The sequence below is a fragment of the Pleurodeles waltl genome, chromosome 9 (assembly GCF_031143425.1).
Source record: "Pleurodeles waltl isolate 20211129_DDA chromosome 9, aPleWal1.hap1.20221129, whole genome shotgun sequence".
Lineage (NCBI taxonomy): Eukaryota > Metazoa > Chordata > Amphibia > Caudata > Salamandridae > Pleurodeles > Pleurodeles waltl.
In genome coordinates this window covers 325,770,100-325,842,188 of record NC_090448.1, presented here as the reverse complement: position 1 = coordinate 325,842,188, position 72,089 = coordinate 325,770,100, and the positions used below count along the sequence as shown (strand labels likewise).

General features: G+C 45.3%; 1 protein-coding gene across 1 annotated transcript; it reads right to left on the bottom strand.

Moving 5' to 3' along the window:
• Positions 1-18,588: 18,588 nt before the first annotated feature.
• On the bottom strand, positions 18,589-66,408 carry LOC138258617 (E3 ubiquitin/ISG15 ligase TRIM25-like). The gene is made up of 2 exons (XM_069205962.1): positions 66,349-66,408; positions 18,589-20,688 (listed from the first exon to the last, which is right to left on the bottom strand). Exon 2 carries the CDS (start codon positions 20,678-20,680, stop codon positions 18,995-18,997), a length of 1,686 nt encoding a protein of 561 aa, XP_069062063.1. The 5' UTR covers positions 20,681-20,688; positions 66,349-66,408; the 3' UTR covers positions 18,589-18,994.
• Positions 66,409-72,089: the final 5,681 nt, after the last annotated feature.

Here is a 72,089-nt window from a genome sequence, read left to right as displayed (position 1 = left end):
ATTTGAGGTACATTTAGGCTGTAGGTGAAAGCCGCAACAAAGAAGTGGTACAGAATATATTTTTTGTTTTTGTTTTTTTTTTAGCAACATTTTTTACTACGCCCCAATACAGGCTGAGCTCACCCCAAATGTACCCGGGATCACATTTCCCATACTTTTCTTTATGGACTACGACCACTGGAGGAGACCTGGGTCTCAGTTCTGTGGCAGTCACTCATACCTATAGTCATCATCCACCCACTAATTACTTTCAATCATCACTCTTCACATACTCCTCTAACTTGCTTATCAGTTGTTCACTCGCTTGCCAATCAACGTACATATTACTTACACACTGGTTCGCATGCCCATTCCCCTCCTGGACCCATGGAAAGGCGCTAGGATCTGCAATATTCTTCTAGTACCACTGTGTACTATTTTATATTTCTCGTTTGCTGTGGTTACCCTCTTTGTGTGGCCCGCTCCTTCTGTAGCAATGGGTCCTCGGTGAGTGTAAGTGGCAGGGTCGGCCTTGAGTTTCCCCACCCTTTACCAATTGTCCAGTGTACCATCTTGGGTGAATTGTAGTACGGCATGCTAGTGCCCTGGAGGCTTTCCCATGTGCATTCCAGTAACTGCACTTTTATTGTCTGGAACAGTGCATCCATGAAGTAAAGGTGCACAAAAGGCAAGCTTATCTGTGCACTATGCGGACCCAGGATCCTTTTCTACTAGTCTGCATTACTCATACGAGGATCTTTTTAAATACAGTCTTGGGCCATTAATTTGTGCCGGTCTAGCACATCATTGCCACTAAAACTTGAGTGCGTCCATTGCTATCATGGCCCTTTCTCCATCTGAAGTTGTTTACCTCTTTGTGTTCTGGTCAACGTCTGCTCTCTTGCCAGTGGTAACACCAAGAATTGATTTTGCAGCTTAGCATAAGACACAATGTTTATTACAGAAACATGCTATACAATACCTCATGTTGGACCCACCCCCCCCAGAATATTAATGGTGTCATAAAGAGCAATTACCCAATAAATCACTCACTCCAGTTGTGTTGAATGGTTTGAATCCATTCTTTTAGTATATGCCACTTCCAGTTCCTCAGTTTCAGTGCTAATATCATCCTCTTGGCGCTACCAACATGTCAGATATTTTTCCATTTTTTTTCCCAAAAGCATCTATTTTCATGTTAATTGGTGATCTCAAACTTTGGTTTGAGGGTCTAGCTCAAAATGATGTGTCTTTCCTTGGAACTTACCAGGCTCCTTGGCTTCCCACATTGAGTTATCTGCTGCTCTTTCAGGAGGTCATCTTATTTCTATCAATTTATCCAAGACCTCTAGTTCTGAAACTGTTCATGTTGTCTGGACCAATCAGTTACATTCCTTTCACTGTAGCCTTTAGTTGTCTGCAGGGCCCTTCATCTCACTCAACCATTTTTGCTCTCGGTGCTGGGATAGCATCACACCTTAGCCCATTTGAGAACATAGTCAGAGTTTGAACCCTTAAGGATGACAATATTTATAATTTTGACAATAATTATTGTGGCAGATGGGTTCCGCCCCTTTAGTCCACCAGGATTTTTCACAAATGACTACCTTTGGACCCTGTTGTTGTACCTTTATTGTGGCTGAGTGTTGCTCTCAGAGTCTCTCTCACTATAAATTTGTGGTAATTAGGCTGAACGCAATAACCACCACTGTCCTCCATTTAAGGTAAAGCCTCTGCTGTCCAGCTAGAGTAAGAGGCTCTGGGCCGGTTATATGTGAACACAGGTGCACACGTGTGGGGGCTGTATGTGTGAAATTACTGTTGTGCACAGTCCATTAATTGTGCACAGGTAGCTTGTCACTGAAGGGACTCTGCAAGGATTGGTTCTGACCTGATTTGGACCTTATAATATGAGGGGGCATTGATAGTGTAGGTCTGTAGGGTATACTGGAAAATCTGTGGTGCTTTCACTGTATTATACAGATAGACAAAATCTGGCCTAAAGTGCAGTTTTGCTGTATTTAGTCGTACAGGGTCCAAAAAGGTAAAAACTGGGGTACAACATGCAAGGTGCACCTTCCAGCGCAAAGACAATTCTGCTGACAACACAGGCACCCTTGCACTATGGTGCAAGGGTGCCCGTCTTTGCGCTAGGCTGCCGAAACGGTGCGAGCACAGGGGTGGAAGGACAGGTATGCACTGTATTGCATAAGTATAGTGCATTCTGCCCTTTCACTTTGGTGTAGGACAGTTCACCAAGGTGACTCACTGCACTGCCCTATGCCAAATCCCTGTAAATATGTCCCCATGTTTGATTGTCCTAGAATGCTTTGTAGGCGGGTGGGGTAAGATAACGTTTCACGGAATTTGCTAGGGCTTTCTGGCCCTTAGAACCTTTCACCCTCCTACTTAAAAACCCATGCACTGCAGAGACAATTGGGAAAATATGGACCGGGTGGGGCAATAGTGGAAAGGATGCGCCACTGACAGGAGAAGCCACCTGATGCTCTGTATGGGTAGACTAAGGACTTTGACTTCAGCTGACCCCCAGAACTAGGATGGGTTTCTCTAAGAACAGTGGTGCTGACCCCCTTTATGGCCCCTAAAGACCAGCCAGGGGGAAAAGGACCTGCTATGTAGAACCTGGATGGTGCCCCTAGGCTATTTAAGGAAAATACCTGGAATCCAGTGTCCCCCTACAGATGCTCTGCAAGACAGCCAAGAGTCTCTGAGTCTGGGAAGGACAGACAGGAGGGTGTTTGTGAAGAGGCTGTGCAAGATATCCCCACCAGCAGGACAAGTTCATCGGGAGACAGACGAAGAAGGATGGCTCAGGGAGCCAGCAAATCCATCTGTCCTCAGAATGCGCTTTTTAGCAGCTAGGAGGCTTGTTGAAAATGCTCCTGATTTCTAGGCCTGGCCGCTGAGAGCAAAATGAGCTAATGATTCATCTGCAAAAAATGTGCCCTGAAACAGATAATGGAGCACAGGGAACTCTGATGCATTTTCACTAATTCCTCCCCCCCTCCGAGTGTGAGGCAGGGCTCAGGGGTAACATCATTTTATGCCTTTAAGGGAAGAGAGGCATATGTTTGGCCCACTCCTCAGAATCAGAATTGCCTCCAGGGTCCTTCATCTCACCCAGGGCAGACATCAAAATGCCAAGGCCCAGCGCAGTGGTGACATGTCTTGGGGACCATATCCTACAGGGATATAGGAGAGGAGAGCAAGATGGGTGCTTATGTGCCTTCACCATCCTGCTGGGCAACCTCTGCTCCCCATGACCCTTACTGGGGGAGCAGGTAAGCGCAGCAAGAACACAACCCAATCTCATGGGCACTGGTAGGAAGATGCACAAACTGGCTCCCACACTAGCAGTATATCATGTTGGCAGAAGAGGGCAGAAAAGGAGCGGGCTCCTCGCAGTGCCCCCACGTCAGTCTACGGAATTCAGATAGTGGGACCCCGTGGAGGTTCCAAGAAGTGGGTCCCCCTGGGGATATCACATTGCATAAGACAACTTTAGACCCCGCTTTTCTTTTTGATGGTGCCTGTGTCCCACAACAATGATCATATTATATCATAGATATCAAGTCCAGGACTAAAGAACAAGATACTTACCATCAGAAACAAATGCTCTGTTAGAGACATATTCTAGTTGCAGATTCCTTACCTTAGAGTTTCCTCCAGGTGGCAGTTTGGGTCCAGAGATTTTTCCTTCGAGCAGTACCACTCGAGCCATTAGGTGGCATTTGTCGACTTCATGTCAGTCATTGGCGTCATGGTCACAGGATATGATGTCGCGGGTCATATGGGCGGCACGCTGATGTCAGTTTCTTTTTACGCTTTTCCACACCAGAAGCACAGAGCCATAAAGAACACTGACCCTGGTGCACCAGAACTAGGGACCTGAAAAGGAAGTCCCTGTCTCTAGAAATTAGTTTGCTGGGCAGGGGGGATGGGTGGGACGGTAAGGAATCTGCAACTAGAGTATGTCTCTACCTTATATTTTGTTACCAATGGTAACTTGTTAATCTGATAGAAATTACTAGTTTCAGATTCCGTACCTTAAAATAGATACCCAAGCAATACTATCCCCAGAGGAGGGTCTGCGACCCAAGGTCATACTAGGAAGTCCATCAGGACCCAACGGGCAAGGTACCCATCCCTTCGGACATGACTGTCCAGGCAGTTGTGTTTGGTAAACATGTGCAAAGGCGTCTACGTTGCTGCTTGGCAGATGTTCAGGACTGGAACTTTGCATGCTAATGCAGTGGTTGCAGCTGTTGCTCTAGTAGATGGAGTGCACAAGCACTCCACAGGTTGCTTTTTAACCAATGCATAGCACATTTTAATGCAGAGAACAACCCATCTAGAGATGGTTCTTTTCTGCACAGAACAACCTTTCTGCATACCCACATAACCCACAAAGAGTTGATCATTCACCCAGAACTCTTTGCTACGATCCAGATAGAATGGCAACTCTCTTTTTGGGTCCAGAGGGTGGAGTCTCTCCTCTTCCTTAGAAGGATATGGGGGGTGCATAAAAAGTAGGCAAAGTGATGGATTGGCTTACATGAAAGGTTGTGACTACCTTAGGTAGAAAGGAGGCTCTAGTATGAAGCACCACCTTGTCAGAATAGATAGCAATAAAAGGTGGCTTCAAAGAAAGAGCCTGCCACTCACTCACTAACTCACTCTGCAGGCAGAGGTGATAGCTACAAGGAAGACTGTTTTCAGAGTAAGCAGTGGAAGTGATCAGTTGTGAAGGGGCTCAAAGTGAGCACACATCAGAAAGGAAAGAACTAAGCTCAAATCCCACTGGGGCATTATGAACGGGGAAGGAGGGAAGAGATGGGTAAGACTCTTAAGAAGCCTTCTAACAATGGGAGATTTAAAGAAGGAGGGTTGGTCAGGCAATCAGAGAAAAGCCGAAATGGCAGACAACTAACCCTTGAGGGTGCGCAGAACCCTGCTGGGCCAGGGAAAGGATGAACAAAAGAACCTCAGATAGAGGAGCAGAGAAGGGAGTCGACAGACTTGTCTGCACACCATGCCCCAAATTTATTCCATCTACAGGCGTATACCGTTTTGGTGCAGGAACGCCTGGCTGGCAAGATAACATCGCAGACTTCGGGCAGAAGGTAAAAATCTGTCAACTGCTGCCGCTCAATCTCCACGCAAGAAGGCGGAGACTGGACAGGTACGGGTGGAGAACAGTCACCTGCTGCTGTGACAGAAAAGCCTCCCGAAGGGGCGTCTGATCGGAGGATTGAGGGCCAAGCGCAAGAGCTCAGGATACTATTTATGCCCAGTCCGGAGCCACAAAAATGATTTGGGCCCAGTCGTTCTTGATCTTCTTGAGAACTCTGGGCAGAAGGGATATTGGCAGAAAGGCATAAAAGGAGTCCTGAGTTCCACTCAAGATGAAAAGCACTGAGCGAGTGCCTTGGAAACTCCAACACGCAAAACAGCTGGCATTGCGCGTTCTCTGCAGAGGCAAACAGACCTAACCAAGGCTCTCCTCAATGCTAAAAGAGACCTTGTGCCATCTCCAGATGAAGGTGCCATCCATAATCGACCAGGCATTCACGGTTGAGTTTGTCCACTCTGGAGTTTAGAGAACCTGCCAGATGTTGAACCACCAGAGATATGCCCCGATGTTCCAGGCATGTCCAGAGGTGCAGAGCCTCCTGACAAGGGGTCCAGGACCTCACCCGCCCTGCTTGTTGTAGTATCACATGGCAGGTGTGTTGTCTGTGAACACCTGCACCACTTTCCCTTTGAGCAAGGGAATGAATGCATTCAATGCCAGCGTGATCACCCGGAGCTCCAAAAAGATTGATATGGAACTTATACTCCACCATAGGCTAGATGCCTCTAATCTCCACTTCTCCCATGTAGCTGCCCCTATCTCAGGAGTGACACCTCTGTCACTACTGTGGAATCTGGTTGGGGATAGGAGAGGGATCTGCCTCTGGCCCAATCGTGGTTTGAAAGTCACCACTGCAGATCTTGCACAGTCCCCTCCAAGATCTGGACCATGTTGGAGTGATTCCCCTGATGTTGCCCCCACTGGAAGTGCCACTGCAGAGCCCGCATAAGCCATCTGACATGTGTCACCAGCAGGACGCAGGAGGCTTTGAGGCCCAGCAGCCTCAGAGTCATTCTTACTGAAATCCAGGAGAGAGGCTGAAACTTCGGTATAATAGCCTGAATATCCTGGGCTCACAGCTCAGGAGGATAGGTCCAAAACTGCACTGTATCCAGAACAGCTCTGATGAAAGGGAGCATCTGAGAAGGAGTCAGGTGTGACTTTGGTACGTATATAATGAACACCAGTGAATGCAGGAGGTCCGCCATAACCAGAAGGTGGGCGACGACAGCCTGGGGTGAGCCCACCTTCAACAGCCAGTCATCGAGGTCGGAGAAGACTGAAATACCTAGCCTGTGCAGGTGAGCTGCAACTACCGCCATCACTTTTGTGAATACCCTAGGGGTGCTGGTAAGGCCAGAGGGGAGCACTGTAAATTGAAAATGACCTATCACGAACCGCAAGAAATGCCTGTGGCCAGGCAGGACAGGAATATGGAAATATGCATCCTGCAAGTCCAATGCTACCATCCAGTCTCCTGGGTCCAGGGCAGGTAGGACCTGAGCCAGAGTGAGCATTTTGATCTTCTCCTCCCTGAGGCAGAGATTGAGGGACTGAATGTCTAGGACAGGGTGGAGGCCCTTGTCCTTTTTGGGCACCAGGAAGTAGCAGCAATAACAACCATGACCTACTTCTGGCATAGGGACCCTGTCTAGGACTCCCTTAGCCAAGAGAGCTGCCTTGGGTAGAAGTGCCAGGTGATCCTCGATTATCTGATCGTAGAATGGTGGCATGAATGGAGGGGTAGTCTAGAAGGGAAGGGAGCAGCCCCTTCAGACAATTTGCAGAACTCACCTGTTTGACGTGATGGTGTTCCAGCAGGGCTGGTGATGGCAAATCTTGCCGCCAACTGATCCCTGATGGGGAAGCGTCACACTAGGAAGGTTTGGAGGCTGCAGCTGAGTGGGTAGAGGGTGGTGGACTGGCTAGACCACAGGCCCCCTGATCCACGCGGACACTGGATCCCATGTCCCTGGCCATGCAGAGGCTGAGCAGCATGCGTGGCATGGTGGCTGGCTGGGAACGGACGTGGCTGGGCACCCCTTCTGTAGCCACAAAAGGGGCACAAAGCAGACTGGGGAGGGGGGTTGGGGGTGAGTGGCAGCACAAGGCCAAGGGACTGGACCGTAGCCCGGAACTCCTTAAAGCGCTCGAGCGCAGAGTCCACTTTGTCTCCCAAGAGACTGGTGCCATCAAAGGGGATGTCCATCAGAGTGGACTGGACATCCCCTGAAAAGCCAGTTGTCATGTCTTTAACCAGACGTGGCGTCTCAAGGCCACTGTCGATGCAACCGATCTACCTAGAGAGTCAGTCGTATCCAAGCCACATCGGATTGTGAACTCAGTTGCATCTCTTCCATCTGCAACAGCTTAGGAGAAAATGGCCCAGGCCTACTCCGGGACCCTGTGGCAACACTTGCCCAATGGTGTCCCATAAAGGATGGGTGTAACAGCCCAAGAGGCATGTAGTGTTTATGGACTGCATTGCCAGGCTGATGGAAAAAAAGCTTCTTCCCAGGATGATCCAGCCTTTTGGATTCCCTATCCGGGGAAAAGGAAGGGAACGCACCATGGGATGTTGAGGCTTGGATGACCAAGCTCTTGGGGGTGGGGTGTGGGTCAGGAAAGCGGAGTCATTAGGCATAGGCCTATGGCGGCGGACTTTTGTCCTATTAACAGGAGCCCCTGTGCTGGGTTTGGACCAAGTCCCCAGCAGGATATCAGTGAGGGCTTTGAACAAAGGGGAAAAAGGGTTTCAGACGTGGGAGCCCCAGACTGAAGCACCTCAGTCAGGAAGTTAGTTTTGACAGCCACCGAAGGCAGCTTGAGGCCCAAGACGTCTGCCACTCTCTGCACCACCATAGAGTAAGAAGTCCCATTCTCCATAGCCATGGTAGGGGGAGAAAGCATACCAGCATCAGGGGAGATATCCAAACCGCTGGCTTCACCCAGTTCCTGAGCCCAGTCTATAGGGTCTTCTAGCTGGTATTATAAAGGGTCCAGTGACCCCCTCCATTCACTCACCAAACTCGTGCCCATAAGAAAAAGGGTCAGGATCCGACTGAGGGACCAAGACACCCACTGAAGTCCGAATAATCGTCAAGCGACACCGCTCTGGCTGTGTGTCACAGTCAGCAATGAGTATAGGATCAACATTGTTCGCGGGCCCGAGCGGCGTCAGTAGCATCAACACCAGAACCGTTGTCAGGGAAGGTCCCTGTGGTACGACCGATGTCAGTTCAGATCCGGAAGCGTATTCCTGGGGGCTCCTCAGAACCGAAGCCGCCGGTGCAGAACCCAAAGATGCCCCTGTCGACCCCACAAGGCCCGAAAGCTCTCCAGCAGGTCCGGACTGCCCAAAGATGAGGCACATGGCCTCATAAAATTCCATAAATTGGACAGGGGTGGCTCCAACTCCCAGAAACTCCAAGCGGTACGGGGCCAATCCAGAAGTAGGCTCCAAAGACGGAGGCCGACTTCTCTCGCATTGCGTTGTCCGACCGACGAGGTGAAGTCAAAGAATGCTTATGCTTCTTCAACTTCTTCTTCTGCTTACCCGAGTGTCCAAACGACTTCGAATAGGAAGACAATGAGTTGTGGTGGCTCTGTGAGCAGTCTTGGGACTTTCCTCTCGACCAAGACCGGGAGCAATGCGGAGCCAGGCATACAGCATCCATTTTAGGACATCCTCATTCCTCACTCCTCATCCCTACTTCTTATCCCTGCTTCTCATCCATCATCCCTACTTCTCATCCATCATCCCTACTTCTCATCCATCATATATCGACCCTACTTCTCATCCATCATCCCTACTTCTCATCCATCATACATCATCCCTACTTCTCATCCATCATCCCTACTTCTCATCCATCATACATCATCCCTACTTCTCATCCATCATACATCATCCCTACTTCTCATCCATCACCCCTACTTCTCATCCATCACCCCTGCTTCTCATCCATCATCCCTGCTCCTCATCCATCATACATCATCCCTACTTCTCATTCATCATCCCTGCTTCTCATCCATCATACATCATCCCTACTTCTCATCCATCATCCCTACTTCTCATCCATCATCCCTACTCCTGATCCCTGCTTCTCATCCCTACTTCTCTTCCATCATCCCTACTTCTCATCCCTCATCCCTGCTTCTCATCCCTACTTCTCATCCATCATTCATACTTCTCATGCCTCAGCCATCATCCCTACTCCTCATCCATCATCCCTACTCCTCATTCCTCATCCCTCAGTCATACCAACACATTTTCAGTTTTGTGAAACACAACTTCACACTGATTGGTTAGGAACTGCCAATCAGAGTTATGAGAGAGAGCTGTATTCTTACAGCTCTGCTGGTTTGGGAAATACAAGGCCCCACAGCCTGGGCCATGAATCAGCTCTTGGAGAAAGGGTTATACAGTTCATGGAAAATCTTTCTGGTTTCAGAAAAGAAAAAAAACTGCTCTCAGAGATAAAAGCAGCCTCAGATGTAAGCATGTTATTTGTTACAAATAAAAAGCAGGCTCAGATTTAAACATTTTATTTGTTACAAATAAAAATGAAACCAGAAAAGGTTTGGATGAATTGGATTGCACTGTCACCAGAGTTGATTTTAAACATTTTGTTTCTACATATGAAACTGAAACCAGAAAGGTTTTCGTGTTGAACTGTAGATGATTTCTATAACCCTTTCTCCAAGAACTGATTTATGGCCCAAGCTGGGGCTCCTTGTATTTTCCAAACCAGCAGAGCTTTCTGCAGAGGCCTGTGTAAACAGAAAAACACTTAGTTAAATAAAATGAAATGTTGTACAGCCTTGAAGTCACTGGAAACAAACACACAGTTAAATTTCTTCTCCTCCCTCTTCACCCACCATGTGCAATGAGAAGGCTGTTTTTCATTGAAATAGAATGCAGCTCTCTCTCATAACTCTGATTGGCTGTTCCCAACCAATCAGTGTAAAGGTGTGTTTCACAAAACTGAAAATGTGTTGGTATGACTGAGGGATGAGGAATGAGGAGTAGGGATGATGGATGAGGAGTAGGGATGAGAAGCAGGGATGTGAAGTAGGGATGAGGAGTAGGGATGATGGAAGAGAAGCAGGGATGATGGATGAGAAGTAGGGATGATGGATGAGAAGCAGGGATGATGGATAAGAAGCAGGGATGATGGATAAGAAGTGAGAAGTAGGGATGATGTATGATGGATGAGAACCAGGGATGAGGGATGAGGAGTAGGGATGATGGATGAGAAGCAGGGATGATGGATGAGAAGTAGGGTTGATGTATGATGGATGAGAAATAGGGATGATGGATGAGAAATAGGGATGATGGATGAGAAGTGAGAAGTAGGGATGATGTATGATGGATGAGAATGAGGGATGAGGAGTAGGGATGATGGATGAGAAGCAGGGATGACGGATGAGAAATAGGGATGATGGATGAGAAGTGAGAAGTAGGGATGATGTATGATGGATGAGAAGCAGGGATGAGGAGTAGGGATGATGGATGAAAAGCAGGGATGATGGAAGAGAAGTAGGGATGATGGATGAGAAGTAGGGATGATGGATGAGAAGTAGGGATGATGGATGAGAAGCAGGGATGATGGATGAGAAGCAGGGATGATGGATGAGAAGCAGGGATGATGGTAGAGAAGCAGGGATGATGGTAGAGAAGCAGGGATGATGGTAGAGAAGCAGGGATGATGGTAGAGAAGCAGGGATGATGGAAGAGAAGCAGGGATGATGGAAGAGAAGCAGGGATGATGGAAGAGAAGCAGGGATGAGAAGTAGGGATGAGGAGTGAGGAATGAGGATGTCCTCAAATGGATGCTGTACAGGCAGCTCTAGGGACCGCTTCCTCAAACCATTTGGGTTCATGGCCCAGCAGTTGGAGCACAACTTCAGGTCATGGTTGCGCTTCAAACACCACAGGCAGATGAGGTGCGGAACAGTCACCGACATCATATGGTGACAGGAGTCGCAGGACTTGAAACCGGTCTTTTACGACAACATCCTCAATGCACCAAAAAGTCCCAAAAAACTTTGACAAAAAGTCAAAAGGCCAGTCAAAAAGCGACTGTAGGGGTAGCTCTCTTCGGATCTGTGCATAGGCTGGTGCAGAAAGAAAAGAACTGATGTCAGCGTGCTGGGTAGGCCTATATATGACCCACAACGTCATATCCAGCCACCACGAGGCCAATGACGGACACGTAGTCGACTAACACCGCGTAAAGGTGCGCATGGGTACTGCTTGAAGAAAAATCTCCAGATCCAAACTGACGCCTGGGAGAAATTCTAAGGTAAGGGAATCTGCAACTAGAAGTCTCTATCAGATCGATCACGTCGCCCCATCGAAACAAAATTTTAAAGCATATAGAAAACCTTCAATTTAGCAGGCAAAGAAATAATGCAACCGGAAGTGCTGCTCTTACTGCTGGAACTGAATCATAGGTGTAACCACTTGATAAACCTCTGCTGCTCCCTCATTTCTTGGACTTTGTGTCATGTTTGGGGAGGACAGTGGTTGCTCGTCTGTTCTGTCAGAATCAAGGCTAAGCTCTTCTGATGCCTGGCCCACTGAAAAATTACGTCAAATGCAGGTGAGGTGAACCGTTCACATCCTTCTCACTGAAGCACAAAAAACATCTTGAGTTACTCCATTTTCAGCACTGCCATTTTTAGCTTGTTCGGTCAGTGCAGGTGCGACTGGCCTGGAGACGTGGTACTGCAATAGAAAAAGAGTAAATAAATTCTCTTGTTGTTTCTAATTATTTAATTTTATATTTTAGGACTAGGAAAGAGTGCAACTTGCTTTTCTCATTTTGTTTTAAGATATACTTTGACCCTGATTCATTTGTTAAGTACTCTATTACACCCACAACAAGACCGAAAGGTAATATTCTGGAGCAACAATGTTACATATTATGCAGTGGATTAACAATTGTCGCTCCCTTAGCACTCTACACTTCAAGGTCCTCCGAAATATTGCACTGACTAACTTATTTTAAAAAAAAAAAGCTCCATGTAAAGTAGTACAGGGGCGCCCTCTTGTGGGGAGCCATCTCCAAACATCATGCCTTTCGAGAAGTGTCGCTCTATCTAGCATATCGAATTTGGTGGTAGGTAGGGGTTTCTAGGCCCATTAGTTCTGGAGCTCGTACACAGTCTACGGGCTTTATTCTTGCTTCTTTTGTGACCACTTTTGTTCTCCCGAACTTCTAGTACATTTTGCACTCATTTTTAGTTTGCGGCCTCCAATAGCTAAAAGGCACCCATCCCAATCGGTGCATTTTCTGAGACTTTTGACACCGCTTTTCGTTGGCACCTGTGTCCCAGAACAATTATCATTATAATTCCACAAATGTCAAATCCAGGACGAAACTATAGTCTGTTCAAAACTCAAGACACTGCGTGGCACAAGCAATTTTCTAGTAAAACTAAACACCACAGTACATCAAAAGCTGTTTTGGGGCATTAGATTTTGCCCTTCCCAATGAGTGAAGCTAAAGTCCGATGGAACAGGTAATTACTGTAAGCAGCTCTACCGGAAAAATATATATTTATTTCCAGTAAAAAAAAAAAAGTTAGGTGGACTCACTCTATAGCTAGGATCAGAATTTACACACACAACAGAAATTCCGTTGTTATAGGTAGCGTTATTTCAAGTGACTAACCCGCGCCAGCGCCATGCACAAGTTTCAGATCAATAATTTTACTGCAAATGTTATCAATGTCAGAGAAGATGCAACTAATGATGTACTGTGTGGGGTAATAAGCGGTGCATGGCAAGGACACGAATGATAGGATCAGAATGTACATCAAGTACCTAACTATAAATTCCCTGTAACCTCTGTTTTTAGTGAATTTCTATGTGTTTTTAAGACGCAAGGGGTTGACTGCAGGCGACTAGGTTCTGCAGCCAACCCCTGCATATCTCTAACCCCACACCACAAGGGAAAACAAAGGAGAAGGACCTTAAAAATGTGGGGAAAATCAAGGAGAATGCATTAAAAACTAGGGCAAAAGCAAGAAGACACACAAACAATGAGGGGAAAAGCAAGGAGAAAACAGTGAAAATGCAGGAAAAGTAAGGAGATGGAACACAAAATATGGGTGAAAAAGCAAGGAGAAAGTGAGAATGAGGAAAAAGCAAGGAGAAGGCACACATAATACAGGTAAAAAGGCAAGGTGAAAACAGTGAGAACGATGGAAAGGAGAAGGCGCTCAAATAACAGGTGAAAAAGCATGGAGAAAGCATTGACAATGAGGGAAAAGCAGGGGAAGGCCAGACAAGATACCTTTTCCCCTGTAAGGTGAAAGTATTTAAAACGAGAGGAAAGCAAAGAGATGGCACTCAAAAAGGGGGGGGGGGGGGGGAGCAAGGAGAAAGCAGTAATAACAAGGGAAATGCAAGGAGGGGCACACAAAATATGGGGGAAAAGCAAGGAGAAAGCAGTGAAATGACAGAAAAGCAAGGAGTGGGCACACAAAAACAGGTGAAAAGCAAGGTGGAAGCAGTGAGCATGAGGGAAATGCAAGGAGAGGGCACACAAACAGGTGAAAAAGGAGAAAGCAGTGGGAATGCGGGATAAGTAAGAAGACATTCAAAATACGGGGAAAAGTAAGGAGAAAGCAGTGAAAACGAGGGGACCCGACTTCGCATTCTACTATTTTAGTATATGGTTTGCCCCCCCAACCAATAGGGCCCTAGCTATTTTCTGCTATTTTTTTTACTAATGCTTGTTGTTTTTCTATGCTAATTGCTAGTACTTACTGTGTATATTTAGTGTATACTTCCCTCCAGTTGGATGCCTGCCTATAGTAATCTAGTTCAGTGTTACTGTAATAAAGTACCTTTATTTTTGCAACACTATGTGGTTCCTTTCACGTGAGAAACATTGCTGTGGGACTACTGTGGTATTGCAAGTGGGTTACACTCCTCCTAGATAAGTCTTGGCTGCTCACTACAGCTACCACTAGAGAGCCCTGGCTTCCTAGACACCTTTCACTAACTAATAGGGGTTGCCTGGACCTGGTCGAAGTTGCAAACACCATAGGGGTCCACCACACTCCAGGCCAACCGTCCCACAGAAGGCACACAAAATACAGGCAAAAAAGCAAGGTGAAAGTAGTGAGAACAAGGGAACAGCAAGGAGAAGGCACTCAAACGACAGGTGAGAAAGCAGTGAATATGAGGGAAAAGCCAGGACGAGGCACACAAAATACGGGGGTAAAGCAAGAGGAAAGCAGTGAAAATGAGAGGAAAGCAAAGAGATGACACACAAAATATGGTTAAAATGCAAGGAGAAAGCAGCGAGAATAAAAAACATGGAGGAAGCACTCAAAAAAACAGGGGAAATGCAAAGAGAATCAGTGAAAATGAGGAAAAAGTAAGAAGAAGGCACAAAATGTACAGTGGAAAAAGCAAGGAGAAAGAAGTGAAAGCAAGAGAACAACCAAAGAGCACATGCCCAAAAAACAAGTGAAATAGCAAGGAGAAAGCAGTGAAACTGAGGGAAAAGCAAAGAGTGGGCACACAACAAATGGATGAAAAAGCAAAGAGAAGGCAGTGAGAACAAGGGAAATGCAAGGAGCAGGCACTCAAAAAAATCTTGGTGAAAAAGCAAGGAGAATGCAATAAAAATGAGGAAAAGCAAGGAGAGGGCACAAAAAATATTGGGGAAAAGCAAGGAGGAGGCACGCAAAATATGGGGGGGAAACAAGGAGAAAGCAGCGAAATCACAGGGAAAGCAAGGATATGGCACACAAAATACAGGTGAAAAAAAACACAGAGAAAGCAGTGGATGCAAAGAAGAAGGAAGGAGAGAGCACAAGAAAAAAAGCAGATGAAAAAGCAAGGTGAAAGCAGTCAGAATGAGGGAAGAGCATGGAGAAGGCACACAAATACAGGGGGGAAGCAAGGAGTGAAAACCAGGGAAAAGCAGAGAGCAGGCATACAAAAAGAAATGGTGAAAAAGCAAGGAGAAAGCATTGAAATGAGGGAAAAGCAAGGAGAGGACCCACAAAATACGGGTGGAAAAGCAAGGTGAAAGCAGTGACAATGAGGAAAAAGCAAGGAGAAAGCAGTGAAAATGAGGGAAAAGCAAGGAGAAGGCATGCAAAATACAGGGAGGAAGCATGGAGAAATCAGTGAAATTGAGAGGAAAGCAAGGAGAGGGCATACAAAATAACAGGGAAAGTAAGGCGAAAGCACTGAAAATGAAGGAAAACAAGGAGAAGGCTTTAAAAAAAAAAAAAAGAATCGGTCATAAATTCACTGCAAAAAATGTAAAATTAAATGTTTGGCCCCCGGCATAGTCCCTGTGGGACCTCACCACTTGATCTAGGTCAGGGTATTCCTAACCTGCCCCCTCTTCTGTTTTTTGGGGGGTGCTTTTTTTTTTTTTTGGGGACACGGCTGGGCGCGAGTCCCAAGATGGCTGCTAGAACTTCCTAATTGAAGTGCTGGCAGGCGATCAAATCTTTGCATGAAATTTATCATATCCACGAAAGATCCACGTCCATAGATATAAAATGTTGTTTTTCCTTTAATAACTCTAAAACTACTGAACAGACATACACCAAATCACAAAAGGAGGCTTTCTGGACCACGATCTAGCTTTCTGCCAAATTTGGTGTAATTCTGTCCAGCGGTTTGGGCTATAGTCGTGTTCAGAATCCCTACGGGAAACTGCATTGGGAACACACATTTTGGGACCTCCCCTTTTTCTTAGCCCCTTCCGACGAATCACCCCAGATCTTTCAAGACAGCAGCTGAAGTGAGTAGCAAATTAGTTTTGAAAATTTCATTCAGATTCGTAAACGAGCACTAAAGTTATTGGCAATACAAAAAATGCTTTTCCTATGGAAATTAGGTCCTAACTATACCTATTTGCAACCGCCAGTAGGTTAAAAAAAAACATACACACGCACAAAGAGATTTATTTGGAACACTGTGCTAGAAATGTTTCTTTCTGCTTGATATGGAAATGCACCCTTCTGTCTTGATATAGTCAAGATATAGTTTTCAAATTAGGTGTGGCTGTGACCTATTTCCCACAACATGGGCATGGGACTGGTAATGTTTGATGATCATATTAATGGTACACATGCCCTTTCCACCCATAAGAAAGTTGTAACCTGCGCCACACCAGCAGGACGTAATACTCATTGGCAGAAGGAACATTACTATGACTTCTAAGAAGATTCTTATATTGAATAAATAATTGAAAAAGGACGGTTTAATGCTGGAATTCCCAACTTTCACAGTCTATCAGCTCACCCGTGAAATCTTCTGAGTTCAGTCTCTAAATTCTGAGTTTCACATCATGCAGTCCTAAAGAGAATGGGGTAGGATAGGGCAGGGGAAAAGAGCTCAATGGTAACTTGTAAACTCTTCCAATCACATCTTCAATATAGTTTACTCCCCTTAATCCACCTTCAGCATTCCTTTCGCCAGGATACACTCGCACACGTCCACATATCCGCACACATGCACTCATATACAAACACACCCCCACTCACCCACGCAAGCGTAACATACACACCCATTCCCACTAACATACACAAAGACCGCACTTATGCACACATTCACTCTCCCCTCGCCCCAGCGCATACATACATTCACACACACCCACAGGGCATACATACATTCACACTCCCTTCTCCCCAGCACATACATACATTCACACACACCCTCCACCCCAGTGTATACATACATTCACACACCACTCCCCAAGTGCATACATACAATCACACACCACTCCCCAAGCGCATACATACATTCACACTCCTCCTACCCCCCTACCGCATACACATATGCACCTGCTCTCCCCGTTCACTCACTCCCCTCCCCATTCACACACACCCCGTCCCCAAACACTCACTCCCCCACTCCCATCCACACTCATTCACTCCCCTCACACACAATCACTTACACAGAAAGACACATACCCACAAACACTCCCCCGCATTCACACACACACCCTCCCCTGTCGGATGATCCACTTACCCAGTTTGTTGATGAGGTCTTCCGGGAAGGGATGGGTCCTGGGGATTCCACTGGCAGCAGCACCTGCTATATGGACACCGCCGACCGCCAGCATGACTGGTTTCGGAATCCCACCTGATTTCAGGAGGAAGTCAGATATCAGTCGTATTAGGGTGGTCTTAAGACCGCCAGCACTGGCAGTATGTCGGCGCTCACAGCTTCGGTGGTCTTTGGAAAAGACCGCCGAAGTCGTGATGAGGGCCTATGTTTCAGAACTACAAAAACACGACTTATAGAAATGATGGGTCCTTGGTTGTGTGACTCCAGTCTTCTACTGGGAAAACAAAACACCCATTTTTAGGTCTTGCTGTGACAGCTCATGCATTGCATGCACTCTCGCCTGAGAGAGATATTGTATACAACAAGGGGCTTGCAGCCTGCCCATTGATTATCATTTGTGTTTTTGTCACTCATTTACTGCCTCTTAATTAGCACATACATGCTGGCTTCTCTTTCGCTTCTCTCACCTGGAGCATGGACCTGGTACTGACTGCCTCAGCTTGATTGCGGTCTTTCCTCTGAGAGCACTGTGATTCAGGCACTACTTTTATTTTTTCTTCTTCCCGGTCCATCTTGTGGAACCTCTTGCCATTGGTAGCTATATATACACACACACACTTTTTTTTTTTCACTAAGACATGGGACCAATTGCTTTCTTCATGGTATTGGACTTTCGCCAAATTACATTTTTACCTTTTTGGTACATAGGGTGCTTAGAATCACAGGGGTGTTTTGTTGAGACCCAGCAAGCATTGACAAAGCCAATAGGTCTCGCCTTTGAGACTATTGGCTCTGCCATTCAGTTCTGCCATTACCTTTTCTTCCTGGTGTACAGCATTGGCATTGCTGAGTTTGGCAAGGATTTGTAGCCTTGCTGTATAGCGCTGCAAAGCATCTCTGCTGCTGTCAGCATGGCTACAAAACATTGCCAAAGCCAATAGTTCTCATAGGCGAGGCCTGTTGGTTTTTCCAATGCTGGTTTCAAAAGGTTTAACTATAAAGAGCTTTATTTATTCTGCCACATCAACAATTCGATAGAGTGCATTACACCCACATTTATTGAAAAAATTGACTTTGCCACAGTATCTCCCAAACTCAATATACTATTTGATGTGGGATTCCAATCCCCCCCCCTCCCCCAACACAAGGTAAGCACACAAAAACTCAGATTATTTCAAATAGAAATGCCTACCCAATGTCAGCCCTTCAGATTTTAGAAATAGGTGCAGGGTTGACAAATAAGCTAATGCTATTCTCAGACCCAAAATCTTTACTTCAACAAAGAATCCACTTTTTTATTTCTTTTGCTTTTATAAGAAAAAACATTTACAATAGAAAGAAGTTGAAGCATTACATGTTTGTTTTATTCGAAATATTTAAATTAACTGTCATTGAAAATTAGTTTGCAATGATTTTCATTAATCGTACAATAAATACATATAACGTAGCTGCATTAACACACAGCCGTTTTACCACTACTTGTTTTTGCTGACTTTCGGCAAATACAAGCGTAACAGACATTCTGAGGACCTAAGACCCCTTGAAATGTTTGGTTGAGTATCTGGTGGAGCATCTAAGGAAAGTGTCATCTGAGGCCAGATCTTCTGAAGTGTTTTTTCAATTCACTATGTGATTTTACATGGAATACAGAATATGAGAGTGGAGTTGGAGGTAAACTATGAAATGCAGTGGGGGAATGATGAAAATATGAGATAGGACAACCCAGTGCTCTAAGATTTTAAATGACGGCAAAATACATTCAAGCTGGCTCCCAAGGTGACATCAAGATGGCTCTTAAGATGACATCAAGATGGCAAGCTCTTAATTTTAATCCATGCCCCCTTGTCCACAAAGAAAGCTGGGTGGAGAACATCAGTGAAGTCATCAGTGAAGGTGTACATGTGTACAACTGAATCAGAAATGCTGTAAAAGGACAACTCACCAGCATCACAATTCAGGTGAATGCCCAGTAGGCTAGGACATGCTCTCTTTACTGCCCAGCACTGAGAATCATGCAACGCAGTCAAACATCCATTATTCCATTGCAGGCACCAGGACTCCGCATTCCATCCGAGTGCAGAGCCTTTTCCTGAACGCTTAATGCTGGGATAGGCCACTCCGACAGCCCACTGGCCTGTGTCACTGGTTTCAACTTCCCAGTAGTATTGGCCAAAGTGAGAAAAGATCTTGCAGCTTAAAACCTGAGGGTGTTCAGTAAACTGCTGACGGGTGACTATAAACTCACGTTTTACTGTGGAGTGTGAGGCAGTTTTCAGATCACTAGACACAGCCAAGCCAGTCTTCGCAGCAGCCGTAGACACATCCAGGACCAGGTCAGTAGTGCCCTGGATATTAAAACCTCTATTGGACTTCAATTGAGGTAGCATTTCCAAACAATTATTTAGTGTAGTTTGCAAGGTAACCAGACACAACTTCTTAACCAAATTCTGATCATGCTGTGGTGAATTTTCCTGGTTGCAATCCTCAGCATCATTAAATTGTATTTTGTCTTCACTGCTTATGTTAGAGAAATCACCATCTTTAAAGCTGCTCCCCCCATTGTCTTTCATATCATAAGCATTGAATTGCTGCAGCAAAGCCAGAGGATCCTGGACAGTGCTGAGTTCCATAAGCTGCAGAATTTTCTCTGTAAACACAGCTTGGTCATTCTCCAACTCCTGGATATCAGTGGTCATCTGGAGCACAGTTCTGGCCTCCTCTGCATCAATCTTCTCTAGTACTTGCTGCTCCCGGATTGTCAGCTGCCTGCGGATGTCTGAGAAAAGAGCAGAGGCGTTGGCTTTCAGACAAGTCATTTCTTTGCTGAAGTCCCTTGCGCTTACGAGGAGCTGGTCAATACGTTGTTTGGTGTCTTCTCTCCACACACTCAGTTTCTGGATGGTTGCCCTCATCATAGATTTCTTCTTATCAGAAGCTTCAGACAACAGGCGGATCGTATGATTTCTGTGCTGTCCCAGTAGGCAGCAAGACACGCAGAGGTAGTCATTTTCATCAGCACAATAATAACTCAGGAGCTCCCCGTGGGCAGTGCATCGCCTGCTTTCAAGAGGGGTGGCAGGATCAGCAAGGACGTGAGCAGCTCTTTCATTGTGTTTCCTCAAGTGCTTTTCACAAAGAAGCATTTCACACTGCAGGCATAGCTTCATAGCCTGCGACTGGAAGCCAAGGCAGTAAGTGCAAGAAAGTGCAGGATCCGTCTCTTTCTTGACTCGTGTATAGCGGTAAAAGTTCACCATGTTGCACAGCTTCCAGTTCCTCCTCAGGTGAGGCCGTTTGTGGTAGGTTTTGCTGCAATCGGGGCAGCGAAACAAGTTAGACGGTTCTTCATGATCCCAGGTGTTCCGGATGCAGCTCTTGCAAAAGTTGTGTCCACAACTTAACATCACTGGATCCTGGTAAACTGTGAGACAAATGGAGCAGTTCAGTTCCCCTCCAAGATCTGCACAGGACATTCTTTGAGAAGTGGCCATTCCGCAAACTGTAGAAAGAGACAGGTGGATTTTCGTTAAACAATTGGTGGAAGATGGAAGTTGATTCAAAAAGTGGTGCTACAGCTATTTTTATTTCAATATCAATTATGCCAAATTGCAATCTGAAATAAACAGCCATGTCCTGCACTCCTAACCAATTTACAGTCTCTATCCTGGTCAGGAACTTAAAATTATTATTCTTAAGTCACTGAAAAACATGATAACCTAGGAGAACTCACTTTAAATTTTCACCAGATAGATCTTTGGCCATCCTACATGCGATCAGAATGCTTTGAACTAACAGTGAAGAGGCACCTTTCAGAAAGCTTACCAGAGACAAGGTAAGATTTTTTTCCCAAAAAAAGAGGGCGGGGGTATGGCCATACCCGACCCCAAATTAACGGGGACAAAGTTGTTCTGCCCACCGATACGCAGATGGGACAATTACCCCCAATCCACTCCCGGGGGAGGCAGAAAGCCTACTAGATGCAAGGGAATTAAAACAATATATATAAATATATATATAAATAAGGTTTCATTTTTAATCTAGAGACTGAGGGGGAACGTTGGGTGGTAGGAAATTTGTGCCGGTGCAATGATCCAACACAGAAATGTGGGGAAAATGTAATTTATGTTTTTTTAGCTAAATTTGAGGATTGCAGAGGATTCTGGGTAAGAAAACACTGGGAGAATCCACGCAAGTCACACCTCCCTGGACTCCCTCTGGTGTCTAGTTTTCAGAAATGTCTGGGTTTGGTAGGGTTCCCTAGATGGCTGCTGAGCCCAGGACCAAAAACGCAGGTGCCCCCTCCCCCAACACAAAAACTGGTAGTTTTTGTATTTGATCATTCTGATGTGTCCACGTAATGTTTTGTGGCATTTCCTGTCGTGGGCACTAGGCCTACCCACACAAATGAGGTACCATTTTTATTGGGAGACTTGGGGGGAACGCAGGGTGGAAGGAAATTTGTGGATCCTCTCAGAGTCCAGAACTTTCTGTCACCGAAATATGAGCAAAAAGTGTTTTTTTGCCAAATTTTGAGGTTTGCAAAGGATTCTGGGTAACAGAACCTGGTGAGAGCCCCACAAGTCACCCTATCCTGGATTCCCCTAGGTATCTAATTTTGAAAAATGCACAGATTTGGTAGGTTTCCCTAGGTGCCGGCTGAGCTAGAGGCCAAAATCCATAGCTAGCCACTTTCCAAAAAACACGTCAGATTTCAATGTAAAAATGTTATGTGTCTATGTTGCATTTCCTGATGCAGGCATTAGGCCTACCCACGCAAGTGAGGTACCATTTTTTTTTTTTTTTTTTTTTTTAAATCGGGAGACTTGGAGGAACACAGAATACAAGAACAAGTGTTATTGCCCCTTGTCTTTCGCTTCATTTTTTCCTTCCAAATGTAAGACAATGTTAAAAAAAGACAATAATTTGAGAAATACCCTGTAATTCACATGCTAGTATGGGGACCCCAAAATTCAGAGATGTGCTAATAACCACTCCTTCTCAACACCTTATCTTGTGCCCATTTTGGAAAAAAACAAAGGTTTCCTTGATACCTATTTTTCACTCTTTATAGTTCACCAAATGAATTGCTGTATGCAATGAAAACCCATTGCAAGGTGCAGCTCCTTTATTGGCTCTGGGTACCTCGATGAGCCTACAAGCCCTATATATCCCCACAACCAGAAGACTCCAGCAGACTAAAGGTATATTGTTTTTGAAAATCTGACATCGCATGAAAAAGTGACAGTGTAAAACGTGGAGAGAAATGGCAGTTTTTTCACCTCAATTTCAATAGTTTTTATTTCTGCTGTTATTTTCTGTAGGTAAACCTTGTAGGACCTACACAAATGACCCCTTGCTGAATTCTGAATGTTGTCTACTTTTCAGAAATGTTTAGCTGTCCAGGATCCAGCATTTGTTTCATACCCATTTCTGCCACTAACTGGAAGGAGGCTAAAAGCACACACAAAAAAAAAAAAAAAAAAAAAAAAAAAAGTACAAAACTGTGTATGTTCCAGTAAAATGTTGCAACTACGTTGAAAAATAAGCTGGGAAGATGGTGATTGTAGCACCGCAAACCCTTTGTTGATGCCATTTTCAGGGGAAAAAATAAATAAAAAAAAGCCTTCTTCTGCAGCCCTTTTTTCCCCCATTTTCTGGAGAAAAAAAAACAAACGTAATTTTTGCTGTATTTTGGCTAATTTCTTGGTCTCCTCCAACAGAACTCACAAACTTTGGGTACCTCTAGAATCACTAGGATGTTTAAAAAAATAAATAAAAAAAAAGACACAAGTTTGGTGTGGGTAGCTTATGTGGACAAAAAGGTATGAGGGCCTAAGTGCTAACTGCCCCAAATAGCCAAAAAAAGGGCTGGCACCTTAGGGGTAAAAGGCCTGGCAGCGAAGGGGTTAACAACCTTACCATCAAACATGAACATTTGTAAGGTCGATATCTGCTCTGTGCTAAAGAACTAGTATGTAATGGAATACTTGGCACCGAATAGGGATTTAAATTAAAAAAAAAAAAGTCACAGAGTGCCTAAAAGAAGCAGCAGCCAATAGACAGTGGACAGGAGGTGGATTAAAACATTGCATGTGTGACCATACTTTTACGATATAAAATAGGGTCTCAAGCATCCCAATGGAGGTGGAATGATACACACATTCAATTGAAAGATGGCAAAATCAAAGGCGCTCCTGTGAGGTAAACCAAGATCACATTGACTATACCTTAAACCAATGGCTTAAGAGTCTTGAGCCAAAGAAACCAGTCACTGAAGGCACCCTGTAAGGAAATGCCTCCTTGGCATGGTTACCCCCTGACTTTTTGCCTTTGCTGATGCTATGTTTTGATTTGAAAGTGTTGCTGAGGCCTGCTAACCAGGCCCCAGCACCAGTGTTCTTTCCCTAACCTGTACTTTTGTTTTACACAATTGGCACACCCTGGCATCCAGGTAAGTCCCTTGTAACTGGTACCAAGGGCCCTGATGCCAGGGAAGGTCTCTAAGGGCTGCAGGATAGCTTATGCCACCCTGGGGACCCCTCACTCAGCACAGACACACTGCTTGCCAGCTTGTGTGTGCTGGGGAGGACAAAACGAGTAAGTCGACATGGCACTCCCCTCAGGGTGCCATGCCAACCTCACACTGCCTATGCAGTATAGATAAGTCACCCCTCTAGCAGGCCTTACAGCCCTAAGGCAGGGTGCACTATACCATAGGTGAGGGCACCAGTGCATGAGCACTGTGCCCCTACAGTGTCTAAGCCAAACCTTAGACATTGTAAGTGCAGGGTAGCCATAAGAGTATATGGTCTGGGAGTCTGTCATGCACGAACTCCACAGCGCCATAATGGCTACACTGAAAACTGGGAAGTTTGGTATCAAACTTCTCAGCACAATAAATGCACACTGATGCCAGTGTACATTTTATTGTGAAATACACCCCAGAGGGCACCTTAGAGGTGCCCCCTGAAACCTTAACCAACTACCCGTGTAGGCTGACTGGTTTTAGCAGCCTGCCACACTCGAGACATGTTGCTGGCCACATGGGGAGAGTGCCTTTGTCACTCTGTGACCAGTAACAAAGCCTGCACTGGGTGGAGATGCTATCACCTCCCCCAGGCAGGAGCTGTAACACCTGGCGGTGAGCCTCAAAGGCTCACCCCCTTTGTTCCAGCACCACAGGGCACTCCAGCTAGTGGAGTTGCCCGCCCCCTCCGGCCACGGCCCCACTTTTGGCAGCAAGGCCGGAGGAATTAATGAGAAAAACAAGGAGGAGTCACTGGCCAGTCAGGACAGCCCCTAAGATGTCCTGAGCTGAAGTGACTAACTTTTAGAAATCCTCCATCTTACAGATGGAGGATTCCCTCAATAGGGATAGGAATGTGACCCCCTCCCCTTGGGAGGAGGCACAAAGAGGGTGTACCCACCCTCAGGGCTAGTAGCCATTGGCTACTAACCCCCCAGACCTAAACACGCCCTTAAATTTTGTATTTAAGGGCTTCCCTGAACCCAAGAATTTAGATTCCTGCAACTTACAGAAGAGGACTGCTGAGATGAAAAACCCTGCAGAGAAGAAGAAGACACCAACTGCTTTGGCCCCAGCCCTACCGGCCTGTCTCCCTCCTTCAGAAGAAACCTGCTCCAGCGACGCTTTCCCTGGGACCAGCGACCTCTGAATCCTCTGAGGACTGCCCTGCTTCCAAGAGACCAAGAAACTCCCGAGAACAGCGGCTCTGTTCCACAAAGACTGCAACTTTGTATCCAGAGGAGCAGATTTAAAGACCCCTGCAATCCCAGCAAGAAGCGCGAGACTTGCAACACTGCACCCGGCGACCCCGACTCGACTGGTGGAGAACCAACACCTCAGGGAGGACCCTCCGGCGAGTAACCAAAGTTGTCCCCCCTGAGCCCCCACAGCGACGCCTGCAGAGGGAATCCCGAGGCTCCCCCTGACCGCGACTGCCTGACTCTGAAATCCCGACGCCTGGAAAAGACCCTGCACCCGCAGCCCCCAGGACCTGAAGGATCGGAACTCCAGTGCAGGAGTGACCCCCAGGAGGCCCTCTACCTTGCCCACGTGGTGGCTACCCCGAGGAGCCCCCCCCTTGCCTGCCTGCACCGCTGAAGAGACCCCTTGGTCTCCCATTGAAATCCATTGGAAACCCGACACTTGTTTGCACACTGCACCCGGCCGCCCCGCGCTGCTGAGGGTGTACTTCCTGTGTGGACTTGTGTCCCCCCGGTGCCCTACAAAACCCCCCTGGTCTGCCCTCCGAAGACGCGGGTACTTACCTGCTGGCAGACTGGAACCGGGGCACCCCCTTCTCTCCATTGAAGCCTATGCGTTTTGGGCACCACTTTGAACTCTGCACCTGACCGGCCCTGAGCTGCTGGTGTGTTGACTTTGGGGTTGCTCTGAACCCCCAACGGTGGGCTACCTTGGACCCCAATATGAACCCCGTAGGTGGTTTACTTACCTGCAAGAACTAACATTACTTTACCTCCCCCAGGAACTGTGAAAATTGCACTGTGTCCACTTTTAAAACAGCTAAATGTGTTTTATGTAAAAAGTATATATGCTATTGTGATTGTTCAAAGTTCCTAGAGTACTTACCTGCAATACCTTTCAAATTAGATATTACATGTAGAATTTGAACCTGTGGTTCTTAAAATAAACTAAGAAAAGATATTTTTCTATAACAAAAACCTATTGGCCTGGAATTGTTTGAGTGTGTGTTCCTTATTTATTGCCTGTGTGTATGTACAACAAATGCTTAACACTACTCCTTTGATAAGCCTACTGCTCGACCACACTACCACAAAATAGAGCATTAGTATTATCTCTTTTTGCCACTATCTTACCTCTAAGGGGAACCCTTGGACTCTGTGCATACTATTCCTTACTTTGAAATAGTGCATACAGAGCCAACTTCCTACACACCCGTTAAGCGACACCCATTTTACACATGTGAGGGTGGAGACACTGTCTTCTGAGGCACCACAGATGCATCCAAACTACCCCCCTGGATATAGATAAAGTTATATAAAAAAAAAAAGCCATTAACGCACAAGCAATTAGTAGATCATCCAAATAAATGTAAATACAGATTTAGGGATATATTCACAGTAGAATTAATTATAACTAATACTATGATTGCACTGAATATAAGCAAAGTTTACAAGTCATGATTCGCTTGTTTGTGTCTTCTCCATCAGAAACATTCCTCTGTGCAAGTGGTAGATGGGCTGCCTGCCAATGTACAGTGAACAATTGTGCATCTCTGGTGGTTGTGGAGTTAGAGAGCAATTGGTAACAACCTGCCATGTGAATGTCAGTCTTTGCATAGTTGCAGTCTCACCAGATGTGTGAACTCCTAGCCTGGAATCCATTTTGGGTCCATGCCTCTGCCTGGGACCAGATGGATGTCAGAATAGGAGGCCAGAGGAGAGATGCATTGGGATGTTGATATGGTTTCCTGTAGGCTCCATTGTGTGATCTATTTTAGTATTAACTAATGTGCATTTAAATATTCGTGTTAATATTGTATAAATTACATTGCTTAACTCTATAAAACCTCTGCTGGTTAGTGCAACCACCCCTTCACTTTTTTACACCCACTCTTGTTTTAGCTACTGGTGAACGGCAGTGGCCCAGCATACAGAGAGAGAGAACACTTTCCAGTTCGCCTCGAGGGTGGGCCACGCACTACCAGGCCCAGATACCTTCGCAGCAGGATGCCACTGATACAGACTTTAGCGCCCAGAAGCGCATATAGCGTGGCAGCACTTCTCGCTGTGCAGGACGCAGCCGGGCACATGCCCGGGCCTAGACAGGCCCGTCAGAGGCTTGGCTGGGCCCACTCTCTTTCAAAGAGATTTTCTTGACCTGTTGAGCTGTTGGCTATTTTGTTGTGGGCATCTTCATCCCACTCCCCCCCCTTGGGAAGTTTGGACAATATGGGGAAAAGGAAAGTTATCACTGGCCCCACCTCTACTCTGCAAACCCATCCTCGGTTCTCTACTGATAATTTTTTAGTGCGTGCTGTGGACTTGGTGTCAAATGAAATCAAGTTGGCGGAACGTTGTCTTTCTCTACTGGTGGAGGACATTGAATTCATGCCCCTTAATAAGCCATCAAGTGCCACTGTTACATGTGATATTGGTTCTGCTGGAACTACTTCGCATGGCATTTCTCCTGTGGTCTCTGTCACTCAAACCCCGTGTTTGGAATCAGGTGGCGCTGTTATGGGCGATCCAGGGGTGGAAGAAGGTCTGGCTATAGCTGACTGTTCTGGTGTCTTAGGTGGCCCTATGGACTCTGGCTCATTACTGAAAAAGCAAAGGAGGGCCTTAAAACCTAAGCCAACTTGACCCTCGAAGCTCCCAAAATATGAAACCCCCATTAGTCCGGTGCCATTGCACCCACCAAATGTTGATTCCTGGGCAATGATGAAGACTTGGTTTAATGACTTGGACTCCATGTTGAAACACATACATAGCCGATTAGCCTCACTAGAATGTAGCTTGGGCAATTTAATGTCTGTGGTAGGGAAGGGACCCTTTCAACTACAGTCAGTAGCAACCCAGTCATTGTTTTCCGATTGGTCCCCTTCCAAGGTAGTGGCCCATGGCCCCAGCTATTCACCCTATGTAGCTGCTCAGAGCCTCTCTTCCAGCTTAAAGAATGGGGTAGAGATGATGGTCCAGTAATCAGTTAGCCATCATTTCTGTTAACTCCCACCCACAGGACCCAATTCCTCAAACTTCTAATAAGATGTCACATCCTGCTAGCCACAGTTGGTAAAGAACCCCAGTTTCCGTTCCAGGTCATCTATTTGCCCCCAGCTCCATGCCCCTATGTGATTATCTTAAATAATGTGCCTAGGTTTCAGGGTATCATCAATTAAATTACTTCAGCTCCTAAAAGTAGTTTTTTGGTTAAAACCAAATGTATGCTGTAAGTGGGATATTTTTAAAGAGATTTTGTTTGTTCGACGGGTGGGAGGCATAGGTCCATTAAGGAGGCAACCTCTTGGCGACTCTGTGATTGTCAATTTTCGTGATCCTGGTTTTTGCTAGGGAAGTGTTAGCTCTTGCTAGAACGGACATGGTGAGATTTAAGCAGATCAGACTATTACTGTTTTTTTTTTTTTTTTAAATAAACATCTAGCCCCTCTTGGTGTTGCAGATATCACTGTAAATCAAGTTCCTTATCCTGCTTCAGCGCCAGGTATGGTGAACCGCCCTGCCCCTACTCTTTCCCAACTTAGTAATAGATAACTCTGCTTTGAACGAACTGGAAGATGTTGATGACAACCATTTTCAACTTCTATTAATGTGCCTAGTGGAGTTGCTTGTGGGGGGTGAACAGGCATTAGAGGGGTGCATTACTGTTATGCTGACTAGGTCTGAGACTAGTTTCTCTGGAAACTCCCCTGGGGAGGTGATGATTTTGTCATCTGGTTTGCAACATTCCATTAGTCAGCTGGAATGTAGCTGGTTTGCCTTAAAACTAGAGGTTGAGGGCTGGCGGTTGTTCATATCAAACTTTGATATTGTTTTCATGCAAGACCTGGGCTGTATCGGAATTCATTCTTGATGGGTATACTAGCTTCAGCAATTTTGCCAGCCCCTCACCCTCAGGGCGTGCTAAATGGGGTTTGGTGGCATGGTTTCAGGTTAACATTGGGTGCAGAATTCTACCGGTAGTAATAGATACGGGTGGGATTCAGGTGTTTGAGGTTAGCTGGGGGGGGGACGCAAGCTAAGAATTTTATGGTGAATTACTAGAATAATGATTTTGTTTCTAATAATAATTCTACTTTTGAAGACCTTCCTCTAGCTATTAGCTCTCTGGATGATAGCGCCCACGCAAAAGGTGAGTCATTCAATTTACTACTGGCAGGGGATTTTAACACCAAACTGGGACATAGATCCCTTCAAATAGACTCCCCTTTTGATACTGTCAGTTGTGAAGTGGATCAAGCAGGTTTTAACCCAAAAGGGCAGCATTTATATGCCTTCCTTATCTCACATGATTTGGTCAGACCTACTTTTAGCACAGAGGACATGGTGGCTCCAACTTTCATTGGGCGGGAGTGTATCTCAGCCATCGACTGTTTGTTTTTTGGAACCTCTTAGCTTTGATCTATGGGACTGTAGTGTGGTTCTAAAAATTCTGGACCCATGTAATTTACTTTGCCACAGCAGTACGATTTTAGTATCAAAAGACCGATAATGACTAGTACACTAAGCATGAGCATTTTCGCTCAATTCCAGCAGCGTTTTCACCTCGAAATCGCCATTTTCGTCCTGCACTCGTGGCTCCCATTTTATACACGGCAGCCATTTTTAAAAGTTGCCCTCACATAGGCTTATAATACAGTCAGATTTGATTCCAAGGACACGTACACCTTGATTGACTTTTCTCTGACCTGGGCAAGCTGGAACCATTGCCTCAGGCCAAACCTGTTTGGTCAGTCCCTCTCCCAGTGGCCGAATCAGATAGCATCAAGGCACACCATGCCATAAAACCCTTATTATCGCTCACACACCGTGCCTAATCTTGCTCACACCTGCACCTGCTCTTTTCTTCTTCTTACTTTACGAGGGGGAGGTGCCCGTTTTTATTGGGGGTCCACACTTATCTGATGTAAAATACTAGGCCTTGCCGGGTAATTTATTATGGGTTGGATGACATGAAATATGAGGTTTCATCATGACACTGTTTTTTCCTTTGTAGTGAAAACATGTGAATGACCAACCAAAATGTCAAGAATGTTTGCCTGAAGCTTAAAAAACTGTATATAAGGAAACCTGACTTTGCATTTAAACACAGTCTCCTGAGAACATACAAACCGTGCTGTTGTACTTCTAGGACGCTTGTTACTTGGTTGCAGCCAATAAATTCGATCTTTGACTTCACCTAGAAGACTCTGAGTTTCTGTGGTCTGAATCAGGAAAGTACCCGAGGTCTTTGGGTGTACCCTGGCACCACTGGGTTACCGGATCAGTACCGGTTCTGAAAAACCCAGTACCTCAGTTGGCGCCCAACGTGGGGCGATACCAGCGGTACCGGTCCAAGCCGGAGGTCCGTGAGGAGCTTCGTGTGAAAATACTGGAGGAAGGCCGCCACTTCATCAACCCCTGCATGTCGACGTGGTCCGAAAGTCTTTGCTGCGAGGTTCCCCGCTTCCCGACGGCTACGAAGGACTGCTGCCCTGGCTATCGCCCTGATTTGGACCCTTGATGTTTGGTAGAGCGAAACGATAAGACGAGTCTTCTGGTGACGTCATCGATATTTTCAGTTAAGTATAAGTAGAGCGTCTCCCAGTCCTTAGTTGGACACTTGGTTTGGTCCTTAGTTGGACATTTGGTTTGGTATCCCTTCGGGATCACTTTGATTTGGAACTTGCAAGTACCAAAGCCGAAGGACTCGTGTATTCACGAGACTATCGTAAACGATAATCCTTTGAAGTTTGAAGCTAGACTAGTGAGCGAAGATGCCTGGTCTTAGCAGACTTGGAAATTTGTTTTGTCTTGGTTGTAAAAGGGACTCCCGGTTGGAGGACTCATGTCCGGTTCCTCCGATTGGAACTCCAACCTATGAACTATATGTGAAGCACGGAGTGGGCCCCATCACGTTTAATAAAGTATGGGTCCGCTATTCTTGGAAATAAATGTCTGTGAGGCTGTTTTTGCAGTTTTTTGGAACACTATTAAGAAAAGTTTTCTTTTCTCTTGTAAATATGACTTACAACTAGGATCTGCAAACGGTTCTGTAAGTAAATTGCGACGGCGCTATTTATGAAAAATGGCTAAAGCGCGCTGTATTGTGTGTCCTGAGTGTTTTCTGTTTATATCTGAAATGAGCTCAATGTGTGTTTGTGGGTCTTCTTGATGTTTTTAGTTTGTTAAGTAAAATGTTGGTTAATTAATATTAAGTAGAAACTTAGAAAAAATCCAGAAATGAACCATGTGATGTGCTAACATAGCTATATGTTGCTCTTTAATTTATAGAATGAGCAATTGTGCACATATACAAAACTGCCGTTAAATGCTTAATAAATTAGAAAACACATTCAATAGATATAAATAGGGCCCCAAAAAAAAAACGAAATTATCTATTTTTGCAAAAAAATAAATAAATTTACAGCATTTTTCTTAGATGCATTGTATTAGATGTTCACAGGCAAACTTTTCAGCTGCAGTATATTTGATAGGAATGTTCAATTCAGCCAGCACTTTCCCAGTTAAGCACGGGTGGAATTTTGCATAACCTTCCTTTTAAATGAAAGTGGCGCAAAAATGTGACGCATTTCAAGTTAGGCTTATGCGCTTAGGCTTGTGAGTTAATGTATCCCAAATAATAGGCAAGGGATGCAGCTTGCTTTTATATGTGGAATTATCACAAAAAAAAGAATAATTGGTTTAAAAATTTTTTTTTAAATTAATTATGGAAAAATTATTTAAAAAATAAGTGCCTTTCAAAATCGTTTTTTAATATTTATAAAGCTTAATACCTATACTATGACCTCCTAGCATTAAAATTTAATTTAAGTTATGTTGCACCGCTAAAATGACATTTGTATGTGCAATTTTCCCTTGGCGCAGGAGCAAACAAGCTCATTTCTATAAAGTATAAGTTAATATTTTCAATGGCTGACTCATGGATTGTGTAATAGACATTCTGGTAATGCATATTATGCAAGAAAATTGTAGGATATTGATTTTTAATGCCTAAAATATCAAAGTCAATTTTGGGCAAAAGCACTGTTTAAACTGCATTTTCTTTCATTCAGAGTACTTTTTAAAGTGTCTCAGGCTTCAGTAAATGCATACATTTAGGTTTGATATATATTTGCAGGTTGTGCCTTCTTATGATTCAATGAGTCAATGTGCCAGTACAAAGGCTTGTTTTAATATCGAGGTTGAAGGTTCTAACTTCAGCTGGGCCTACTGAGACGTTCATTCATTTGAGGTTGATGAAATATGTACCATTGCATGGGATTGCAACAAGCATTTATTCTAACAACTGGTATGTGTGTTATTAAGGTTTGTGAATTATTCACAGTAAATGTAGTTTAATAATCTGGAAATAGAGATAATTTTTTTTAGCGCCTAAAAAGGAATTTTTTTTTTTTTTTTTAAATAGAGTGAATTATTGTAGGTTAGAAGGAAAACAGGAAGGCCTACTGTCTTTGACAGATTCAGAGTGGCAGAAGCTAGGAGAGCTACAGAGGCTGGCTCAAGTCACGCTAGGAGGCTGTCATGTTGACACTTGTGACCTTTTAAATTAGGGCCTTGTCTCTGTGAAATGCAGAATGACCATACGGGCCTCTAAAAGTGGGATTTCCGGTTTCTAAAGAAGAACATCAATACAATTAAAGAACTTAATTCCAAAGGGAAAATATAAAAAAAGGGGTTTCTTCGAAAGTCGCAGCGCGTGGAACAGAACAGAGAGAGAAATACAGAGTGCGGTGGAGACAGCGGCCGTTGGGGAGTCTCCCTCCCGGTTTATCTTCAATAAATCTTGTTTCCAGTACCCCGGTGAGCTTCCTCTAATCTTTTCAGGGTTTCTTCGAAAGTCCCAACATCATGTTAAATGCTCTGCAGAACTGATACATTTGTGTCTCCGCTCTAAAAAAATAAAATGATGCCTGCTAGTTGCTTTTATTTGACAGAAAACGAAGTGTTGCATTAATTCTTAGACAGAAAATAAGATGCAGCCCTTTTCTAAAATTTTTAAGGCTACATGCCTTAATGAGAACGATTTACCAATTAAGACTTATTTTTCACAGTGGAAATTGTAGGTGCCAAATTAATATGGAGTGTCAGTGTAACAATTTTTACTTTTAGAAAGGTAAAACTAAGGTGGCTTGATGTTGCGAAGTAATTGACAAGAGGGTAACAGTTAAGTAATGGAAATTTATTTTCGTGTATTTGGTCCTATCATGAATTGTTCTTGCTGGTCCTGTATGTTAGAAGAGAAACAGTAAAGTTATATTTGACAGCAGATTTCCATTGCCTGGTGATCTACTGTCAAAAGGAGGGTAAGGATTTTAAACCTGACAAATTAAACAGGCCCAAATATTGGGTTTTGGGCTGCAGGTTTACAGTGCATAAAGTACATGACATGGTGTTGTGTGTCACCGCTTATTCACACATGCTATTGTTTTGTCTATGCTTTTTGTGCTTGATACACAGCAAGTATATCTGATAGCTTGACGTTTTGTGCGTTTTTATTATTTTTTATTTGTTTTTTTTGCATGTTTGTTGCTGCTTTTGATACTATTACAAGCTCCCCTGTGTTGTGAGGGGATGGTCATGACGATGCCCATCGCTACGCAACAGTTGGTTGAACTTGTTCTGGTTACTAAATTCCACAGATAATGATATTTCATGCTGTGAACATAAGAGACAACACTTCACCAGTGCATGTCTATTTGGCTATAATGGTATTGAAGGAAAATAAAAAGAGATATACAGGATCAAAGTGTGTCACCTGCAGTTAGTCACGTTACTGCCCCTTCCCTTAAAGGAACAGGCAGCCCTACATTTATGTAGCCTTGATTGGACCTAAGGATGAAATTATAGATCTGTGACTCAAGGTGGCCTAATTTCTATATTACATTAGTTAATGATGTTCTGTTTCCTAAGTAGCATATGGCTTTTGTTCCTTAAAAGAAAACCAGGTTTTCATTTTTTCCTGAAGAAGGAACTAAAACATTAGCTAGGAGTACCGTATATGGTGTAGTCACCAACGGTAGAGTTAAAATTTGTGTAACTTTGGCCTTTGTGTATTACCCGTACTCTCGGTGTTGTGTCACATGCCTGACTATCACCCAAATAATTTTTTTGTTCTTCCTATAGATTTTTTCTTTTGTTACTTCCCCTGACCAATGTCGCATCATGCTTAGTTATTGAGATTTTAGCTATGTCCTAGTCCCATTTCTCTTTTTCAAATTCCTTTCACCAGTCAGACCTTTTATTATTATTGATGTATTGTTCAGGTTCACATTTCCAGACTGCAGTGATGTACCAGGGACCCCCATGTTATGTATAATTCCCTTTGGTATGACCAGACTGGTTTTCAAGAATTTGCCTTAGGCCTGCTTCAATGTTTTCCAGCCTGACTGTCAGGGTAGCGATAGACTGGTTAACTGACTCAATATTATAGTAAGACAAGTTTTCCATCTCAATAGGAGATATCTTATGTTTACCTTTTTGAACATGACGAATTTTCAATGTCTATTTTAATTTGGTTTTCGGTTCCCTTCTGTTCCTGCTACTTTAATTTTTGGTGGGATCAGATGTGTCCTAATCATGCAAATATCAGGACCCTCTAGTTCTTGTCTTTTTGTTTGCACATTTGACTATTAGCCTGTGTATTGCATAGTGCACCTGATGCACAGTTTTTAAAGGAAGGTTTCTACATGTCCCTGATAATCGGTATCATGTGATTTCTCTATTGAGATGTTCTAAGATAAGGAGGAACACCTAGACTTAATCATTGAGGAAAATATGTGTTTACCCCATTAGACCATGCCACTGTGTGAGGAAATCCATTCAGATAGAATTCTCATGTAGCTATAGATGGCAGAGAATAATGGAGAGAACCCAATGAAAGATGCTAGAGACCCTGTTTTGCCCTTCTGCCTTTGTCTTTGTATTTTATGCCCATGGTGTATGGCTACTCCTTTGAAGATTGCAGACCACCTGCTTGCAGTCCCCTTGTTAAAAACCATGAACTGTTTTTGTACTAAATTGAAGGGAACTAACAACTGTGGCACATTTCCTACGTCACTAGATTCTGCGGGTATCAAGTCATAATAACCTGCAGGACATTGATTTAAGCCTAATTCCCACCAGTGACAGCTACAGATGAAAGACGGACGTTTTGGCCCTACAGTCTCAGCACCCAGAAAGTAGCAAAGCTGGACAGCGATCGCCAGCGCATGGTATCGTACTTGCTCCATCAGACGGCGTTGGACATCACAAAACCAAAGTTTCAGTGTAAAAGAGCTAAAGAGAAGGATTCCTGTTGTTGATGGCAGAGCTGTTTTGAGGTTTCATTTCTCTACCTGTCATGTGCTGGTAACCTCTGACAGTGTGCAATCCCTTAAGCCCCTTGGCCTGAGTTTTGGCCACACACCCCCTTTTCTTTGCTCCAACGGAAGAAGGGCAGTGCACCGGAGATTTCAAGTTTGGAAAAAGGCACTATATTGTGGTGCCCATGAAAGAGCAGCTTGAGCGTCCTCTGACACTAAATAATGAGTGTTGGAGTCTGAAACTGCTGCTGAGCTTGAGCTATTTCCCAATTAATGGTGCTTGGGTATGCACGAGATGATTTGTGCCCTTGATCAATGAAGAGCACATTGTTTGTAGTGTCTGCCACAGAGGAGAGACACTGGTGCATTGCTTTAAGACATTGAGACTTTCGAGTGAGCTGTGGGTGTTTGCCAGGAGGGCACTCCAACTAAGCAGTACTTTTCTCACGAAGAGGCCTGAATTGAGAGGCCCATGCGAAAGAAAACAACAAAAGAAAATTTGATGGACAATAGAAGCCTGCCAGAGAGGCTTTTTGAACGGACTCTGGGCATAGTTGGTTTCACAAGAGCTTTCCGTGTGATTGTATAGACTAGGTGTTAGGAGACTGATTGTTTTGCTGGCATTGTTTTTAAGTACTATTCTGTTTAGTAAAAGCAGAATAAAGTCCATTTTCTGTGGAAAGAGTACCCCCTTTTCACCTTAGAGCATTGATGAGAGTCACCACTGTTCCACCTGAACATACCAAAATTACTGAAATGCAGAGGAGCACTAAAAATGTTACTAGATAATTTTAGGATTTGCTTTTTGGTTAGGGTTGTGAAAAATTATTATTTCATTTGTAATAGTGGTCACTACTTTCTCCCGTTGTCTATATGTTCTTAATAACGTGTTTTCTAGTGTCTTTTAAACATGACGTTGTCATTTATGGGTGGGATTGTTTTTCTCTACTCAATTGACGTCTGCACCCACTTCCCAACCTATGTCTTTTCCTACTATTGTTTCTTTGCACTCTTTTCACCCTTTTCCTGAACATGAGCAGGTTAGAAGATCAGAATTCGTAAGCAATTCTTTTGTACAGCTTCTGCATCAACTCTAGTTAGTAGTGAACATCACTAATTGTTGGGTGTGTGATCTTATGCCACCTACTGCAGATAGAGGTATTCCTTACTTTGTCCGGCCATATGTGGCCTCTGTGTTACATCATGCATAAGGAAACCTGCACCAAGAGACGAGCTAAATACTAGGATGATGTTACAGCAACATCTCAACGACTTTAGAAACATAGACCTGGACTCAGATTAGCATGAGAATAGGTTTATTGCCTATGTAAGGGCAAAAGGAGGGTTTGTGGTTCTAAAAATTCTGGACCCATGTAATTTACTTTGCCACAGCAGTACGATTTTAGTATCAAAAGACCGATAATGACTAGTACACTAAGCATGAGCATTTTCGCTCAATTCCAACAGCGTTTTCACCTCGAAATCGCCATTTTCGTCCTGCACTCGTGGCTCCCATTTTATACACGGCAGCCATTTTTAAAAGTTGCCCTCACATAGGCTTATAATACAGTCAGATTTGATTCCAAGGACACGTACACCTTGATTGACTTTTCTCTGACCTGGGCAAGCTGGAACCATTGCCTCAGGCCAAACCTGTTTGGTCAGTCCCTCTCCCAGTGGCCGAATCAGATAGCATCAAGGCACACCATGCCATAAAACCCTTATTATCGCTCACACACCCTGCCTAATCTTGCTCACACCTGCACCTGCTCTTTTCTTCTTCTTACTTTACGAGGGGGAGGTGCCCGTTTTTATTGGGGGTCCACACTTATCTGATGTAAAATACTAGGCTTTGCCGGGTAATTTATTATGGGTTGGATGACATGAAATATGAGGTTTCATCATGACACTGTTTTTTCCTTTGTAGTGAAAACATGTGAATGACCAACCAAAATGTCAAGAATGTTTGCCTGAAGCTTAAAAAACTGTATATAAGGAAACCTGACTTTGCATTTAAACACAGTTTCCTGAGAACATACAAACCGTGCTGTTGTACTTCTAGGACGCTTGTTAGTTGGTTGCAGCCAATAAATTCGATCTTTGACTTCACCTAGAAGACTCTGAGTTTCTGTGGTCTGAATCAGGAAAGTACCCGAGGTCTTTGGGTGTACCCTGGCACCACTGGGTTACCGGATGAGTACCGGTTCTGAAAAACCCAGTAGCTCAGTAGTGATACCATCTGCCTATAGTGACCATAGCCCCCTAGCTCTATTTTTTAAAGCACCTTTGCAGGTTGAAATGAGGGAGACTGGTCCAAATCAAACATCAGGGGCGAAGGACAATGGCAGGAGGCTGGGCTGGCGTTCTGCAAACCTTGCGCTTATCATGGACCAGGTGCAAAATACCTGTCCCAGTTTGATAACATTGTGTCAAGTGGATACCGGCTATGCTGCTAACTCTTTATTAGGTTTTGCAGAACTTCTGTCTTGCATTAGGGATTTGATGAGCAGACCTATAAAGAATGGTCCCATAGTTGGCTGTTCATAGTTTGACAAATCATGTAGGATAGCAAACACCTCTCTGGGCCAGGCTCTTAGGCAAACTCCTTGAGATCAGGCTGCTGTTTCTGCCTGTAGAAAGGTATATGCCGGAGCCTTGAAGAAGCAGAGGGCGAAAGTTAATGAAGAGCACTTGGAAACCATAGTGGTAGCTTGCCGGAAAAAAGGATTCCCAGGCTTTCTGGCAGGTGGGTAGGGCTGGTCTTGCTAATGGTAATTCTTCTGATGTTGTTACGTCAGATACCTCTCTGAAGCCTGGCTTGATCATTTTTCCAGTATCTATGGGTCTGATGAGGTAAGGGCCGATATTGATCAGGTGATTTTAACTTTGAATCTTAGCCCCCCCCCCTTCTCAGAATTGGAGGTATTAAAGGCTATTCGTGATCGCCTCCCCAACAAGGCCCCTGGACCCGATGGGATTACGATGGATCGATTTATAAAATACCCAGAGTTTTGGTCCCCCTTCTAACTAATATTTTTATTATGGTGTGTAAAGGAGGGCCTCCAATGTCGTGGAGGACATCTGTAGTGGTATACATTTTTAAAAAGGGACATTTTTTGGACCCTAGGTGTTATTGACCAATCTCGCTGCTAGACTCCTCTTCAAAATTAATAGGGTGGGTTGTGTTGGAATGCCCGATTTCTTGGCTGCAAGAGAAAAAAGATTGTGTCTCAGGCCCAATATTGTTTCCAGAAAGGCTTGGGCACTATAGAACAGGATTTCAAGCTCTACCTTCTATTGGCTAAGTATAAGTATGTGAGGGGTGTGTCCCTTCATTTAGCTTTCATGGACTTGTCAAGTCCGTTCAACTGTATCAACAGGCAAATGTTGTGGGGTATTTTACTGACCATGTGTCTTGATGGTTGTAGGAGAGTGCCCTCTTTCTTGGCATGGTTACCCCCATTTTCTGCCTGTTGTCAGTGTGTTTGACTGTGTTCACTGGGATCTTACTAACCAGGATCCCAGTGATTATGCGCTCTCCTCTAAATTTGGTTGCTACTAACCTTTTCTCCCCACAATAGGCATACTGGTGCCCCCATGTAAGTCCCTAGTATATGGTACCTAGAGCATTGGGTTTCTAGGGGATCCCTATGGGCTGCAGCAGTTATTCTGCCACCCATAGGGAGCCCATGCAAAGGGTTATGCAGGCCTGCCATGGGAGCCTGCTTGAAACGGGTGCACGCACCTGGTTTCACTACAGGTTACAGCACCAGGTCACTGTAAGTCAACCCTATGGTAGGCCCTCTATCAGCCCAGAGGGCAGGGTGCAGGTACCTGTGTGTGAAGGCACCCCTGCACTAGCAGAGGTGCCCCCACAAACTCCATTTTACTGGACTTCACGAGTGCAGGATGCCATTTTACATGTGTACTAGACATAGGTTAATACCTATGTCCAGCGACATAATGGTACTCCGAACCTGGGCATGTTTGGTGTCAAACATGTCAGGTTCATACCAAGTATTGAAAGTATGACCCCATGCACTCTGGGGGCTCCTTAGAGGACCCCCAGCACTGCTACCACCAGTCTTACAGGGTTTTCACTGGCAGCCCAGCTGTTGCCACCCCTCAGATAGGTTTCTGCTCTCCTGCTGCTTGATCTGATCAAGCCCAGTAAGGCAGAACAAAGGATTTCCTTTGGGAGAGGAGGTAACACCCTCTCCCTTTGGAAATAGGTATGACTGGCATGGGAGGGGTAGCCTCTCCAAGCCACTGGTTTTGGTTTGAAGGGCACATTTGGTGCCCTCCATGCATAAATCAGTCCACACCGGTTCAGGGACCCCCAGTCCCTCCTCTGGCACCAAACTGGACAATGGAAAGGGGAGTGACCACTCCCCTGTCCATCGAGCTCCTCCAGAGGGTCCCTGGGTTCTGCCATCTTGATTCCAAGGTTGGCAAGGAACTCTGGGAGCATCTGAGTGGCCAGGCCAGGCCAGGCAGGTGACATCAGAGGCACCCTCTGATAGGTAGTTACCTGGTTAGGTAACCAGGTCTCATCTTTTGGCTATATAGGGTTTTCCTCTTGGGTGGGTCCTCAGATTCAGCTTTCAAGACTCCAGCAGGACTCCTCTGCAACCTTTACTTCAACTTCTGGCCTCAGGAACCTCGATTGGACCCTCCAGGAACCTACAAGCTGCAGATTCACGAGGAAGACTCTTCTGTAACATTGTATCCGGAACTCCTGCCAGCTTTGCAACATTTCCCTGGCTTGCATCTTAAGCCTGCACGAGAAGAAGGAGGAATCTCCATTGGAGTGAAGGTATCACTCCCCTGTAAATACAGGTACCTCACTGCATCGACGACTGGCTGCGTGGATCTCCCCTCATCCTGAGTGGCGTGGGTCCTGCATCATGTGTGGTGGTCCGGAGATTCGCCCTTGGTCCTCTCTACCAACTGTTGCACTTTGGTTGTAATAAGTCCTTTCCACTCCACGCAAGACAGAATCCTCATGCACTGCATCCTTTGCAGCTGCCAAGGCTTGTTGCTTCACCTCCAAGGGGAATTTCAGGCAACGCTTAGCTCCAGCCCCAACAATCCCTCCTGCAACTTCTGGACCCCTGTGTGGTCCTCCGGTGACTTGGGAACAACTTCTGTACTGCTGCATGGGCTGCTTCAGCAACTTCTGTGTCCCTTTCCTGTGAGACACCTGTGGGTGCAGCCTCGGTTTCTGTGACCCTTCTGCAATGCGGAGGGTCCCCTGTGACTCCCCTCCTGGGTAGAGTCGTCCTGGACCATGCTGGTCCTCAAAAGCACCCCTTTTCCTCCAACCCCAAGTTTACCTTTGCCAAAGCTTGTTGGTGGGAATTCTTCACCAAAACTCATCTGCAAGCCAGCTCCCAGCGTGGGACACCTTTTGCATGCATCAGGAACCCATCTCCAGCTTCTGGACTGCAGTGCTGACCTGTCTTCCTTCGTCATCTACCAACTACAAACATACATCTGGGTGGGTAGTATCTCCTACTCCCCTTGGACTCCACAGACACTTGTGGACTTGGTCCCCTCTTGCCACAGGTCACCATTTTCATTTTTCCACTGCTGGCTCCTTGCAGGCTGTTCTGTGTGTCTTTGTTTTCTTCTTTTCACCCTTTGGGGTGGTTTTGGGGAAATCCAGTGTTTTACTCCTGCATTCCTGGTCACTGGGGTGTACTCAATTACTTACCTGTGTGGTTTCCTAGTACTCCCAGCTCCCCTCTACATGATTCACTTACCTAGGTGGGGGCCCTGTGTTCTCATTCCACTTTCTTAGTATAAGGTTTGGGCTCCCCCTAGGACTACTATTGCATATTGCTATTTTACACTATTTTCTAACCTTTTTATGACTCTTACTGTTTATTAGTGTGTGTATATATATATATATATATATATATATATATATATATAGTATTTACTTACCTCTTTTTGGAGGGGTGTCTAGTATTTTCTGATACTGTGTTACAAAAATGAAGTGCCTTTATTGTTGTACAACCAAAGGATTTCTTTCTTATGTGTAAGTACTGTGAGACTGTAGTGGTATTGCATGAGCTTTGCATGTCTCCTAGATAAGCCTTGGCTACCTCTAGAGAGCCTGAATTCTAGACACTGCCTACACTTTACTGAGAGGGGATACCTGTACCTGGTATAAGGTGCAAGTACCATAGGTGCCCACCACACACCAGGCCAGCTTCCTACAATGGTGGATTGGTAAATCTTTTGAGACTTTTACACCAGGAGCAGAGGACAAAAGCGAGGTATGGGGCAAACAGTGAGACCACCTCAACCTTTAGAGTCAGTTGGGGTGTACGCCAAAGGTGTGTTCTTGCCCCCATTTTATTTCTTCTATACATTATTGACCTAGAGAAAACTTTGGTCTCCATAGGAATCGATGTCCCACTCATTTGCAATAACGCCATTCCGGCTCTATTGTATGCAGATGACGCAGTTCTACTGGCTAGGACAGCTAATGGGCTTAAGCCATCGGTAGACACCTTTGGTGAGTTCATGAAAAGTTTGGACCTCAAAATTAATTGAATGAAAAATTTGGGAATGGTCTTTGGCCCTAAGAATACCAAGACATGACCAGTGCACAAAGAAGGACATGCTCTGGCAAAAGTACGTTATTTTCAATACTGGTTGTTAGAATTTGACGAGGCATGTAGTTGGCGCCTCTGTTTGAAAAATAGGGTGTTACGCTTTATGCGCACAGTGGGAATTACTTACTCCCTAGCCACTAATGTAGGGATGAAGCTGGTTGACCCCATACTGGAAGTTTATAAGAGTAAGTGTCTACTCGACATGACCTAAGGCATGGGGCTATAAAGAGGTTGGGAGCGTCCAGGTAGAGGAAAAAATTAAATTGATTTGGTCGCCAGTTGCTGGGCTTTCCGCCTTCCACACCGCACTTCTCTATCCTTCAGGAATTGGGTCTAGGATTTCTAAAGAATAGAATTAGTGTTGCTCCGTTGAAGCTCTGGTGTGCGATCTGGACAAACTAGGAGGCTGTCCTCAGTCAGTTGATTATAAAGGGCTGCCTAGCTAGTGATCTTGCTTGTTCAATCCCATGGCTGAAATATATTAAAGCCTCTATTACTGCTATGGGTTGCCTGCATCTGTTCGAGAATCTGCATTTAATATCTAAAAAGGATAAAGCATGGGTCTGAGATTGCTTTCTCAAGCAGAGACGGGCAGCCCAAGAGACAAATGAAGTAATAAAGTTGACAGTCAGGGAGTACTGTATGGCCCAAATGTCACCAGGACTGGTACATTACCTATTGTATGTTCATAATGTGTATGAGCAAATGTTACTAACCCGCTTTAGGTTGGGGGTTTATCTGCTGGATGCCGTTCTCCACCCCCCACCCCCCCCAGGGCAGGTTTCCTTTGGTGATATTTGTACTTGCCCCTGTGATGAACAATCCCCACAAACACTTCTGCACTTTGTGTTTTTTTGTAAGTTTTATGAGCCTTTTAAAAAAAGTAAAAAAAAAAAAAAAAAAAGTAAATATATCTGCTACCACTGCTATGACAGATGAATTTTACTAATTGTAGGGCAGCTTTGCTCTTCCTTCGTCAGTTGAATAATCACCATGTATGCAGTTCTGTTGGTCATTTCTTAAAAGGAGCGGTGGCTTGACGTAAGATGCTGCTTCTTTTAACCTTTCTTGATAATAAGATGAAGTGTTCTGTTCTTAGTGGGATTTTATGTAGCTTATTATGGTATGTTTTTATATAATGTATTGTTTTGCGATTCTTTTATGATCTATATTTATATGATGGTATAAAGAGTATTCATTCAAATACAAAATATTTTAAAACTAATTATTAAAGTCATGGGCTGAAAACAAAAATATCGCAATATAATTTCAATAATAGTTTTGCGAGAAAAAACAGATTTAGGGATATAGTTACAATAGAAATAATTATAAATATTACTATGATTGCATTGAATATAAGCAAAGTGTACAAGTCACGACTCCCTTGTTTGTGTCTTGTCCATCAAACATGCCTCTGAAAATGGTAGATGGGTTGCCTGCCAATGTACTTGTGTATCTGTGGTGGTTGTGGAGTTGGAGACCAATTGGTAACAACCTGCCATGTGAATGTCAGTCTTTGCATAGTTGCGGTCTCACCGGATGTGTGAACTCCTGGCCTGGAATCCATTTTGGGTCCATGTCTCTGCCTGGGACTGGATGGATGTCAGGATAGGAGGCCAGAGGCAGATACATTGGGACGTTGATATAGTTTGCTGTAGGCTCCATTGTGTGACCTATTTTAGTGTTAACTTATGTGCATTTAAATACTCATGTTAATATTGAGTAAATTAAATTGCTTAACTTTGCAAAACCCCTGCTGGTTGGTGCAACCATCCTTTTTAAAAAAAACACCCACTCTTGTTTTAGTTACTGGTGAAAGGCAGTGGCCCAGCCTACACAGAGAGGACTGTGCTACTTAAATTCAGTATACGGGATGCCATCTAGCTGATTGGACCCATCCCCGGACATGAGTAGCCCCAACCTCAAACACTAAATGGTTAACTATAAACACGTCTAAAACTAAGGTTATAATTGTTGGAGATAGAGCGAAAGTCAAACGTCTATTTAATATTGAAGGGCCAGAAGTGAAGTAGAAAAATGTTTTGACTATTTAGTATTCTGTTTGCAAGTTAGCTTCTCCAAAGGAGAAACCTGCTACAGTACTTTTTACCTGGTGACAGGTGGAATTAAGAAATTCAAAGCTAGACATGGTTGTTCCAGTATGAAGTTTGTAAAGAATGCCTTTTCTACAAAGGCTGCAACTTCTACTGTCTACAGGATACAACTCCGGAGCCACATTAACAGCGAGAAACTGCTGGTAGCAGAAACTAATGTTAATATAGATTTCTTGCTGTTACTTATTTGTCTGGTGTTCCTGGGCGTAAGAATAAAGCTGACATTAAGGCCGTCAAAGATAACATAATACTGAAACCATTCATTTACCGATTGCAGCTATGTATGAAAGACCATATTTCTGAAAATAGGCTCGGATTGTGGGAATGAATAACATTTAGAGGAGCCATAAATATGGGGCAGACTACGTTTCGTGCCCTAGCGTTTGAGAAGTACTGCCTACAATCATCTACTACAGCCATTCTTAACATGTCTTCTGTGGACCCTCAGCGAATCACTACTGGAAACCAGAGACTCCCCCACCTAAACAATTTCTATTATTTGAACCTCAAAACAATACACAAAAACACAAATGTAAATCAAACAAACACAACAATCATGAATGATTTTATTTAAAAACAAAAACATATGCAAAAATGGACATGTAACTCGGAAGGCTATAGTGTTTAAAACAGTTTTATTTCTAAAAGACAGAGCAATATGTTGTTCGCAAGCATCTTATTTTATCTATTTTGCTAAAATGCTTGCTCCTTTTTTGTGGGGGTGTACAAGTGCTGCATTTACAGTCACAAGACGTCCATACTAGATTCCTTTTGCTGTACTTAAGCAGCCCAGACAATTCCAGATAGGAATACCAAATCATTAGCATCCAATTTCAAATTCAATCACGTTTACAAAGTGTTTTAGCATTTTCAATGTTTAGTTTTGCTTTTTTATGGATGTATACTTTATTAATATGCTATTTAATTGTCTAAACAGCTGCGGATCCCTTGAGTGGGCATCCTAGAGCCCCCAAGGGGTCGCAGACCACAGCTTAACAATCATTCATTTACTATATCTATAAAAGTATTAAATGAAGCCAAGGAAGGTTGTGGGACTAAAGCTTGAAAGCACCTTAGAGGGAATCCCAGGTATAAAGTTATATAAATATTTGGAAGCCATGGATGTCTCAAATATGATACTTGAAAAACATGAGATCGTTGAATATTAAATTAAGCCTGAAAATGCTTTTACTAAACTGCTTTATTACTGGCAGGAGCACAAGATATTGTGTAATCAAATCAAGTCAATGTATTTGCAATAATATGGCTATTAAGAATATCAAGCATTTTATATTATTTCCTCCCCTCTATTGAGGGCCTCACTCGCGTTCACACGAAGAAGTAGCAATGACACTATACTACTTAAAAAGTATACAAGAGCACAATATGATGTATGTAGGTTTCTTACAGTCGCTTAGAACACACAATAATAGGGGGAGAGGGGAGATTAACTTTTTTTTTTTTCTAGGTAAAGAAATGTTCATGTATAGGTTTTGAAGTTGGGATTTGGTTTATAAACTGAAAATTGCATATGAGGCATTATATAAATCACGAGTAGGGGCGAGAACCTACTTTGGGGGACACAGGTTGGCGTGCCAACCTCAACACTCCTTGGTCAAAGTCATACTCCTAATACCTGGCTAAGAGTGATTAGAGACCCGCGCGTGGCTAAGACCTCGGGGTCCACGTCCAGCTCACTCTCAGAGGTGTTTCAGTCTGAAGTGATAACTTGACCATCGCCTACTACTCAGTGGATTCAGATTGCAGCTGGAGAGACAAAAAGGAATAGCAGGGCCCTGGCGAATGTGGCTGTGGCTCTGAATAAGACTGGATCTGACCTGGCCAGCACTTCAGGTCTCAAAGATCCCATGCCGTTCTCTCGAGAAAATCCCCTCACACCACATCCCACTTCGGACAGCAGGTCTGAGGTCCAGCGCTCAGAAGCAGTCCCTTTTGAACATTTGCGCACACGGACAAGCCAACACAGACCCACAGCCAAAGGCAGCCCTCACATGTCCTCCTGAACGAGACTCAGCACAAGCACTCTTACAGTGCCTCCTGGGTGGCACAACAGGATCCTGCAGCCTAATGATACCACACGAAACACTGTCTGACAATACTGAATTTATGTCAGTGCAAGGCACTGGCAGTCACGTCCAGAGATCTGTTCTTATTTTTCAAAATCAAGCTTTAATCCAGAGGAACAAATAGAAAGACTCAAAAGAAGGAAGAAAAATATTAGAAAGCACCTACAAAGGGAGAAAACAGGGATGAAAAAGAGCCTGTGTCAGGATGGAAAATGTCCCTTGCATATCTCAGGAAACCATGCACCCCTGTCCTCTGTACACAGGATAATCGTGAGTAGAGAACGCAGAGCTTGGCTCCGAGTAGGAAAACAATGTGCACTCCCCCCCCCCTTTACTAGGTGTGAGCTCTGTCATTTCATTAGGCAGTAAAAGACTGCTCATCAGCAACTGATTCTACCTGCCAAACAGGCAAGCACTTTGACCTGTTGTAAGAATTGTGGGCTTTTAACCACGCCCAACGCACACCTATCACTTTCATTCGTTCATGGGCTTGCCTTTCAAAATTCCTTTGTTACCATTGGTAAATCCTTTACGTTTGTCCCTCCTTGGGGCAGTTTTGTTAGTGCCTTGCAGACTGCCTGTTACATGGATAATTGGACGATTCTCGATACGTTTGACTGCGAGTGAACATCTTTCTTTTTGTGTGTCTCCTTTGCGCTCATGCTGGCCATGGCACTTTGAATCGTCTCGCTTATGTCATCCGTTTTACTTTTCATTTTCAATTTAAGTGGCAAGAAAAGTCCAGTTAGGAATTTATAACGCGAATAGCTCTAACTCGCCTGGGCGTGGCCAAGATGGCGGCTAGCTCACACGCTTTCTGAGAAGCTCTGCTTGCGGCCCGAACATTAATCCTTTAACTTCCTCCTCTCGCGTGTCCCGGCTGTCCTCCCCTCGTTAAGTGGGGCTCTTGGACATTGGAGAACCGATCGCATGCCTGTCGGTTCCCGGTGGAAGCTGGGGAATCGCATGGGGCCTCGAAGGAGGAGTAGCGGAGGTGCTAAGCGGCACCTCTGCCTGGCGAAGGTGCGGCAGTGCGGGCTGCCGAGCCGGGGCCTTCCGAGCACTGCTGAAGCAGCGGAGACAAGCTGCCCATCAGGGCGAGGAATTGATGCTGTAAAGGGCCACCGCAAGGCCCCCTTGACGAGAGGATTTGGCTTGGCAGCACTGCAGACAGGGCTGGAGGAACACGCCGGCCGCTGCGGCCTGGTCGGACGTGACCTGATTGTCTGCCGGGCGGAGACCACGCCCCAGAGTTCGTCTGGTCTGCTCCGGCCTCAAGCGGGGAGATCGGAGGCGCGGAGCTGCCTCCGGGAGCGGGCCGAGGGAGAAGAGGTTTGGTGACCGGAGGGTGCAGACGGTGGCGCACAGGGCACAGAGCTCTGGGGCAGCACCATAGCATGCCGTGCCCGCAGAGCAACGGTGCGGAGGGCCAAAACCAGACGTTGACTCACAGAGGGTGGCCTGAACCGGGGCATATCAGCATGAGGCGCGCACAGCAATGTGGGGAAGGAACCTAGTGACACTGCAGCAGCTGAGCTGGCTGCTCTCGATGATTGGGCAGGTGAGCGCGCTGACGACGGTCTCACCCGGTGGGGCCTAGAGTACAGGCAGGCATAAGGCCCTATCTCGCTACACGGAGAGGGCACAAGACCACTGACAAGATCACTTCCTTGGGTGCAGGACCTTCTGGCCATTTTTTGGACCATCTGACACGGCGCCAGATCGCTTTCTTGATACGCATGGCCCCCAACCAATTGCCATATACGGTTCGCCTGCTGATTCACTGTCCTGGACCGCTGTACTCAGTACTGGGGCAACGGCCAAGGACCCATTGTGGCCCAGTCCTGGGGCAGCGCTGCATCGGGCCGCTACACCAAGCATAGTCAGCTGGACTCTACTGGGGACCCTACGCCCGTGCATGGGATCGCAGCGACGGCCTTCCCTCTGGCACTTGTGCTGAATTCAGAAACACACTCGAGCAGCAGACCCTGACTGGCCACACATCAACTTGACTGTTCCAGAGGCTCGAGAGGACTAGGGCCTTTACTAGCGCCCTTAACGACCGCATCAATCATGGTCAAGCCAAAACCTCCCAGGCCACATCTATTAGCGGATGTGGAGGAGCTAAATCCTGCTGGCCCAGCTGGGAAACAGGCTGCAACACTGCAACAAATGAACCGGACACTGCAAGCACATTCAGCGCAGTTCGATAAGCTGTTACAAGCAGTGCTAGACACGAAAACTGGTCTGGAAGGGAAAATAGACTCTGTAGTAATTGAGGTAAACCTACTCAGGGCGGACCATCGCAAATTAGCAGAAAGAGTAAGCGACAACAAACGATCAATTGCAGTTGCTCAACCTGGAGTCAAAGATTTGCACGACCAGGTACAACGAATGGAAACAGAGGTCAGCCTACTCCAGAAAAGAGCAGAGGACGCGGAAGGGCGCTGTAGAAGGAACAACTTCAGATTCATAGGATTCCCGGAGCGCTGAACAATTCTCGGAAAAGTGGCTTCTGGACAATGTCATGATGAACACGGCATCACCAATGTTTGCAGTGGAGCGCGCACACCGGATCCCAAGCGGCCCGCCGCAGCCGGGGGTCCAGTCTTGACCCTTGATAGCGCACCTACTGAACTTTCGGGACAGAGACCTGATTCTCCAAAGATTCAGGACCCGGGCCCCATACCGATGGATAATTAGGTGATAACAGCGTACCCGGACTATACCATAGAAATACAACGCAAGAGAGCATCCTTTACGAGAGTAAAACAACTTCTGCAAGACAATAATCTCTCCTACTCTCTGCTGTTCCCTTCACAACTCCGGGTAATAGATGGGGAGAAGACTCATGTTTTTCTGTCCCCCGAAGACGCCTGGACATGGCTGCACGCCAAGGGCATGGCCCAGCTCAAGCAAGATGACATTAATCGGAGCACGTGGCTCACTCCCCAACCCCGTAGATGGAGGAAATCTAAATCAAGGGCACGCCCTTCCCAAGCACAGGTGGCAGAAAGCCAGGAACGAGCCCTGAGGGAAGCCAACCTGTTTAAATCACCACTACATCAGACGTATCGAGACCCAGACGGGGCGGGCTTGGGCCTCTCGGCGGATCCATCTAGTGGTTCTTCCTCCCCCTTGGCGCTCGGCCCGGAGCTCACACCATGCACAGCAGATGACCTCTAGATCCCACACTGCAGCGCACGATGGCAGATTATAATACTAGGACTCATCAGATCCAGTGGAGGGATGGCTGGATGCCGCCGGGCCCGGCGCTCCTTTTCACGCAGATACTGAGACATTAAGAATGGAAGGGAGGGTGCGCGGGGCATGACTGGAGGGGATAAATATCCGGCGGAGACCGCCAAGAAAGAGTCACACCGGATGGACCCCTTGAGGTATGGGGGGCGTGGGGACACCTGAAGGACTTTGCAGTGACAGTTAGTGTATTGGGCACCGGTTGTGCCTCAATGTTATCAGATGGACTTCTCTCTTCAGTTTCTTTTTACTCTCTCTTCCTTCCCTTTCTTTATCACACTATGCGAGGTTGTTCCACGGTGGGAAACTGGGGTGGGACGAAAGTGGGGGAGCCGATCACGCTTGGCCCAAGACCATTATCCTGGCTGGATACCGGGGCCCACGCTACCTCTAACATATGTGAAAATGCCCACTTATAACATAATGACCTGGAACGTGCGAGGCATGGCTAGCCCCATTAAACGCTGCAAGATTTACACATATCTCAAAAGGCACAAAGTCCACATCGCTATACTCCAAGAAACCCACTTAATAACAGAGGAGTTACTCACCCTACAGAACAAATGGCGAGGGCTAGCTTACGGCACCACCTTCTCAGCATATGCCAGGGGAGTACTAATATGGATAGCCCCAGAAGTACCCTACACTGTAGACCATCACAAAATAGACACAGAGGGCCGATATGTGCAGCTAGCGGGTTCATTAGATGGCACTCCACTTACTATAACTGGCGTGTATGCTCCCAACAGCAAACAGGGAGAATTTCTCCTGTCCCTCACTCCCCAATTGTTTCAGGACCCCACCTTGCAATACATATGGGCAGGAGACTAGAACAGCGTACCAGATATCATTGCTGATAGGTCACACCCCCCTTTGGAAGGAGCTCCCTGTAGGAAGACTTCCCATGTGTTTCAGGCCTGGATCTCAGAACTCGGGCTGGTAGATGCATGGCGCACATTGTATCCCCTAGATAGGGAATACTTATTTTCCCCGGTGCACCGCCGTCACACAGCCATAGACCTGATGCTATGCTCGATCGCGCTGGTTAGCAATTTCACAGGAACCTCATATCTCGTTAAAACACTCTCAGACCACTGCTGGTCACCTTCTGTTGGGGCAAAACGAGAACACGCATCCCAACCTGGCGGTTACAGCCCAGCCTGCTGCTTGACCCTCCATTTCATCACGAATTATTAGAGCACCTCTCGATGTACTTCAAGCTGAATCAGGGGACAGCGTCTTTGTGCGCCGTGGAGTGGGATGACCAATAGGTGGTTGTGAGAGGCATGTGCATGGCAGCGGCGGGAGGGATGCAGCACGTATTATTGGATGATTTGAGAAGGGCAGAGACTGAGCTCCGACTGGCGGAGAAGGGCGTAGCATCAGGCGTGGTGGCTCGGGGGACATCCGTTCGCTCCAGAAACAATTAGATAAGGTCGATAGGCGCTTATGCAATTATGACTACTGCCATCATGTAGCTAGAGCACACTCAGAGGGAATTTGGGCTATAATTTGTCAAATATGGTAGTATAATATGAAATAAAAAAAATGTAGGACAAGCTATAGGTTATGTTATCTCTGTAAGAAATGTTTAATAATTAACCACTAATTGTTTACCTTCTCGTCAAACAATGTGATGGTATGATACGTAATTTCATGTATGTATAATCTTCATACTTTATAATGGATTACATGTGTGGTGATACCAGGGACAAGCTCACAATATTTTCTCTTCACCCTACACATACTCACCTTATAGTGCATTGTACTATATTTTGATTGGTTACATAATAATGTATTCTCTTTGGTCTAATTCCATAAATCACTATTTGTTGTCACAGTACAAACAATTTTGGGTTAAATGGTTACAGTAGTATACACAATGATTTTCATTGGATATCTTTTCTAATGAGGTTCATTTTTTATTGTTTATGTAACATGGAAGAGCAAAGTTTTAGTCCTACTCTATACGCACAACGGATGGATTAATTATCCACCGTTTTTCCATCTGATTCATAGCGTTAGTCCTGTGTTTATGTTTATAAGAACACCAGGCAAGTGGTCCTTTCTTTATTTTGTTGTAGGTCGAGTTTCTATTAGCGACCTAAGGCCACGCCGTATACGGCGTCTTCATGTGGATCAGGTAACAGCGTATGAGCTGTTACTCGCGTTTATTTGGTGTTTGGTTTTTGGAAGTTAAAAGACACGTGGCGATTTCAATACGGGGGAGGTGTGCAGGCGGGCCACGCTTCCCCTGTTAATTTATTGGAGAAGTACGAGAAGGTACGAGTAAGCAAACAGGCATTTAAACCATGCAGGCTTATTTATGGCTACAAAAGGTTAGTAATGTATATGAATTAGGAAATATTTTCGGCCACTGAATTGGGCAGGCGATAATGTAATTAGTTTTTTGTTAAGGATTTGCATTATCATATGACGGGTTACGAGGTGAATACCTAAAGTAGATTTATTTACATCCTTCCTGCGCAGATTTCCTTTTGACAGCTACATATTGACTGAGTGGAAACATTATTAGTATACTAACTCTGACAACGGAGATGCTAATCACTTGGAACATTATATAGTTTACATATCTTTTAGATTACTGTAAGGTAACTTTCGACTGCTTTCAATCATTTGGGTGAATTTAGATTATTTTGGGTGTATTCAGTTGTTCGTGCATAATGTGACAACAAATGGGTTATATGTCAACCATAACTTTAATTTTCTCTCTTATGGTTTCTAAATTTAACACAATTATACAATATCTGCATATGGTTCCTGTCTTTCCACTTTTTGATATTGTGATGGTGAGTGCATGATAATGGCAAGTCACTTTTTGGGTGTCTGTTTGATTTAACATCTGAAGACCTTTTTGGGATACTAATTTACTCACAAAATCCCTTGTTTGGATAATGGTTTTCATGTCGGCACTAGCATTCCACACGTCAGCTAATTAATTTATTGTCACTAAATTTAGTTAATGTCATGTTCTCTTGATGACTCTTGGGTTCCAGAAAAACCTTCTAAGAGGAACGACTATATTCCAGCCCTGAGGAAGTCAAGTGATGAAACACGTGTTGGCTGAGATGTTGTTGTAAGAAATGTGGACATTTTGTTTTACTATGGATTTCCACCCAAACTAGAGGTGATAAGGATTTCAAGAACATTTGTTTTGAACTAAATGGACTTCAGAAATTAACATAACAGCTTTGGTGCATTCAATCAATCAGTGAGTTTGTAAAGCGCGCTATGTACCCGTCAGGGTTTCGAGGCGCTGGGGAGGGGGGGGGGGGGTGCTGCTAGCGTTCAAAGAGCCATGGAGCCATGTCTTGAGGAGTCTCCTGAAGGTGAGGAGGTCCTGGGTCTGGCGTAGTGAGGTGGGGAGAGAGTTCCAGGTCTTGGCGGCGAGGGAGGAGAAGGATCTGCCGCCAGAGGTCTTGCGCTGGATTCGGGGGACGATGGCGAGGGCGAGGTTGGCAGAGCGGAGTTGACGTGTGGGGACGTAGAAGTGGAGTCTGGTGTTCAGGTAGGTGGGTCCGGTGTTGTGTAGAGCCTTGTGTGCGTGGGTGAGGACATTCAGTTTACTTGAACTCAAACGGACTCATGAAATTGGATTTGTGTAAATTATTTAGGCTGTATATTAAATGAGACAATTCTAGTAATAGAAAATTAAGATTCACGACACGTTTATGATGCACTTATCTGATAATTATGGATTCAAATGAGTGGTTACTCTGGTGTATTTGAAGGGGCATACTAGTGTTAAGCTTTAAGAGTCCTTACCTTAGGAAGTTTACTTTAGGTCAACGGATGCCACGGTATGTACACACTCAGAGGGAGCCCGCTCCGGTAGACTGCTGGCCTGGCTGGTACAAGGAGATCAACAACATAGACCGATAGGAGCAATAATATCAGAATCAGGAACAGTGATTAACACCCAATAGGGAATAAACAAGGCTTTTCAGCGATATTACAGCACCCTCTATGAAGTGCAGTCCCTCCCCCGCCCCCCCATCCGCACAACAATTGGCGGAATTTTTCGGAGCACTCCCTATGGCTCGCTTAACAGCAACGCAGCAAGGTGAACTAGATACACCCATCGAAGCAACAGAGGTTCAATTAGCCCTGCATTGATTAGCGGGAGGTAAGGCTCCGGGCAGCGATGGCCTTCCGGCTGAATATTACTGCACATGCTCAGGGCAATTAATACAACCTTATGTTGAAATGGTACATGAAGCGCTCGAGAGAGGCAGGCTATCAATGTCACAGTGAGAAGCAATAATTGTAGTACTGCCGAATCTGGGACAGGATCCACTGGATGTTCGCTCATACAGCCCACTTTCTCTCCTAAATCTAGATTGTAAGCTGATAGGCAAGATCCTAGCTAATCGCCTACTCCCACTGATGCCACACTTGGTTCACGAGGACCAATCGGGCTTTATCCCGGGGCGCAACATGTTTATGAACATTAGGCATTTGTTGCAAACCATAAATGTAACGCCCCAGACTAACCACGACCGGGTAGCGGTCTTTCTGGACATTGAGAAAGCGTTCGATACATTGGGCTGGCCCTTCCTGCTAGAGACGTTGTCCCGCCTGGGAATCGGGAGTGCTTTCTTGAAGTGGATAGAAATACTGTATGCAGACCCCGTCGCTCGATTAAAACCAGGTGGAGTGATCTCAGAGGAGTTCCCGATATGCAGAGGAACAAGGCAGGGATGCCCACTGTCCCCACTCTTATTTGCTCCAGCAATGGAACCACTTACCACGTGATTCAGGATGAGGGTGTGGGAATGGGGCATACCTTATGGGGATGGTTTCCAGATTATCTTCTTATACGCAGATGACGCGCTGATATACTTGCGCGACCACGCTGCCTCGCTCCCGGGCATGCTACGATTATTGGATCAATTCATGACATATCAGGCTTGTGGGTCAATTGGTCCAAATCCTGTCTGTTCCCGTTGGCACCGACACCGGAGGAAATGAGATTCAGTACTCCGACATACACATTGCCATGGGCGTACACAACCTTTAAATATCTAGACATACACATATATCATGACGCTGCCGACCTGAGGGAGGGCAACTTGGGGCGCGCACTTCACTCTATAAAAGGATCTCTGGCTTTCTGGGGATCACTCCCGCTCTCACCCATAGGCAGAGTAGCAATTGCCAAAATTATAATATTACCGCGCATGCTCTATCATTTCGCGGCTCTGCCACTACAGATACCTCGTGATTTTTTTCACATTGCTGAATAGCCTCATGACTGAATTAATATGGGGCAAAGGCCGCCGGCGAGTAGCCCTAACTGCCACACAACTTCCCTTAGAGCTAGGAGGGCTGGTCACACTACACTATGAATTGTATTACGTAGCAGCGCAAATACAGTGGGCTTGGCGTTGGCTACAAGACCCCACCGAACTCAAAGGCACAATTAGTACAGACCGCCCTCGGACGCACAAACATAATGCAATGGTTGCTTGATGGCTGTAGCTCGGCCGCTCAAAACAATATCCTGATGCGAATAGCTCACTGGTGTTGGGGCCACTACATACTAGATGGGAACCGCGTACCCCCATACTCACCCAGAATGTCTCTTCTGTCTGTCCCCGGGATTTCTAGGTTGACCAGGCACCACAATATACAACAGTGGCCTGAGAGGGGCGTCCAAACAATCGGTGATCTATATCCGGAGGGTCTCATGTTGCCTTTTGCGGAACTTACCTTGAGGTTCGAGGTAGATAGAGGATGGTTCCTGGCATACTGTGCTCTACAACAATTCATGTGTCGCACCTGGGGATGTGGAGACAGAGAACCTCCCACATCGCTACTACACAAGTTGCTCTCCAGCCTAGGAGAACAACGCAGCATATCACAGCTATATAAAGCACTACTAGATAACCCGGAGGTTGCCCAGCCCAAGGCAAAGGCAAGGTGGGACGGAGTCCTTTCGGCCCCGTTGGACCAGCGGGACTGGAATATGGCTCTAGGCTTGGTCCGGTCTGCGTCTCGCAACCCTAGGTTTCACTTTACCCAGTTCAGCTACCTACACCAAACTTATTTATCCCCACATCGGCTACAAAACATGTTTCCTCAATCTCCCCAGGAGTGCCCACGATGTGGGGAGGCAGTTGCAACCTTTTTCCACATGACATGGGAATGCCCGCCTCTTCTGCGCGCCTGGCAAGACGTGACTGCTCTGACTGCCGAGCTGGCTGGATGTCCGCTCTCACCCACGCCTGCTTCGTGCCTACTGGGCATCCGCTCTCGCCCAAAAAAAGAACAAGCAAATACAAAGATGCATTGAGCTGGCGTTCATCCTATTCAAGCGCCTGATAGCAGTGCGATGGAAGGTACCGGCTGCACCAGACACCCGACAATGGATATAAGATTTGTTGAAGTGGGCGAGAGCTGAGGCACAAACGCTGCACTCACTCCAAGACAGGGGAACACAAGTCAAGGGGATAGACACTTGGGACACCCTGGTCACATTACATGAAGCTAAAGAGGATTCCCACACGCCTTGATTATACAGTCGAGTCCGACCAACAGGCTATAACTCACATAATCCACGATCTAACTGGACCTTGTGGTCTACAGACACACGCCACGGCCCGGCCCTAAGTCACACCTCAACCGCAATGTACCACACAGTATGAGTTATATAAGCAGACACCCCCAAGATGATGTGTAGCGAATGGAGGGGGCCAGGCAGAGGGAGACTTGGCCCAGGAGATTCTATTGGGGGCTGAGACAGGAGAGGTTTGTCGGTAGTAGAGGACCATAGGTAGCATTCTCGGAGCCCTCCCCATAGGGCCCTGATCGCCTTGGTCCGGAGCACCAGAGACCAGCACATTATATTACTACAAGGGGTTCCCCTGACCCCCACACCTCGTGGACTCTGCTCGTGGGCGCGGTCCACTGCAGCCTCAGGAGAATATGCATCACCAGGCAGGTGTGGAGAGGTCTATTGGCCTGGATCCCCCACTAGTCTGCCCGGAGCAAGATCACTTGTTCCCTAAACCGGTGCTTACTTAGCAGGGCTACTGGAATTATGTGGCAGGGGAGCACCAAATTATGCAGCAAGATTGACTTAATTATGCATCAGGAAAAGCCTAATTTTGTGGCACAATTTGTTAATAGTATTACTTGATTATTTTTACACATAGAACTACCGTCTGGTTAAATATTTCATCTAATTATGACCAATTTAACAACCATATACATAAAGAAGCAACCGAAAGATGACCAGTTAGCCTTTGCAATGGGCCTTCCACTGCGTGTGAACACATGCTACTTTTTTGTAACTTTTGATTCGTTTGAGCTAGAAACACATTTTTTTTGTTAAAAACTGCAGATTATGCAAAATATGATGAATTAGGTGGCAAATCCTTAATTATGCAAGAAAAGTTGCAGCATCACATAATCCAGAGGCCCTGATCTATGAGCACTCTGCACCTCTTCCCTCGACTTGTCCATAGAGGGTTGCACATAGCGGCTGGTGTACATCTGTCTGTGAACTACAAGAGGCAGTTCAGACCCAAGACTGCCTGCGAGGACTTGGCACAAAGTAGAAACATAACCAATGGAGTTTCTCATGCCACTCATAGGTACAAGAGGGTTCCAGCTTAGCTTACCCCTACTGAAGAGACATTCCTACGCACCACAGCATAGTCAGTCAGCAAGGCCTCTCCCATTGATTTGTGACCAGATGCATGGCAGAGGGAGCAGCACGGTCCCGGTCCCCAACTGGCAGAATTTACAATGCAAAAGTGCTACATTCCCGGGAGAATTCTAGAATTTAGGACGCATTTCGCTTTCCAAACAGCCAATCCAGCTCTACCTTTGGTGGCTCGATGAGAGGTGTTACGGATCTCCAAGAGCTATCAGAAGACCACAAGCCACCTCTACTCTAGGCAATTTGCCCTCACCTGCATTGATTGCATGCTTAAAATTACCTTACCTTAGAGAGCACCCTAGACCAGAACAGGGTGGCCTTGTTCATGAACACAGTGGGGTTCACTATTATTGTCCTCTAATTTATGCAGAATATGGAAGTGTGAGTTGTCTTTATAGTACATTTTTCTTTACCAGTCGAAGCGCTGGCTGGGCAAGAGTTTATTAATTTATTCCCAGTAGTCACCAATTGCACTGGTACCTCTTAAAAAAAAAAAAAAAAAAAAAAAAAAAAAAAAAAAAAACACACACAGTATTAAGGTCATCACACACACTGTTTAGAGTCCTGGACTTTTCACTCACAAATTATTAGTTTCAGATATGGTTGTATGATTAGGTCAATAGAAGGGGGGGGGGGACACAGTTGAATTACAACACCCTAAAAACGTTAAACTGTTACATGAAAGTCAGGTTTGGGAACATTGTGTATGAGGACATCGCTTAAGGTAGGGTGACTAGCTGTCCGTAATTTACATGGACTGCCTGTGTATTTACTTGAATGTCTGTTGTCCAGGATGGAAGTTTCCATTGACGGCATTTGTCCATAATTTTAGTCTTTATGCTAGAGGACAAATGTTAACAGGTGAGATGGCTCAGCAGAAGGGACGGTTGGGGTTGAGGGGGGTTTCTTGTGCCGTGATCCAGAGGGATGGACAGACAGCTAATCTAGAAACCAGCCTTCTTGCCATGGTGCTGACTGCCTCAATGAAATGTAAATGTATGCTACTAGTTAATCTGTGCATGTAAAAGCCCCTTGAATGCAAGTATAAGTGTTGATAGAGTTCACTTTTAGCTCCCTGGCGTGAAAGCTTTCTTCTTTTTGAGGGGTATTGTTGGGGTGTTCCAAGCTGAGCTGTGTGCTTTTAATTAACAGTTGTAAAACTGTTTTGCAATATGTGCTACCTCCATATTACTAAAACCTACACTTCAAAAACCGTTTTTGTCTTTTACCCTAAATTTATTTCCCCATTTTGTGGCAGCTAATGTTATACTGTGTGTAATGCAAATTACAAATAGTGACTTAAGCATTCACAGTGCTTTCTGTGATGGAAATGCACCTCTTAGCACTAAATAAAAAAATTCACAAGTTCATGCTAACCTAACAAGATTCAATTCCATGTGCCTCTGGATGGCCACACAAACATCTGCAGTGATCATATTAATCAACAGAAGTTTCATAATATAAAGTAGTACATACCATGTACTTTTAATTTTTTGGATATTATGTCAAATTAACCTGTTTCTACTTAGCACAGTTTACTATACATCTCAAAGAATTGTACAATGCCATTGTCCTCTGGTGCTAGAGGATATTGAGAAAAATAAAGTAATCTAGTCAGTTGCTTAAATACATCATATGTGACCAGAAAGCCAGGGCTCCAATCCCGGTTCATCCACATGACCAAATTGTGTGATTTAAGTCAAATCAACTCACTTTATGTGTCTAGTTTACTTGATAGTGACATGTGAGAACAGTTAAGTAATTCAGTTCAATATGGATCCTATACGAAAATCTCACATGTACCTTCTTTAATGGTCTATAATGTTCCACCAGGCATAAAAATACTATTGGCCATGATGTAAGGGACACCAGACAAATGGTTCACTTTGTTCACTCACTGCTTTGTCAGAAGGGACGGTTAATAAATGTTTAAAGTTTATGTTTATAAACTTCCCCTTCAATTAAATATCAATGTAACATTGTGATATAATATACAAAATTAAAACACTTCCATGTATTAAAGAACCACTTTCTACATTGTAAAGTCTTTATATTTTATTTGTTGAGCAATTTACAATCCAAATATTCTGAATATTCTAAATGTTCTTTGGCACTTAGGGATGAGACAGATAAGTGGTTCGACTGCAGAGCCAAGTCAAAACATGGACAGAGTGGACAAGTGCTTAAGGCCTAACTTTCCAAAGAACCTGGCCCCTGCTTCGCCTCCAGAAGCACTACCAATGGACCATCCTACCGCCAGAGTTTGTCAGGGTGGATGGGCACTGTTTATTCTAACACTTGACCGTGCGTCTTCGGCTTCTGGCCTCTCTGCCGAGACTACTCTGTGTACACAATACTTTCTGATACTCATGGAGAGCCCATCTGATTTTAGGAATTGACCCACCTTGCTCTTCTCTTCCTTATTTGTCCAGTTCTTAGCAATGATCTTTAAAATCATTTACTATGGATCTCCCATCTGATCTTGATTTCATCCTGCTCTTTAATTATCTGTCTAGTGATTAGGCTCCCAGTTCTGAGATAAATTTAGAATCCCTGATGCACTTTCTAATGTGTCAGTCGACTCTTGGTGCTGTGAGAGTACAGACAAGTTGTGAATACCTTAAATCCTGATATTAAGTGTGAGACTGTCACCCACATCGGCTCGGTCTCAATTTTGTTTTTTAGGTGTGATGCCTAGTGGAGGGTGAGGTGAGCAGAATGTGAAAAAGACACTTACCTTAATGCTTCCAAAACTGTTTACTTTGGTATTGAAATGTTTAGAAACAAAATGTTGCTTTCTCTCCAAGAAGAAATGAGTAGATTTGGGTGGGAGTGATGTTCTTGACACTAGGCCCGGTTCCAGGATTCAGGGTCTGGGAGGGCCATGAAGAAACACAGGTGGGCCAGGAAGATGAATAGGGCTACTTAGCATTTTATAGGTGTTTGATTGCTTGCTGTGCCCATGAGGGTAGTTTTGTAGGGGGGATGGGGAATATACTGTACTAGTTGTGCCAACTAGTTTTATTCTGTAGTTCTGGGGCATTGTACCTATGTGATCTTCTGCCCTCTTTTCCTTGCACTCCATGCTTTCTAGCCCACCTCATCTTCTATTTCCTTCCATCAGTTCCTCTTCTCTCTCCACCTCAACTTTTCTCCCCACCTCATCCTCCTTTCTTGTTGCCATCCCCACCTTTGTGTATGCTTTACCCTCGCTCTCCACCTCACCCTTCTCTTTCCACCTCACCTTCCGCTTTCACGCCACCTTTCCATCCCCTTACTGTGCATCAACCTCCTCTTTCTCCACTTCACCCTTCTGACTCCACCTCACCATTCCCTCTCCAGCGTACCTTTCTCACTTGGCTTCCCCCCTCCCAGTCACTGCCCCATACTCCTCTATCTTTCAAGCCCACCATCTTCCCTCTCTTCCTCAATATCCTCCCTCTGACTCACACACCTCTCTGTCCCACTAACTCCTACCCATCAGCCTCTCCTTATTTTGCTTCATCTTTTCATCTCTCCACCTCATAGTCCTCCCTCCACTTTACTGGCTTCTCTCAGCATCACCTTCACTATTGCTGCATGTGGGGTAAAAACTGGAAGGAAGGGCGTTTGATCTACTGTACAAGCGTGTATGACTGTACTTGTGTTGGTGTGCAGGTGCGCGTAATCAGACCTTACACTGCTGTTTCCCTGTATGTGTTTTCCACTGATAGCTTCCAACAGCTGAACAGTAGCAGCTGGGAGGCATGTATTATACCAGTCATTCTCATGAGCACGCACAAGATCTACAAAGATCTGGGCGCCATTTGCATTTCAAACAGATAATAAGAAGAACAACTTTTAAAAGTTGTGGATAGTGGCTACTGCCGCACATTTACTTCAAAAACAATTGTGATAACAATTGGAAGACCAGAAAAAGTTAGCAACCCGAGGAGAACCAACCAAACATCAAATGTGTGCCTGTTTCTACCCTTAGCTACCCACTGAGTGGAGCTTCTGAGTTTGAGGACTAGACTTCTCATTGAGTGGCTATTTTCTGAAAGAATATTTGGTTGTCAGTTTCTTGAGTGGAATGTATATTAAGGGGAACTAGAGGAAAATTACAGTTAATGTGATTAACCTCAAGTCTGAACTGTTTTTCCTACATTTTGACCTGCAAGTTACTGCCTCGTGTTCTCTTCCTCTTTCCCACTGGAGTCACTACCCTTGCTTTCTTTATCACTCTCCCCACTTGTCCCATCAATCTCCTCCAGTCTCTTAAATCTCCTTCTCTGGTCCCTCCCCCACCATTGATCATTTACTCATCACCCTTTTTTCTGACCACATTTCTTACTCATCATACCCATCCGACAGCAGCGTCATCCTTTGCCTTCACTCTTCCCTACTGCTCTCCCTCTATTCACCTCTGATTGCTCCCCTCTAAATGCCTACCCATTGCCAAGTTCCCATCAGATACTTTGCTTATCATTTGCCTGCTCCGTCTTGCCCCACTCCATCACCCTCCTACATCAGACACCTCTTTCATCATCCTTCTCTCACAACATCCTTATCGCCTTCTCTTATCAAACCTGTTGGTGCTTAATTTATCAAAAGATAAGTGCCACATCCCAAACTATTCCTCAAGAGGCTGCTCCAGCTTGGACCACATGCAGGCCCTTCCAAAGCTGCCAAATATCAAAACTAATGTCACTCACTTACCATCACACTCCTACAATTGTGACAATTTGGGCTTTACCAGGTGAGCTAAAGGTATAAGAATGGCCTCAGCAGACTAGTGTTATTATTACAGATACCGGATTGTTACACAGTTGGCTCCTTTGCCAGAAGGCAGACACTGTCACCACGTGGTGGGCTACATAAATAAGTGCCAATGCCAAGCACTGGCAAACACCAGTACAAATTAAGCACTATTCTCCATCATGATAATTTTTCTCTTTTCCCTTCTATTCACTATTTTCCTTTTACTTCACCCAGCTCTTTCCTTGCCATTCTTTTTTCCTATACACTACCTTTCCCTACTCCCATCTTTTCTATCTTCTGGCTTACCTCTAATCACCCCCTCCCATCTCTCATCTCTGTGCCCCTTCATCTTTTCATCAGATTCTAGAATATTTGATCATGCTCTGAACCCTTTAGCATCCCAGATGTGAAAACTGCGGCCCTGTGTTTTTCAAAACTTCTAATGAAAGGACATGGTCATATCCAGAGCCGCTAGTTGCTCAACAGCTAACAACATTTAGAGATCGAAGTGAGGTACGCACTCTACCTTTCAAAATGTCCCAAAACATCACTACTATGTGAAGCACAAATAAACAAGTTTATTGAGTTCAGGGACACCCGACAGCTCAGATTTATTTTATCATTGACTGGATATAAAAGTATTTACAATGCTTACTTTCCCACATTTGGGTTGGAAATAAAAGTCGGAGTAGCAAGATTAAAACTTGTGAAGCCAAAATTGTAGGAGCATCTCAGCAGCAAGTGCATTAGCCAACTAAACTATGTCATCAGTTTATGACAGAGGTCTTCAAACTGTAGTGCGTGGCCCCCCAGGAGGGCCCTGGAGTCCTAGGAAGGGAGGTTGCGAATTCCCCCAGCCAGTCATTAAAATGCTGCAATGAACTTCCATTGATTGAGTCTCCTGGGCTGTGAAAGCAAAGCTGCACAGACAGCTAAAGAAGCCTTCATGCCAGGGTGCCTGCCTCCTGACTGAAATGCAAATGAGAGCTACGAGTTGATCGGCAAATGCAAAGGGCAAAATATATGAGGGCCGGTTCTGGCTTTAATTGATCGAATCCCTCAAAGCTTTATGATGACAAAGATTTGTTCTTTTTGAGTGGTAATTCAAAGAGTTAACAACAGGGCTAGGAAGTTAACAACTGGGCTGTGTGATTTTAATTGTATACACATAGGGCAACATTTTTAAAAAGTGGCGCGGCACCCAGTGCAGCACCACTTTTCTGGCGCCCCCATGTGTGCACCAAATCTAAGATACGGCGCACCGTGGCGATAGGGAACTAGCGTCAATATTTTTGTCACTAGTTCGGAGCTTTGCAGGATTAGCATAAAAAATGTTGACCTAATCCTGCAAAGCCCATTGTAAACAATGGTGTGCCTCCTTTTAACGCCTGCTCTGAGCAGGCATTAATAGTGCTGGAAAAAAATTATGCAAAGAAATCTCTTAGATTCCTTTGCACCATTTGTTCAGCCCCCCTAATGGGGGTACACCCCCTTTGCATACATTATGCTTGGCGCAGGGATAATGTAACATAAAGTGTTACAAAGTGGCGCAATGCATGTATTGTGCCACTTTGTAAAGTTGGCCCAGCGATGTTGGCCTCGTTAGGCCACATTAGAATAAAAATGACATTAATGTGGCACAAGGAGGCGGTAGGGGCTCTTAAATCTGCCCCATAGTGCTTACTACCCCTGAGGAGGTGTTGAAGGGCCAGCTATTTAAAAAAATGTATTACAAATGGTCTGGTATTACTTAAATCTACATTTTGGAAACATCATTTTATCTTAAACCTTTTTGGGACAGTGCTTTCCGTCATAGGCTGTGACCTTGTGGCACTAAAAATACAAGAGCCACTATTCTCCACTGCACCAACCAAGATTTAATTATGTGGCTCTCTTGTTACACACAGACCTCTGCAGTGCATTAACTAGAAGAGGTTTCATTATGCAGTACAGTGCATTTCCCAATGAGTAACCACTTTTTTAAAATGTATCTTTCATTTAAGCTGCCCGTTATTTTTTTATGTAGCTAACGGACATTGAAAGACCTTTAAAAAAAACACACAAAAAAAACAAAAAAAAAGTATCTAATATTTTGGGGCATATTTATGAGAGGCTTGTGCCGCCGGAGTATTACTTTTATTGACGCTCCGGCAGCACAAGTGTTTCAGTCATACCTATGAGGTTATGCAAAGCATGGCCTCATGGATATGGAGTAAGTCAAAGCTGCACAAGATGCTGCATTGCCTTACTCTCTGCAAGGAGGCTTTCCATAGGCATTGCGGAGGGTGTTCCCGCGCAAAACCCATCTTTTTTGATGCTGCCCCAGATTTACAAAAATTACATAAACTGAAGCAGTGCCAAAACCTTGTGCAGGCGTAATGAGGATAAATGTTTTCATTTCTCCTCGTTCTATGTGGGTTGCATTCTTCAGCACACATGAAAAGAGGAAAATACCTCTTGGGATTGTTTTTGTGCAGGAAGATGCCCCTTCCTGGACAAAAACAATCCTGCCTATCTATGTTGGAGCTAGGCAGCAATTTGTGTGCCATCACAGGGGGAAAGGACAAGAATGCATTTTATTTCATTAATACAGAGCTTTCCTGCCCTTTTATATTGGCGTATTGTAGTGTAGCAAGACGACTTGCAGCACTGCCCTACGCCAATTCCTTATAAATGAGGATCTTTGTTTTTAGCCACACTTTTGACCATGCCCCCACACTCACTGACACTTGGTTTGCTAAACATGGTTTAATATTTCCTAACCGTAAAAATGATTTGCTGTCGGAATTGGGGATGTTTATGATTGTCGATGATGAGGAGTACCAGGTTCTAGAATTTTGTGTCAGGAGGGGGTCCTTAGGCCTAAAAATATTTGAAAGGGGCTCCCAGCATCCAAAAGTTTGAAGAACTCTGGTTTAGGGCCTGTTAACGCAGTGCTACGATCCATTTCTAGTCACTTGATTTAGCCAAAAGAGAATTATTAGGGAGTGAATAAATGCACAGTAACTGGGGCCCCAAAGTGTGTTATCTGTGTCTTAAGTTTCTTTTGATAATACTAGGAGACCAGGGATACCGGGAGTAGGCAGGACAACAGCAGCACATGTTTCCAGTCCTGCAGCAATAGAGCCACCACTTCTGTTCAATGTCAGAGAATCCTGGCTAAAGTCTTTTCACAAAAGGAAAATTGAAACGTGCGACATTGACACTGAATGTTAAGCATGGTGTAATGTCAAGCGCAATGGTGGCTGTTATCATGCATATGTGAATAGCGAGGGTCACGAGTTCCCTTTCTGTTCAAGTATCCCAGGGAATCGGTGCTATTTATGAAAGCTACACAATTAAACTGAGAAAGTGAATCTCCAGGTTCCCCAGGTAACTCATTGAGAAAAAGCTGGTCTTCTAATTGGAATAGGCCTTGGGTAGGCCATGGGGCTGCCTGGGAGGGCCTGGCCCATCCACTAGAACCGGGCCTGCTTGACGCCATGCTCAAGGGCATCACTTTCTTGTTGAACAAGGACATAATGCACTATCTGAATGTAGCCTAGAGGTAATCTGAAATAAAATAGTGCATAAAAATGGTATATAACTGCAAGATTTAAAAAAATAGTAAATAAATGCATTGATAAAGTTGCCGGGTACCGCCGCACCTCAAAAAGGTGTCCATAAAATTGACCTTTTGTCCTGAATTTGTACCATTTCTCCTTTTTTTTTTTTTTTTTTTTAAACAGTCCCGTCCTTGCCTCCATGATGGGGAACGTGGGGGCCTTTCCAGAGCAAGTCTGCCAGCTTATTGTGGCTGCCGAATGGCCCAGGGTCCTACACTTTGATACCCAAACCCTGAACTAGACCCTTCCTCCAGCCAGAATGTTAGTGCAGCAGGGACAGTTCAGACAGGCCTGGCCACCTACCCGAGAAGTCCACATTGCACTCCCGTATCGCACAAACCTGCCCAGGCAACAGCCTTCCTGTAACTAAAAGACACCTTTGCCGTTATCCAGAGCACTCGTTTCCTATGTCAATGCGTGAGTGGTGCATCCAGGCTACGTTTTTACTTTGGAGTCTGACACTGGTCTTCCCGCCTTTACGGTGGGATATTCAGGTCTACAATTCCCAGAATGCAGAGTTGGCAACATGTTTGGACGAACAGTTCATGCATGAACCTAGGAAATTTGAGGCCGTCGATCCACTCATCCTTTTTAATTCCGTGTGTACATTACTATCAACAAAAGGGCTATAATAATCCTGACCTTTGTGAACTCGCTTGAAAGGACAGTTTGTAAACTATTATAAACGTTTCATTTGGAAGTATATTATTCACATCTTAGTAGGACTTAAAGGTTACTTTACAGAGGAAACGAAAAAACAATTATTTTGCTGCCTCTTCCGCTAATACAATTTACAAAATGTTATCACCAAGTCCTGAGCTGACGCAGGCACCATGGCCTAAAGGCGTCACAAGATAAATGGCAGCGTTCGTCTGCTCTGACTCGCGAGAAAATGGACGAAAGTACAGATTGGTAGTCTGGCAAATTAGATTGAGGGGGGGAGGGGGGGAGGGGTGGAAGGGTGGGGGGGGGGGGTCGGCATTAAAACGTACCTTGAGAAGAAATTCACAGTCGCGGTAACTGTGTGACGTCACAAGATGCTCGCCACACCCCCTGTACCGAATGTGTCAGATGTACTGCTTTAAGGGCCACGCCCACAGACTTGAATGATGTCAGCTGTGAGATATTCAGTCAGGCCTTGTTTGCTCTCTGTAGTACTGGCCAGTGGTGTAGCAAGCGCCCCTGCGGCCCTAACGCAAGCAAGGAAATTGCCCTCCTCCTCCAAGGACCTGGTGTTGTAGTTAAAAAAAACAGCCACTAATAGAGATGAAGTGGGCCACTCACTCCCCTGAGCCTCGGTCGCTACACTTCTGATAACTAGCTGTGGTACTTTTGGAGTTTCTTTTCCCCTTATTTTTGCAGAAACGCAAGCCTATGTCCCGCTTCAGAACATGTTACACCGACTAGTTTCGAGCGAGATGCTATGGTGTTTTTTAAACCATTCTCTCATGGCAAAGACATGAAGATGGCATTCTGTCATGATTTCTAAGAAGCACTTGACAGAACTGTAGTGAATATTGGGCCTTTCCCTAAAGGCAGAGTTGCAAAGCGGATCATCTATGACCATTACCCAAAGCAAAGTGATCCATCACGTCACTAGCAAAGTATTTGACTGTGAGAAACATTGTGCAAGGCTCTCAAGTTTCACAGGGCAGAATATGAGTATCCCTTTCACACAATGCCTTTTCTTAGCATTCTGGGACTTGTAGTTCTATTTACCCCAGTAGAAAAGCAGGACTACAAGCTCCAGAATTTCAAGTAAAACCTTTTCCTGGATGAGCTACTCACACATGGAAATGATAAACGTGAGAGTTCTGCGCGTTGCATTCTGTTTCTTCCTGCTTGAGTTTTCATATCACGTGCAAGGCTGCAAGGAATAGACAATAGAATAAGGCGAGCTAAAAATGAACTGGCATAAAGTTACCACATTACTCCATATCAAAAGGGCATCATCTCCTCAGGCAAGGTTTTTACTTGAAAAAACAATGCATTCTGGGCCGTGAACTCTGATTGCATGTTTCGATCAGTAGGACTAGACTGGACTAATGATTTGCAAAAGGAAACCCCATTCTAGGATGCGTGTTGCCCTCATGACCAGAGCAATATGGAAACTTTGTGACATATCCAGCTGGGGACAGAGATCTTATTTTCCGAATCTAAGCCAGAGAATCTCATCCACTCCAGTTTTTTTTATTGTACTTGCAGTCTTGGATTAAGAACTACAAGAGGCAGAATGCAAACAAAAATGATAATGAATGAGATACTCGCACCTAGGACTAAGAAACTTGAGAGCTCTGCCTACATATGATTAGTTTGCATCATCTCCTATTTTAAGGCTGTTTACTTTTGTGTTTCTCAACAACGAGGAAGTAGCACACAGATAAGGAGAGGCCCATCTAGTTGTCTGGTGGGCCTCAAATATACCATTAGAGGATAAACATCCCTCCAGTCTACAATGTATCCGTCCTGAGATAGGGGCGTCAACCTGTTTATGCTGAGAAGCTCGGTTTTTATTTTCATTCCGAGAACCTGTGAAGTTTCCCAGGCCCATACCTGAGTAGGTCATCCGGTCCAGGTCTGCATTGTGGTCTTTTCTTGAGATAATAGCATGGATAAAGAGTACTACAGATCCTAGAATGGAAAGAAAACATCTGGATCAAATGTACATGATTGAAAATGGGACACATGGCATCGTGATGCCCTTTCTGTTTGAAAAAAGAATATAGTAAATCAAATTGGAAATCCTGAGAGCTTGGATTCTAGTATTTGTAGTCCAGTTTATCCTATTGTAAATTCAGCAATGGAAGCACCTAGATGCAATGAAAATAGACATTTGCAATGAGCGATATATTGGCTTTCTCAATTTTTTTTTATCCATGTTGTACAGCTAAACAATATTGTACAACTAATCTAAACATTTTATTTTAAAGGTACAAGATATGGTAATGAACAATTGTTACCAGCAGAATGCAGGAGGTCATGAGACCCAGCAACCTCAGAGTCAGTCTCACTGAAAAATGGAATAGAGGCTGAACCAGCTGAATCATAGTCCGAATATCCTACACTTGGCGTTCCAAAGGATAGGCCCAAACCTGCAGTGTATCCAGAACAGCTCTAAATGAAAAGGAGAGTCTGGGAGGGAATCAGAAGTGTATTCAGCACATTTATAGTGAACCCCAGCGAATGCAAGAGGTCCACAGTAGTCTGGAGGTGGTAGATGGTTGCCTGGGGCGAGCCTCTTTTCCAAAGCAGGTTGTCGAGGTAGGGGAAGACAGGAACCTCTGACCCCCCCTCTCGGATGTGCAGCAACCATTGTCATCACTTTGGTGAACACCTGAGTGGCACTGAAAAGGCCAAAAGGGAGCACAGCAACCTGAAAATGCTTATGGCCCACTGCAGGTGTAGTAAGATGGGTTATGATTGTAGTACCCCTCTTTTTTGCCTGGTGTTGGTATGTTTTGGACTGTAGTGCACTGGAATCCTGCTAACCAGGACCCCAATGCCAGTGCTGTCTCCCCTAAATTTAGTTGCTGGCAAACTTATTACACCAACAATTGACATACTGGAGCACCCATGTAAGTCCCTACTATATGGTACTTAGGTACCCAGAGCATTGGTACACCTGTGGTCCCCCATGGGCTGCAACATGTATTATGTCACTCAAGGGAGCCCATGAAAAAGGTGACTGCAGGCCTGCAGCCAGCGTGAAATGGTGCATGCACCCTTTCACCACCAAACCTGACCACTACACTTAGACATTCTAAGTCACCCCTCTGGTAGTCCCTTCAGCCAAAGGGCAGGGTGCATGTCTCTAAGTGTGAGGGTACCCCTGCATGAGCAGAGTACCCTACAGACCCCAGGCCAATTCCTGGACTCTCTAAATGCGGGGGAGCCATCTTAAGGTATGTAGTGGACACTGGTCAACACGAGTGATCCAACTACATAATGGCTTCTCTGAACTTAGGCATGTTAGGTAACAAACATGTTGGACTCATATGACGACACCGATTCCAGTGTTAGTTGCATGAAACCATGTACTCTGGGGGTTCCTTAGAGGATCCCCCGGTACTGCCTGTGCAGCCTTACGGGGTCTAGCTGCCAGCCCACCTGCTGCTGACCCCAGACACTGTTCTGCCCTCCGGCTGGTGAGCGAGGCTCAGGCCAGAGGAGAAGAACAAAGGATTTCCTCTCCCTGCCTGTGTGTTAGGTGTCTGATGAGTGGGGTGGCCTCTGAGCGCCATCAGTCTGCTTTGAAGGGCACATTTGGTGCCCTCCGTGCATAATCCGGTTTGCACGAGTTCAGGAACCCACAGTTCCAGTTGTTGTGCGAAACTCCAAAATGGACATGGAAGTGACCACCCCTGTCCAGCTCCTCCACTAGGGAGGTGCACAGAGCTCTGCCAGGTGGCCACTTGATTCTGCCATCTTGGAAATAAGATGTGCAGGGGCCCCTGGGAGCATTGGCCTGGTTAGGCCAGGTAGATGACGTCCCTGACCTCCTCTGATAGGTGGGTAACTGCAGAGAGTGACCAACCCCCTTTTAGAGTTACGTAAGGGCTCCCTACTGGATGGGTCCTCAGATTCCTAAAGCAAGACCCTACAAGGAACTCTCTGCAAGACATCTTCTGCTCCTGGCCTCTGGAACCGCTGCTGGTTTTCGTTGGAACCGAACAAGTTTGCTTCTGGTGGAAAGGCTCACATTGCAACATTGTTTTTCTGGATCGTGCACAAATTCTGCAACATCCAAGACTGTGCATCCTTCAGGGTCACAAGGGTTCTGTTTGCACCAAGAAGCACAAAAGAATCTCTCTTGGAGTGAAGGAATCCCCTTCAACCACAGGCACCTCAAGACAACACTGAGTGGCTGGTGGGATCTGCTGTCCACGGACATACAAAGATCCTGCAACACAGGTGGTGAGTCTGTGGCCTCCTCTGGGTTCTCCTTGTCTTCTATCCAGCTTGGGAGACTGTGGGCCTCTGCTCCTGCCAGTGGACTGGCACCCCTGTGCACCACGACTGATGCACTTGCCAAGGCTTGTTGCTTCTTTCTCTGAGAGATCTCCAGGCTCCAAGATGCCCCGGCCTCCAGCACTCTGCAAACTGCAGATCAGCTCCTGTCCTGCAACTCCTGCGACGTGAGACTTCTGTTTTGCTGGGCTGGTAAGACCTCCTTGTGACTACATGTGTCCAACGCCTGTAGGTCACTCGTGGAGGCTTCATGGACGTCTGTTTGCCTTCCTATGTGCTGAGGGCTAACTCAGACTCCCTCCTCCTGGGTAGAGTCACCTGGACCTTGCTGGTCCCCAAAACCTTGCAAAGTCTTGTGGAACACTTGTTTGTATTTGCCAGTGCTTGTTGGTGACCTGGTTGGTCACTGACCCTCCTGCAATCTGGTGACCATCGAGGGACAGCTTGTAGGTGACTCCTGGGTTCTTTCGCAGCTGGACTTCTCCTTCCACTGACTTGCAGGAATGTCACCTTCAGGAGGGTAGGCATTGCCACCTGCACCACATGGGCAACTCCAGTGGTGCTGGACTCTGTCCTCTTCCTTTTCAGGTCCTCCACATCTGGATTCCATCCCTGGGTTCTACCAGCCTGGTCCACGGGTCGTGACGGCAGCTGGACAATCCGAGGCATCCACAGGCTTCAGAGAGAATCCCTTCTTTTCTCTGCATGTGGGACCCTGATGTAGGTACTCCTGTCTTCTGGTCCTCCTGGTGTGAGGGCACTCTCTATCCATCCTCTTGCCTACTGGTTGCCTCGGGATCTACTGGGAAGGTCCTGAATTCCACAAACTCCAACCACTCCTCTGTGTTGGTCTATGGGACAACTGGGTGGGTAACTGACTTACTCCATGTTGCTGGGGTCACTTACTGTGCTTGCCGCTGGTATTCCTAACTGTCCCCAGCCCCTAGCTAACTACCACACTTACCTTGGCTGAAGTCACTGTTTCACATTCCATTTTTGTAGCATATGGTTTGGCCCTCCCCTAGGGCCCTGTGTATTTTTATGCTACTTCTGATGGTTATTCTGTGTATATATTGTGTGTAATATCTCCAACTGAGATATACCAGTGCCAGTTTAGTAGTCGTGCAGTAATAAAGTATCATTTTGTTTTGCAACACTTGTGTGGTTCTTTCTTGTAAGTGAGTTACTGTCTGACTAATGTGGGGTTGCAAGTGCTTTACATTCCTCCTGGATAAGCTTTAGCAGCTCGCCTCAGCTACCCCTAGAGAGCTTCTGCTATTTGGAAACCTATTCACTATCACTAAAGGTTGCCTGGACTCAATATAGAGTGCCACACCATAGATGTACACCATAACCTGAGCCAACCTCCTACAGCAGGTAGTGCCTGTGGGCTGGCAGGGTGGGAATATGGAAGTAGGTGTCCCGCAAGTCCAGCACAACCATCCAGTCTCCAGCATCTCGGGCAGACAGAACCTAAGCATCTTGAATTTCTCCTTCTTCAGGAAGAAATTGAGAAGGTGCACATCTAAAAGGACAGATGCCTCATCCTTTCTGAGCACCAGAAAGTAGGAAGAATAGCAGCTATGACCTACTTCTGATGCTGGCAACCTTTCTATGGCTCCTTTGGCCAAAAGAGCCTGTACGCCCTGATGGACCATGGAGACGTGGTCATCTGTCAGCTGGTCTGAGGATGGTGGCATTGCCGGGGGTTGCTAAAAATGGGATGGAGCAACCCATCAGGACGATTTGAAGTGACCACTTCTCC

What these genes read in the sequence shown, in the direction of transcription:
- LOC138258617 (XM_069205962.1), bottom strand. Translation starts at nt 20,680, where the DNA reads ATGGCCACTTCTCAAAGAATGTCCTGTGCAGATCTTGGAGGGGAACTG.